At 42.2% G+C, this 72,089-nt stretch overlaps 2 protein-coding genes across 7 annotated transcripts; both read right to left on the bottom strand.

Moving 5' to 3' along the window:
• Nucleotides 1-15,585: 15,585 nt before the first annotated feature.
• LOC120747030 lies at nt 15,586-31,945 on the bottom strand. 2 transcript variants are annotated; one of them, XM_040052599.1, is made up of 10 exons: nt 31,758-31,945; nt 29,960-30,316; nt 27,033-27,149; nt 26,352-26,696; nt 25,770-26,108; nt 17,135-17,476; nt 16,725-17,060; nt 16,309-16,393; nt 15,905-15,968; nt 15,586-15,788 (listed from the first exon to the last, which is right to left on the bottom strand). In XM_040052599.1, exons 1-9 carry the CDS (start codon nt 31,792-31,794, stop codon nt 15,926-15,928), a joined length of 2,001 nt encoding a protein of 666 aa, XP_039908533.1. In that variant the 5' UTR covers nt 31,795-31,945; the 3' UTR covers nt 15,586-15,788; nt 15,905-15,925. The 2 variants fall into 2 exon arrangements, with proteins under 2 accessions (XP_039908533.1, XP_039908532.1); XM_040052598.1 differs by lacking the exon at nt 15,586-15,788 and having other exon boundaries at nt 15,795-15,968.
• A 14,797-nt stretch (nt 31,946-46,742) lies between these two features.
• LOC120747029 lies at nt 46,743-71,702 on the bottom strand. 5 transcript variants are annotated; one of them, XM_040052595.1, is made up of 5 exons: nt 56,529-56,792; nt 48,429-48,470; nt 48,071-48,340; nt 47,740-47,979; nt 46,743-46,835 (listed from the first exon to the last, which is right to left on the bottom strand). In XM_040052595.1, the coding sequence occupies exons 1-5, from the start codon at nt 56,563-56,565 to the stop codon at nt 46,780-46,782; spliced, it is 645 nt and encodes a 214-aa protein (XP_039908529.1). In that variant the 5' UTR covers nt 56,566-56,792; the 3' UTR covers nt 46,743-46,779. The 5 variants fall into 5 exon arrangements, 4 of the variants coding, with proteins under 4 accessions (XP_039908529.1, XP_039908528.1, XP_039908530.1 ...); XM_040052594.1 differs by having other exon boundaries at nt 47,740-47,982; nt 56,529-56,761; XR_005699029.1 differs by lacking the exons at nt 46,743-46,835; nt 47,740-47,979; nt 48,071-48,340; nt 48,429-48,470; nt 56,529-56,792 and adding exons at nt 63,109-63,314; nt 63,421-63,661; nt 69,931-70,167; nt 70,256-71,448.
• Between the last annotated feature and the right edge of the window lie 387 nt (nt 71,703-72,089).

The following is a 72,089-nucleotide window of genomic DNA, read 5'->3' as shown; positions in this document are numbered from 1 at the left end:
TTCTGCTCTGTGTTAGTTCTCAGACAACATAATCGTAATTAAGTTTGTAAAGCTTTAAATTGTGTCCTAGATGTATTAGGCTAGGGGTGGGGAACTCCAGGCAAACAAAGACACAAAACACTAACTTGACTCTAAACAGAAGAAACGAGCAGCTGTTTCTGTTCTGTGCTTATTTATATTTGACACACATGCTTCTCTTTGTGCAAACAGACGTTGCACTATAAGGGTAACCTCGCACACAATGACTGGACAGCACAGCTGATGATGCTGGGAGATCCTATACGCAGCAACACAGGAACACTGAGAACAAGTTTAAACATTGATTATATTGAGATAAGCAGCCGACCCAGTCTAGATAAAGGCGAGCAGCTGGGACCGCTGCTGCACCACAAACAGGTTTCAGTGCACAATAATGTTTAACATTTAGTATTTACTGTCATATTCACATATATCATTGTGATGTTGTTTATTCTATTACTCTTGTTCTCTTCTGCTTGTTTTCCTTTTTCTTTCTCAGCAGGTGATCCAGGTGATCGATAGATGCATTTTGTTTTCTTTTTTTTCTGCCCGTTCTGTTGGTTTTTGTTTTTTGCCCTTCTCCCCCGTCCCTCTTCTCGGCTGTTTCTCTTTCTCCCCTTCTTTCCCCCAGTCAAGTCTGTCCCGTATTCAGCAAGTGAAAATAAAATAAACAATAAAAGGTGAATCAAATGGACCATTATGGCAAGGCTGGGATGGTCAATTTGGTAAAGTAAATCCGTTGGGCATCTTTCTTCGCCTTTAGACAACAATTCTGATGGCAAAAGAGCCAAACGGGACAGGGGAAAAAGAAGAAAAAAAGAAAAAAGTACTGCTAGACAACCAGGCTGCTTTAAAGCAGGTGATATTTAGGTTGAAAAATAAAAAAACAAGTTGATAATAAACATTTTACAAAATCTTTTGGCAGCTAACATGTGGAAGTGAGCTGTTCTTTGGTGGTAATTAACAGTTTGTTCGGGTTGGTAATTATGTAATGAAAGGTAGCAGTAAAAGTGACAAACACACACACACACAAAGAGACAGACACACTGAGAGTAACAGTACAGACCTGGGGAAGAAACTCACATTCCAGGAATAAAACACTGTGATGTTTCAGAAGCATCTGACAGTAAACATTAGTGTTGTGTGAACTGTGCACTGTGGTCCCGCCGTGCCTTATTCACGCCACATTGGTGCCGAAACCCAGGAGGCGGCATGGCGGGTACTTACCAGAGCCAGGGAAGGGAAGAGCTGGCCGAGATGGTGGCAGAGATGGTGGCCGAAATAGCGGCCTCTCAGCGGAAGCAGGCGGCGGAGGTGTGTCGCCAACAGGAAGAGCTGCGGAAGGAGAGCGAACACCACCTGGGGAAGATGGCAGAGCTGGCAGTGCTGCTCCAGGCCTGGGCGACCGCGACGCCGCCACCCCCACCGGGGTATACTGACTGTGGGAAAGCGGTGGAGGAGCTGTGTGAGGAACCTCGGCAGCCGGAGGTGGTGGACGAGTCACGCAGGGGTCCGAGCCTGCCGGAGGAGGAGGAACAGCCGAGTGAAGGGCTGCTCCTGCCGGGAGCGGTGGAGGAGCCGCTCCAATCGGAGGCGGAGGACGAGGCGGGCGAGGGTCTACACCTGCCGGAGGAAGAGGAGCCGCACCACCCAGAGGTGGACAAGGGGCTGTGCCTGCTGGAGGCGGAGGCGCAGTGCGGGGAGCCGCTCCAAACGGGAGTGGCGGAGGCGGTGGTGGAGCAGCTGTGCGAGGAGACTGAGGTCCCTGGTCCAGGGCAGCCTGCACAGCCGGAGTTGGAGGCAGAGGAGCGGGACAGCCCCGCTAAGCCGGGGGTCGGCAGGCTTGCCAGTCCAGCCTCACTGCCACCAGTCGATTCTGCGCGCCTGACGTCTGCCCAGCCGCCTGTGTGCAGGAGCTCACGGCCATGCCTGTGGGGCCGTGTCCGCTTGCTACGCGGCCGACCTCCGAACCAGCTTCGCCGTCGCCGCTGGATGCGCGGGCGGCCACCAGAATGGACGCTCCCCCGTCGCTTGGCCAGGGGCTGGGGGCGCCGATGTTTTGGGCCAAGTCTCGCCCCAGTTTGCGGGGGGGAGTAGGTTCGGCCAGATTGTTCCCCGGCCTCAATCGGGCGATGGGGGTATGTGGTGGGGCGTGGTCTGCGGTGCCGTGCGGACCCACCTGCACGGCATCCGCAATCACGCCCGCCGTGTTAAAACACGGGGACTCAGGGGTTGGTGTGGTTGTGGTGTGACGTGAATTAAATAAAGATGGCTCTGAACGTAGCTCCGTGGTCCCGCCGTGCCTTATTCACGCCACAGATGTGAAGATTCATGTGCTCGTTTGTGCTGAGGCTTTTCTTTTTACTTTCCTCAAAGTTCTCCTATAGAAGCTCAGTTTGATTGCAGTTGACTGCCGGTAGGGGTTCACTGCCAGTTTTAATGGCTTGCTTTTTTGTGGCAGGTTACAGACATTCAGTGAAAAATAAAGGCATTAAAACATGAGTAAAACAGACATTAAAATATACAAGAAATTAAAACAAAATAAAACAAAATAAAAAAAATATTTAGAGCGACCAAAAGCTGACTAAAGGTGACTCTGGTATCCAGGACCTGTACCTCTCAAGAACCAGAAAACAGGCAGGGAATATCATCACAGACCCCTTTACACCCTGCACACAGACTTTTTGATCTGCTGCCCTCTGGCAGACGGTACAGAAGCCTGCAGACCAGGACCACCCGACACAGGAACAGTTTCTTTCCCCTTGCCATTTCCCTCCTAAACAGTTGAACTGTCACACTGCTCACACTGCTAGACTGCAACTGCACCTTATGTACATTCTGTAGTATTCATTCCTGTCATCCTGTATTTTATGTATATAAGATTTAGATTGGTTATGGTTGGATATGTGTGTATGTATTGCGTTGTTTACATACTGTTGTGATTTACATTGCTGTGCTTGAGAGCCACCATCTACTGGAACCAAATTCTTTGTATGTGTATCAGAATCAGAATCAGAATACTATATTGATCCCTAGGGGGAATTATGTTGGTTACAGTGCTCCAGTACAAACAGTAAAAAAGAAAGACAATGCAAGAAGTAAGAAATAGCATAATATATACATATATAGAGAGCTGGGCGATAGAACGAGAACGAGAACGATATGTATTGCGAAATAACTTTTTCTCGATAGAAAAGTTAAACTATTGTGACAGGCCTCATCTCTCTTGTTTCCTGTGTGCAGACTCTCGTGTTTTATTAGTATTATTGACAATTTAGTAGTCTGTTTTGTTTGTTCTATTTTGAAACTTAAACGCTTTAGCGGCTGCCTTTTGTGTAGTTTGGAATATTTGCCTTTATTTATCTGAAAAAGTCTCATGTTCCTTAAGTACATCTACCCTGTTGAACTTATTATGGGAAATAAATATTTAAATCAAAACAAGCTGCTGATTATTTCACATTTTACTTGTGAGCAACGGCACATTTAAATCTTACAAATATAGTTATTTGGCTTATATCGTGATAGATATCGTTATCGCCTGAAATGAAAAAAACATATCGTGATATGAAAAAATCTTATATCGCCCATATATATATATATATATATATATATTAGGGGTGCAACGATATTCGTATCGATATTGAACCGTTCGATACAGTGCTTTCGGTTCGGTACGCATATGTATCGAACAATACAACATTTTTAATTTATTTTATCAACTTTCCTTCTGACAATGCTGTCTGTGTGGAGCGCTCAGTGAATCTGCGTTCGACTACTCCGCCTAGGCTGCACTGTCGAGCGCAGATCCACTGAGCGCTCCACACAGACAGCATCGTCAGAAGGAAGAGCGCAGGGCAAGTTAAGCTCTCCTTGCAACATGGCAAATTGAACCTCCCCCACCCTCATTCAGATCTGGCGTTTGGAACTATTTTGGTTTTCATGTGACGTATGACCCTGATGGTAAGCGCGTCATGGACTAAAGTAAAACAGTATGTTGGATGTGCCACGCAATGCTTAATTACATGGGTGGGAGCTACTGTGTTAGCGCAGTTAGCTCGTTAACGTGTTGGCCGTCTAGCCCCACGCACGGGGCGATCAGGGGTAGCTCGTTAACGGAGATTTGCCGTGTTGTGGCGTTAAGATCATTTCAACGAGATTAACGCTGACAGCACTAGTGGGAACAGAGACATTTCTCTGTAATAAACTCTCTTTTCCAAAGATGAGTGATTCCTCAATCAGATACAGGGCTCGCAATATTGCTAGCCCGACGTCCCGGGGCTAGCGATTTTTCCAGTCGGGCTACCAAAACAGATTTCCAATGTTACCATGTGTTTGTGTATGTGTAATGTCTTTACTTATACTGGTCAATAGACTTTAGTGAACACATTATTGAAAGGTGTTATTGATAGGGTTGTCTAGCACAACCCTATTGCTGGAACAATCAGAGGCAATTGTACTGCCTATAGCAAAGCACTGGACACCAGTCAGAACACTCTGTGTGATCTCGTGCACGAGGGAGATGCCTGTGACGAGCGCTGTTCCTGCCACTTGAACCCCAGTCACTCTCTGTCAGCTCCCTCGTAGCACTGCCCTTTATTGAGGTTATGTGAATATGCTTAGGTCATTAACATATGACATCTTACACCAGCAAAGAGTACCTTGTCTGTGTTAGTGTAGGTATGTGTGTGTATGTGTGTGTGTCAAGATATGGCCCTCTGAATGCCTCCTTAAAAAGGCAGTGCCAGGAGTCCAGCGGTCCACCTAAAGAAAGGGCTCCTATACTTGAACAGATAGACAGTAGGTGTCCACCTATACCATAAATCAGAAAGAGAAGATACCACCTTTCTCATGACCTTAGGATGTGTGTGTATGCCAGAACACTCTGGAAGGCACACAGAGTCTTTTCAGACTACTATGGATCAGACCTTTATCATTATACAATTGATTCTGTACCTCTAAGCATATATGATTATATATTTCTAAGTATAATTGACAATCAAACAATATAAATATGACAGTTATACATAAATTAAAAACAGTTTTTCAAGTATCTTTATTCCTCTGAAGCAGCTGCATTATAACCAATCTTGTCCTCTGTGGCCATTTAAAATAGCCTAAAATAACTGTTGTTATATTTGTTGCAGTTTCTGCTCCTCTTGGACACACGACTGTTGAAAAGACATATTTGATTTTCGATGTGACTTTTAACTGGATAAATATCAGATATATAAACGTCCCTCTGCAACAAGTCCAGCTTCTACCTCATGATAGGAATGTTTTTGTGGCTCAAGATGACCTGATATCTTTCATGATGGATACATTTGACTCATGTTTCACATATTATAGACCAACAAGTGCCCTTCTCAGTGTGAAGTGAACTGGAGTCTGTCTGTACTGGATCTGGATTCATCATCGTCCCTCCAACAGCGACATAGTGATCCGGCTCACCAATTGGTGAAAACGACCTACCGAGCCTGCTAGCAGGTGCAGGAGGGCCAATCTGAGCTAAAATTATGGAGCTAATAACTGCTAATAAAGCCAATTGATGGACCGATAACATGTATATTTAATGTCAGCTCCCTCCAAAATAAGAGCTTTTTTAAAAACTCAGACTGAGGTCTTATTTTGAAAGCCAGAGTTTGTTGAAGCTGTTTCCTGAAGGGGGACCCTGAACAATTAGAAAAAGCAGATTTTAAAACACTTAATGTCATCTGTGCTCATTAAACGGACATCATGCAGTTTATCTTCAAACCAGCAGAGGGCCACATATCACCAACAACGAAGAGTTCAAGAAGATGTTGGTGCCATCAGAGCTGTACGTATTGATCTGATCAATATTGAAGTTCATGTTTCTGTGATTGGTAGTAATGTGTCAGTCGCGAACGAAACGGCTCTTAGAGCCAGATCTTTGAAGTGAACGACGCGAGCCGGCTCCTTATTGGGATCCGTGGGGTTTTTTTTCTTTCTCTCACCCTCTCTCCGCACGCGACTTGTGCCAGGATGCTAGACGCAGTGTTGAACTTTTGTTACCTAGCGGCTACACAACCCAGGAAGTACCAACAACTTGATTCTGTGTGTGGTAGTAACAGGTAAATGAACATTTTTTAAAAATTATTTGAATATATATGAGTGCTTGTGTGTAAATACACAAACAATACACATTGTGTAATTTAAGTGATCTAGGTAGCTCTGTTTTGAAAGTTCAGTTAACGAACAATACAAAATTTGTAATTTATTTTATTAACTTTCCTTCTGACGATGCTGTCTGTGTTGAGCGCTCAGTGAATCTGCGTTCGACTACTCCGCCTAGGCTTGACAGTGCATGCCTGTTTCGCCACTGCCATTTTCCACGTTGTCGGCCTCCTGATCTGCTCCATCGCCACCATTGGACTCGTGGCCGGCCACCTGAACCCTTGAACTATGGACTACTGAACCGTTGGCCTCCTGGTCGGCCACCTGAACCGTGTGAACTCTTGTACTGCTGTCATCTGGGTCGGCCTCCTGAAACTTTGAATATGGGACTTTGTGCTTGTCCCCCAGGGGCCCGTTCTTCGTACCTCGCTAAGTAGGTTAGCTGGATTAGATTGTTGACGATTTTGCGTGAGCTTGGATCATTCGGTTCCCCGAAGCTCATCCGGGACTTGCTGCCATAGCAACAGAGCCGTAAGCGTAAACCTGCTGGGGAGCAGGTTTACTTTATGTAAACAGGATTAGATCGCGGCCACGCAGGTATGTCCGCTTCATTTACACGAAAGCAACAGCGATATTCCACCACTGTTTCACCATAAATAAATAACATCAATGTAACTAAAGATAATGCAGCACTTGATCCTGTTATTGATGTCACACAGATACATACAGGTCATTTCCTAAAAAAGGGAAATGTACTATTAACATTCTATTACATGTATGTGATTATTACAGATGTAAGTCATATTTCAGAGTAGTAATGGCAAAATACTTCGTGTAATCAAGATGAGAGACCACGGCTATAAAATCGAAGGTGGATTTGGGAAGTCTGTCGCAGCCATGTCCTGTCCGTTTACGCGAGCCACCCATTGAGGAAGGTGCAAGATTGATAAGGAGAGTCCTCAGAATTCAGCGTATATTGCGGGACAGACAGGATCCTTTAGCTCAGCGCGACAGTGTGCTCATAGAGAGATATCGAGTTTCCCGTGAGGATATTATTCACTTAACCAACTTGTTGACGAGGGGGTGCAGGACCACCACCTGTCTTTTTTTGCTCTGCCCTTTTCTTGGTTGCTGTTATGAACAAACAAACAGATTATTCCAGGGTCTCTTTCCAAGAGACGAAAAGCAATATAAGAGATAAATATTACCATTCTGTAGAATATTCTTATATTTCACTTTTACTTGTTCCCATGTTCTAGTGGGTCCTGTTGTGGCTCTAATGTGTAAGGGGATATAATATAACATAATATAATATAATGTAATATAATATTGGATAATATAGTGTAATATAATAAATCTACCCTACTTGCCTACTGGTGTTGGCCAGAGGGGCCGATGGCGCGATATGGCAGCCTGGCTTCTGTCAGTCTGCCCCAGGGCAGCTGTGGCTACAACTGTAGCTGCCTCCACCAGTGTGTGAATGTGAGAGTGACTGAATAGTGGCATTGTAAAGCGCTTTGGGTGCCTTGAAAAGCGCTATATCAATCCACTCTGTTATTATTAAATTACTTACGAGTTTAATTTGTCAGCAACTTCCTGCCAGCCCTCTCTCCTTGCTTTTGCAGCCTTTGCAGTGTTCTCTTGCGTTCTGATTAAACTCTGAAACTCCTGAAATCCCTCAATCAAGAGTTCTTGCTCTGCTGCCGAAAAATACCGAGCCGAGCGCGATCCTTCGACATTTTCGCCGACCAATCAGAGGGTTGCCGATCAATGTTTCTACTATCGATGCGTAGCCCCTTTTACGACACCCAGTGATCTCACATTACTTCATCCAGCTGTACTGATCGTCAACAGCAGGTGTGTTCGGAGAACCGGAATAGCGAGCTCACGGTTAGCGCGATGGTTTGGTCTTGGATGTGTCATTTGATCTTGGATGTAGTAAGCGACGTACGAAGAACGGGCCCCAGGGTTGGGTTATTTGGTCTCATATGTTTGCGTTTTAGTCTGGGATTCCACTTTGAATTTTTTTTTGTTTTCTCTTTTCCTTTTTCCTTCCCGGTTTCACATAACTTTAACCTCAGCCAAACCGATTTGCTCAGTTGTAAATAAAACAGCGAAGTAAACGTGACCCGACAGACAGAACCTGAGGGAATGAAGTCCAGCGTTTAACCACTGAGAGCTAAAACTCAGCTGAGGTTTCAAAGCTGTGTGCCGGTGATTGGACATCAGCCGCTGATGAAGCTGTTCGCTTATAAAGTGCTCTGTAAGGAAACAAGCTCCAGCAGCTCTGCGCTCGGGGAAAACACTATATTTCCTTATCTTGTGCAGAAAAATGCGCTGACATTGCTTTATATCGAGCACCGGCTGCCCAGTTAAACTGTGACTATCACCAGGTAACGTGGGCGTGTTTCTTGAATTAGCAGCAGGTGTTAAACAGCTGACAGATGAGGAGGAGGATGCATGCAGGTAAACTGAGGGTCTGTTGAGCTGATCGCTGGTTTCGTGAGAAAAATGTCAGCTCGTTCTTTATGTTACAGAAGCACAGAGACACAAGACCAGGCGGAAAGAGACGATCGTTCGGTGAAAATGAGAATCTGCGAATGCAACATGTGGAACACGGAGAGTGGAATATGTAAACAAACCGGTTAACGTAACCCCCTCGGTGCACTCTGCATGCTGACTGTTAGCAGAGCTAGTGAAATCTCTAAAGTCAGAACAGAAAGATAGAGTAGGAGCATTATAGATTAATGATTGTGTTTTATGATGTGTAGTAAACTATCCTCTTTTTCTCTGTGTGTGTGTGTGTGTGTGTGTGTGTGTGTGTGTGTGTGTGTGTGCGCGCCTTAGAAGTCAAATTAGGCATATTTACAAAAACATTTTGAATTTCATTTAGAAGTGAAATTTGAAGTTGAAAGCAGAAATCTTGTGCTCAGCCAGAAGCATGTACACCCGCTTTCACAATGCTAAGGTGTCAAATCCATGAACCCCAACAGATGGTTCATTAAACAAGGGCACCCTGTGTAATAAACTCTGTGTAATGAGTCACCCTTTACTGACACAGCATCATGCACTCTAAGATTTTGGAAGTCTGTTTAGAATGGCTTAGCCACAAGCATAATTGTCACTTCTGGATAAAGGTCGCTCTATCTTCATGCCTAAGAAATTAAGCGTGCCGTGTCTTTATTAAGCTCTTATTTATAAATAAACGATGATAATGATAAATGTCACACAATGATATGTGACATGTGCTCTTTTACATTATAAAATATCAAAATGAAGACATTTATTCCAATGTATGAAATGTCATGACCTTCCTTCTGCAAGCATATATATTAATGGCAAGCATTGATCCATGTGTGCCATTTCTGAAACATGGATCAATGCGGAGAAAGGACTGGACTTTGGCCTGCAGGGATATGAAGTGAATTTTGTAAATAGAAGGAACAAGAGTGGAGGGGGAGTAGCTGTGTATGTGGATAAAAACCTAAACTACAAGGTGGTAGAAAGTACGACAACTGTAATTGATAATTTACTAGAATGTATAACAATTGAAATTTATAAGGAAAAAGAGAAAAATGTAATAATTAGCTGTATTTAGCTGTATTCCTAAAATAACCAGGCCTGGCAGAATTACACCACATTGTGCCACCTTACGTGACAAAATTTTCACTAACAATATGGGAAACAACATTGTGAGCAGAATATTAATTAATGACATCAGTGATCACCTACCAGTTTTTACAGTTTATGACACTAATTATAAGAAAAATCAGCATGAAGAACAACTGATATACAGACGTGTAAGGACAGAAGAAACTATGAATGCACTTAAGAACGATCTATTAAATCAGGACTGGGACAATGTGTACAAAGAAACTGATATTGATATTGCATATGGCATATTTTTAAGAATATTCATGGAGTTGTACGATAAAAACTGTCCAACAATAAAATGCAACAGAAAGCACAAATATTCAGATAGACCATGGATCACTAAGGGTTTACAAAATGCATGTAAAAAGAAAAATACACTCTATAGGGAATACCTAAAACAAAGAACAAAAGATGCTGAAAATAAATATAAAAAATACAAAAATAAGTTGACCAATATTATACGTGTATGTAGAAAGGAGTATTATAGTAAAACATTGAACAACAATAAACATAATATGAAAGGAATATGGGATGTTTTAAACGGTATCATTAAAAATAATTCTGGACAACAAAGTTATCCTCAATACTTTATCGATAATGGCAATATTATGGAAAACACTGCTGATAAGGTCAACGGCTTTAATCGTTATTTTGTAAATATTGGACCAAACCTGGCAGAACAAATTCCTGAGTCACTGCCATCAGTAGACTGTAGTGAAAACCTGATTGATAGGAACCCTAACTCAATGTTCCTCACATCAGTGGAGGAAAAAGAAATAATTGACATTGTACACATGTGTAAATATAAAACATCTACTGATTGTAACGATATTGACATGAAAATCGTCAAGAAGGTCATTGAAGGAATTGTAGGACCTCTAACATATATTTGCAACTTATCATTTCAGACGGGAAAAGTGCCAAACAAAATGAAAATAGCTAAAGTTGTGCCGCTGTATAAAACCGGGGATAGACGCCACTTCACAAATTACAGGCCTGTTTCTTTACTACCACAATTCTCCAAAATCCTAGAAAACCTGTTTAATAAACGATTAGACAAATTCTTAGATAAATATAAATTACTCTCTGACAGTCAATATGGATTCAGATCAAAAAGATCAACATCTCTGGCATTAATCGAATCAATTGAGGAGATTACGGATGCTATAGATCAGAAACAGTATGCAGCTGGAGTATTTCTGGATCTCAAGAAAGCATTCGACACAATCAATCATCACATATTAATTAATAAACTGGAACGGTATGGGATCAGGGGGGTTGTACTGCACTGGGTGAAAAATTATTTAAGTGACCGGAAACAATTTGTGAAGCTGGGTGTCCATTCCTCATCATGCACAGCAAATCCAGCATGTCCAAATTAACACTGTCGGATTTGATTTCAACACTATTAAAGTGTCTATATGGGTCCACACCAGAGAGTGTTAATTTAACTCTTTTTGGAGAGTTGGTACGTTAACTCTGATTTAGTGTTAAACACCAAATCTGTCTGGAGTTGATAATTTAACACTTGGTGTTAAGAGTTTATATATTAACTCTCAAAGAGTATTTTAGTTTAACTACGTAAGAGTTATCTTCTAATTCATTCTAAAAAGTGGGAATTTTACTGTTCTGAACTTCTAGAAATTTCTTTTGGAAATAAACATTTACTAAAAAGATGCAATGGTTTTTGAAAAACATTTATTCTGAACTGTGCACCACAATTTCAAAACATTTTCTGAAAGATGTAACAGTGTACATGTTCTCACTTTCATTAGAATTGTGTTTATCAAAAGGTCTGACATGGTAAATGCAAATAACAGCATTCTCATCACTTATTTCTTCAATACAATATGCATGTCCTTCATTCATCCCTTTGTGGAACTTCAACGCACTTCTGCTCTCCCCCATATTCCATCTTCACAAGCATATCCTGTGTGGAGATTGAATAAAAATTAGTTGACACTAATTAATGGCACAAATAATCCAGTAAACAATTGCAGCACAGTAAAAAAAAAAAAAGGAATCCTCTTTGAGCCATTACTTGTGTAAAGTATTTTCCCAAAAGACAAGGACACAGGCAACAGGTAATACTGAACTAAATGTAAAACCTCAACCTTTTTCATTTTTACCTAAACCGTGTGCATAAAACTGGAGGGATCTAAATGCTAATGTAGAACCCAGTCAGGACGTCTGCTACTGCTGTTTGCTCATGTTTTTTTTAGTTTTTTTTATGGGCGATCGTTTTCAGGCTTCAAGTAGCACCATTATACCAACATTTCACATTCTACACATTGTTTTAGGTGTATTTGACCAAAAGTTTGACTGAAAATTCACATGCAAGCTTTTTTTCAAGGCTGTGGTATTTGCCCGCAAACAATACCTTTCAGCTAGCTAAAACAGAATGTTATGCTATCAGCGAGCAACATGGCTAATGACTTTCACACAGCTTTGTCTCAACTCCAAAGAGCCACAGAAGTAAAAGTTGATAATAATTGAAACAATCTTTGAAAAAACGACTTACCAAGCATGGCAAACAACTCAAATATGTAGAGCAAAATGTTCTGAAACGGCTTCACTTCAGCTTCGATTGGAGCCGTGCTGGGGGCGGAGTCTGTGAATTTACTCTGTTGGTGTCATGGCCCCTCTAGGAGTTCAGAGTTAAGAGGTCAAGAGTTAATGTTTCCATTGTAACACCTCCAGATTTGACAGAGAAACACTCATTTTTAACACTCGATTTTAACTACTATCATTTTACACCTCAGAGTTACATTAAAAGAATGTGACTCTGCTTAGAGTAAAATTAACTCTGCTTTTGCAAGAAGACTATTAACAGCAAAACATTTAACACTTTTGAATTTGCTGTGTGCTTGGACATTGCTTGTGGTGTTCCACAAGGCTCTGTACTGGGTCCAAAATTATTTGTTATTTATATAAATGATATTTGTAAGGCATCTGATATATTAAAATTAGTATTATTTGCAGATGACACAAATATTTTTTGTTCTGGGGGGAATCTAAAGGAGCTGCTGGATACAATTACTTCAGAAATGTGCAAAATTAAAAAATGGTTTAACAGGAACAAACTATCGCTAAATCTAAGTAAAACTAAAATTATCTTATTTGGGAATTCCCTTAGAAATGCACAAGTGCAGATTCATGTAGATGGTGTGGAAATTGAAAGAGTACTTGAACATAAGTTTCTTGGTGTGATTATAGATGATAAATTAAACTGGAAGTCTGATATAAATCATATACATAACAAAATTTCAGGAAGTGTCTCAATCTTGAGTAAAGTAAAACACATGCTGGAACACAAATCACTCCACAGTCTCTATTGTTCCCTGATTGCACCGTATTTGAATTACTGTGCAGAGGTTTCGGGCAATACTTACAAATGTTCGCTATCATCAATCTTTCTATTACAAAAAAGGGCCATAAGGATAATCCATAAAACTGGTTACAGAGATCATACAAATCCACTATTTGTTTTTATTTTTGTGTTTTTGTGTCTCTGGTCTGACCAGAATCCTGGACTTCTGTGGTCAGTGTCTCAGTTTCACTATCGGTCAGTGTCACATCTTTGCTTCAGCATTAATGGTCATGTCTGATAACCTGCAGTACAAACATGAGCTGGAACTGTGAATGTGCAGAAAGATGAAAGTAAAAGTCAAGTTCATGCACTGCCGGGTGATCAGTGGGCGGGGTCTGTGCCAGAGCATATGGACTGGATTGATAGCCAACTTTTGACGGGGGGGGGGATTTCTCTAAAGTCTCTCCTTTTTAATTAAATAAATTCATGAAAATAAATTAAAACATTAAATACGAAGAGAGCTAATCTAATGTATCTGTATTGTATAAACTGGACCATCTTCAGAAGCCAGACAACAAAGTCACTTTTACACAGGTTACTTTAAACTGCATCGTGACCTGCTTTGTATATTTACTTCACAGACAACAACAGAGGGCAGCACGGTGGCACGGTGGTTAGCACTGTTGCCGCACAGCAAGAAGGTCCCGAGTTCAATTCCACCATCAGGCCGGGGTCTTTCTGTCTGTCTGGAGTTTGCATGTTCTCCCCGTGTTTGCGCGGGTTTTCTCCGGGTACTCCGGCTTCCTCCCACTGTCCAAAGACATGCAGCTTGTGGGGATAGGCTAATTGGATAATCCAAATTGCCACGAGGTGTGAATGAATGTGAGTGCGAATGGTTGTCTGTCCTTGTGTGTTAGCCCTGCGACAGACTGGCGAACTGTCCAGGGTGTACTCCGCCTCTCGCCCTATGACAGCTGGGATAGGCTCCAGCGCCCCCCGCGACCCTGAAAAGGAGAAGCGGAAGCGAATGGATGGATGGAGACAACAACAGATATAAGAATGTAAAAATATGTCTCTTACAAGTCACAGTGTAATAAAGAGGAGACACTTTTCCTCCAGGTGCAGACTTGATCAATGAACTCCCCTCACACTGGAACATGTCTGTGAGCACACTGAAGGTCTACACATGTTCATTTGCATTGACAAGCAGGAAAGCTAGCCTGACCTCTTTTTAGCTCCAAAAGGGACATGAAGGATACCTGACGAGGTCGGTCATCGAGACCACTTGAGACCAAAACAATATCTCAGGATCAGTATCTTACCCAGGGTTGCTTTCATGGTCAGTAAGACAACAGGCTATTAGGTCGGTAATAACACAAGTTGGTCTGCTTAATGAGCTTGGGTCGCTACTGCAACAATCTATCAGAGCTTTAACTTTATCATTAATGAAGTCTCAGACCTAATTTTACTAGAGAAAGTAAATTGTATCAGGAGAACTCAGCAGAGGGGGTACATAAACATTTTTGCATCAGCCCGGACCCTCGGCATCCACATGCTCATGAACCTGAGTAGTTGTAGCAGCTGACCCAGACAATCAATAAAGAAAATCCAAAGAAAACGTGTCAGATGTATGCACTGGGAACTCTCAAAGCTCGAAAGACAGACCGTCTTTAAACGTCTAATCAAATCAAATCACTTTTATTGTCACATCCCATTACTGGTACACTGGAACAGCACATGAGAGTGAAATTCTTGTGTGCAAGCTTCACAAGCAACAGGTGTGCAAAATACAAAAACATAAGAACAAAGCAAAATATAAGAATGGATAAATACATGTACAAATATAAGAGTGTATTTGCATTACTGAATATGCATAGTGTCGAAATCGACAATTACACGAATGTCGACCTGTAGATGTCCTGGAGGGAGGGAAGCTCACCTCCAATTATCCGTTCAGCACACCGCACTACTCTTTGGTGAGCTTTGCAGTTGTAAGCAGTGCTGTTGTCATACCAGGTGGTGATGCATCCAGTGAGGATGCTCTCAGTGGCACAGCGGTAAGGTCCTGAGGATATGGGGGCTTACGCCAAATCTTTTCAGTCTCCTGAGAAAGAAGGAGACTGTTTTGTTTGTGTGTACTGACTATGTGAGATCGTCTTCCAGATGTACACCCAGGAAACGGAAGCTGCTCACTCTCTCCACAGCAGCTTCGTTGATGGTGATGGGGGTGTGTGCTTCTCTGCACCTCCAGAAGTCCACTATCAACTCCTTTGTCTTTGCGATGTTGAGGGTAAGATGGTTGTCTCGGCAACAGTGACCTCCTCCCTGTAAGTCATTTCATCACCGTTGGTGATAAGACCCACCACTGTGGTGTTGTCCACATACTTCACAATGATGTTGGAGTTGTTAGTGGCCGTGCAGTCGTAGGTGTAGAGTGAGTACAGGAGAGGGCTCAGTACACACCCCTGTGGAGCACCAGTGTTCAGTGTGATGGGGGATGAGGTGATGCTGCCCAGTCTGACCACTTGGCGTCTGTCAGACAGGAAGTGAAGGATCCAGCTGCAGAGAATGAGCAGGTGTCCATCCGAGATTATGTTTTCTAAAAGTGGAACCAAAGAGGAGTATACAGGGAAAACTAAGTGGCCCAAATACAAAGGTAATCCGAAAGATGGTCCTTTTCCAAAGGTGAGAGAGAACAGTCAGTCAGAGATACACACTGGATCAAACACAGATCTGCATGTAATTTGAATCAAACATTTGTGAGAAGGACGGCTGTGCACAATGACCTACCTGCCAGCTCTTCTCCTCCATTTAACTTGCTTCTTTAGTAGTGAGTGGAATAGATTCATGAATCCTGGTCCAGAGAAGACAGAACAGACAATCAGGAAGAAGCAAGCAAAAGACCAACATATGTAACATTGTTATTTCCAGTTTGACATCAAGATCCAAATAATGAGTCACATGATTACACTTAGATATTTAATATAAATAAAACAAACTTGATCAGTAAAGAAGACTGAAAGAAGGATGAATGATTCAGGTTCTGATGTGAGCTGAGGTTTTAGCAAATATTGGATTTAAACCTGCAGGATGTGCGCTCAGTTAAAGATTCATTATAAATGGTCCAGCTCCAGTCTTTACATTTCACACCAACTTTACAACAAACAACAACAAGAAGAGGAAGAGGACTTTACGCAGTGGAAGAAGGTCCATCAGTCATGGGTTTTCTCTTATTTCTGAAGCCTTGAAACTGCTCTGTAAAGCTTGCACCATGTTTTCCTGCAGAGGAAACAGACAACATTGATTCAGAGTCTCATTTAACTTGTCTTCAATCTCTGGTGCGAGTTATCAAGAATATTTGAGACATCGGAATCAGGACTGCAACCATTACTCAGTGATATCAAAGAAAACTATGGGAACCTTTCCTCATTTCAAGACAAAGCAGAACCATGAAATTACACTAATAGTTAACATTTAAATATTGTTTCAGAATGAGTGTATTAAGTGAATCTATTTGGCATCTGACACTCAACAAAAATGGACACTTGATGTTTTCACAGCAGTTCCTCAACTAAAAGAGCAGTGGGTGGAGGAAGCTGCATTCACTGACCTCTGACAGTAAGCGTCACAATTTTCTGTCTCAGGATGTCTTCACCCTGGGAGACTGTGCACATGTAGAAACCACTGTGGGTGTTTTGGGGGTCTTTCAGGGTCAGACTGAGGTCTCCAGTCCTCAGTGGCTCTTTATTCATCTCTGTGCGACCTCTATAATCCTGCCCCTGTTCTTCTAGCAGGTTTTGGCCATCCTGATAGGTGTGGACCGTGTCTCTGGAATCACCACGTCTCCACTCGATTGTGACATCATCGGGTAGATCAAGAGTGGTTTTAAAGGGCAGCAGCACAGACTTCTTCCCCTTTGTTACTTCGACTATTTCCACCTGGTAGTCTGATAAAATACAACATGAGCTGTAAATACAGACACAAGTTATACATTTACTGACCTCAGATGAGTTTACTGACCTCTGATAGTGAGTATCACTATTTTCTGTTTCAGGATGGCTCCATCATTTTTGTAGACGGTGCAGGTGTAGACTCCACTGTCAGTAGGTCGGAGGTCTTTCAGGGTCAGACTGAGGTCTCCGGTTCTCAGTAGCTCTTCATTCATCTCAGTGCGGCCTTGATAGTCCTGGTGTTGCTCTTCATGCTTGTTTTGGCTGTTCTCATAAACAAGGACCTTCACATCTTCAAGGTCTGAACGTCTCCACTCCACTCTGACGTCCTCAGGCAGGTCAGCTGTGGTTTTGAAGGGAAGCAGAACACGCTTCACCCCCGGTGTCACCTCCACTGTCTGAAGCTCGTAGACTGAAGAAAGGAGAAACAAGTTGTACAGACAGGCAGAAGTTATGTGCTGCAGTTAATTCATATCAGTTTGATTTATGTAGTGTCAGATCCCGACAAAAGTATATCCGAGTGCTTTACAATGAAAATAACTCTAAAATACCAAAGAGAGAACCACACTGATCAGGTAATCTCATTCATTTTAAAAGAAGATACTTCCAATAGAAACAGGATCAAGGAGGTGTAGCCATCTTTTGAGTGGTGAGGGGGTAGAGGAAGAAGATCAGAGAGACCACACATAACAAACAGGACAAATAACAAACTGCAGCAGAAAGAAGACAAAGTTCAGGACATGAACTAGTGGCGTATGAACATACAGGGAGTGAAATATGGGCATGAAAAAAATTTGTTTAGTGCATCATCGGAAACCCCCAAAGCCTGTAGGAGCGTGTATGAGGGATATAAGCAGTTCCAGGTACAATATTTATTTAATGTGAATGTTCACACAGGCACATTTGTTGGCCCTTTATGTGTATACATATACAAGTACTCCATCTTTTGCTTTACTTTCAATGTACTTGCCAGAATAGACAAACAGACACTACAGATGTTGGGTCTGCGCTTCCACAGGCCCCGCTGGTTAAGAAACTTATTGTCATTAACGACAAACAAGACGAACATCTTTTACTTGCTACCAAGGGAGGCCCGCCTGGTGTCTCAGGAAAGCACTGAATCCAACCACAGATGACCTCGACTCAACTTACCGCCTTTTATTGAAAACAGTTACAGTACACACAAGCGCCTCCCATTGTAAAACCCCTCCAATGGTTACAAAAGACAAGGCACTATGTATGTATGTGTGTGCACTTGTAAGCATGTGTATGCATGTGATTGATGATCAATCTGAAGCCGAATGTCTTGGACGCTGTATGCATTGGAGACCTGGCGCACCTAAATATATAGCAAGGTTTCTCTGGGAATGCCTGGCAGAAGTCCTGGTCTCTAAGATCTTCAACTCCCATCACCTACAGCATTCTGACTGAGACATCAGGCAGAAGAAAGAGTCCTATCGGGCTCTGTTTCCCTGTGGGACGTAGGAGGCAGCTGATGAGTACCAACAGGCTAAGCAGAACGTGGCTTGGGTGGTAGCTGAAGGAAAAACTAGGATGTGGGAGGAGTTCAGAGAAGCCATGGAAAAAAAAACTGTCTTGTTGGGATTCTGTCATGGGCCTTGTGTGCAGTTGGAGTCAGCAGGACTCCACTCCAAGAAGCAGAGTTTGGTTGGCTTTAAGATGGTTAACCTCCTAGGACCTGGCATCCACATATTTGGAAATCACATTTTGGGTTATTTAGACCAAAATACTAAATCTTGCTCTACATACCCCTGATATCCACTTACGAGGACATTATACTGTTACTGTTCTATTGAAATTTTAAACAAATATCCTCATATGTGGCTCTCATTTTCTTAGAAACAAAAATCAGGTAAAAAGAAATCTGGTAATTTGTTGTTCGGGTCTTAGGAGGTGAAGAAGGGGGACCTGAGGGTGTGTTCCAGCTGTAGGAGGATCACACTCCTCACCCTCCCTGGGAAAGTCTGTGCCAGGGTGCTGGAAGGGAGAGTCCATCCATTAGTTGTACTTTGGATAGAGGAAGAACAATGTGGTTTTCTTCTAGGTCACTGAAACTGGACCAGCTCTTCACTCTCTCAATGATACTCTAGCTGCAGGTGAGTTTGCACTAGCAGATGTTTAGAAAAATTCAAATAAATAGTAAAATACCTTTAACAGCAGGATTTAAATGAGTGCTTACAGAGAAACTCAAAGAAATTTCAGCACTTGCTTTTCAAACCCATTGATTAAAATAAACCACACATTTTTTTACTCAGTACTGAAACTGAAAGATCAAAGTTTTTGGCTTCGATCCTGAACCCACTGGTAGGCAGCTCTAAACACCACAACCAGAACACCTTGGACTTGGTAGGAAGGTGTTGGGATGAGTTTCTTTCACACTCAGTCGGAGGCACACAAAGTAATACACACATCTATACACACATAAACCTCACACGGGCTGAGCACACACAATGAAATGTTTCTCCCACTGAAAATGTGACATCCAGATGAACAGAATCAACTTTTTGGGATTTACTATAAACAGTGTTGGGAAGGTTACTTTTAAAATGTATTCCATTACAGAATACAGAATACATGCCCCGAAATGTATTCTGTAACGTATTCCGTTACGTTACTCAATCAGAGTATTCTGAATACTTTGGATTACTTAATATATTATCATGCTGTTTACAACTACGTGAATGTACTATTGCTGTGTGATTTATTACTATTACTGAAGGTCCGCGGCTCCGAACCGTAGTAAAGGGACCTCTGGCTAATACGTTGGGTTCGTGTCGGGCTCGTAGCCGAAAAATAGCTTTACTTTGTTGTCTGGGTCAACTTTGCTAGCGAGAGACAGAGAGAGGCGTTGAAAGGCTGCTGCAATGGAACTTATTGTTTTTGGAGGAAAACACGAACACAGTGTACAGTCGAGTCTTTAGGGCTGCTCGATTATGGCAAAAATGATAATCACGATAATTTTCACTGAAATTGAGATCTCGATTATTTGACGATATTTATTTAACCCTTTAAGACCTACCATAGAACCAAGTCCGCCAGAGCTTTTTTTTTTTTTTTTACATGCTGTAGTGCCATTTTTGGGAGCATATAAAGTTGCTATATATCAATACAACTATTATAGCCTATATCTTAATAATATGTATGCATTAAGTCCATAGTAATTACATTAATTGCAAAAAGTGCAATAAACTACAAAAAAAATTGAAAATCGTTTTTGATTTTTGTACATATATTTCTACTTGGAGAAATTTAAGAGGTTTATCCCTCAAAACTTTAAATACTAAAAAGTTGCAAAAAATTGTTTCCCACCACAGGAAATTTTATTTGAGTGTCTTCATAGTTTTATTTTGGAGATACAGCAATTTTTATATACTGCAGGAAAAACAAAAAACAATCCTATGATGCAAATTTGCAAAGAAAACAGCATGTGCATCAAAATAAACTATTTCCAGCAGTGCAATTCGAGTTCTAAGCATCCCAGAAACTATTCAGAAAAGGTAAAAATGACTTATAAAAACACCAGTATAGGCTTTTAAGGCCTACAAGTAAAAAACTACATTTTCCGCGAAAAATGACGTCACTTCTGGTTTCGAACAGGAAATGGCGGACATGCGATAGTTCGTCTTGACGTCTTTTTCAATGTGGGAAGTGTTACGAACAGCTGATAGGATCGGCAAAGCCTGTTTCTGGAATATTATGTTTTTGTTCCTGCAAGCACTTTTAATGCAATTTTTGCAAAGCTTTATGTGGAAGGAAACCGTGACTGAGGACAAGCTGATGGCATAAGATGTAAGTACAACTCCTCTGGTTTCATATGCAAAAAAATTATTGCGCTAGCTTACGGTTCCGGTTCCACAGGGATTTAAAGGGTTAACAATAACAATAGATTGAATAATGACTTTAAAAAATAATATAAAACAGTGTGCAAATACTGATAACAGTGCAAATGTTTGCAATATAAAAAATAAATGAAAAATCTAAACATCTATGTTTAGTGAACTTTGCAGTGTTGCTCTGTGGTGCAGCTATGACACCGTAGCAAAGTTTACACGGCGGTCGTGTCCAAATTCATGGGCTGCATCCCCCTGAGGACCCGGCCTTCGCGGTCTACGTGGGCCGGGTCCTCAGAAGGTTGGGTAGGCCGGAAGTAAACGGCCGTGAAATTGGATGGTCTAGCCTTCTGATTAGCGTCACCGCTGTCTTGGTGGAGTTTAATAAACTCAGCCGTCTGATCCTTGCTATCTAAAATATAACAGGACACTGGCGTAAATTCTCGACTGTCTCACACTTGTGTTTAATCAGTTTTCTGTTTCACGTTTAGTCAGCTGTGTAAAAACCAAGGAGGAACCCACCCGGGGGATTAATAAAGTTTTCTTTTATCTAATCTAATAACTTTAATCTCAGCCAAACCGATTTACTCACGAACAAACAAAACACTGAAAAAAAGCCCAACAATAACATTTTTAGGTTGTCTAAGTGACTTATATTTTACGTTTAACCCGAGCAGCGAAAGTCCGTGGTGATCTGAAAATGATGTGCCGGGAGTTGTGCCGTTCTCGGCCGCATCAGTAACCCTCGAGCTCCCGACTAGCTATCGAGCTGGTGGGTAGCAGATGTCTCCAAAAACGTCAAAGCACTTTTGCAAATATGCGATATCTTGATAAACCGAGCAGATATTTGATGTTTACACAGCTACTTCCTCGCCTGAAAATATGTTAAAAGTTTATTTTGTGAGCCAGAAAGATTAGTATTAGTAATTTTAAAACTTAGTAGCGGCCGCCATTGTTGGAAACTGGAGTTTGGCTGGGCCGCGCTATGAATTCTGGGATATGGTGGGCCACGAAGGACACACCCGACCCATCCTTCAAATTCGGGGAAAAGGAGGAGGCGTTTGTCGGCTGCATTCGGAGGAGTCTACGAATTTGGACAGCCTTCGGCGCGTCGCTGTGACGTAATCGGTCTACAAATGCGGCCTCAGGAGGATGCAGCCCATGAATTTGGACACGACCACTATGTCTACTTGATCCACGTCTGACTCCGCGAACCCATAATGTTTCCACACCACTGAAGTTTTTTTTTTTTTTACCTCTCTTTTCAACCAACGGCAGTCACTCTCCTCTCCAAATAACTTCTGCTTAGCTTTCCGAGCTTTCCGAGCTTCCCTCGGGTCCTCTTAATTGTTGTGGTGCCTGTTCGAAATACAGAGAGGTGCGCTCGATTTGCCACACGGAGCAGCGCGAGAGTAAAGCACGAGGGAGGGGCTAATAATTGGCTCAGTCATTTTTAATGATCGTTGAAAGCCCAGATCGTAATCGTGATTAAAATTCGATTAATTGAGCAGCCCTACGAGTCTTAATAGCTTACTTACAGCTGGGCTCGTCAGGCACTCTTCTTGGCTGCAGTGGTTGTTATTATATTTACATGCTTCCAGCTCCCGTTTCTGCTCGATGACAGCTCGTACTTTTCCTTTTTCTCCCTCCCTCGCTCACAGACACATAACGAGTATGACAGTCCATTCTCCCTGCAGCACAGACTACACTGCCTATGATGCTACATTCTTTAGAGCTATACTGGTAGCATTCTGCCTATAGACTATGTGCACGTTAGCATATGCTACTTCCGGTGCGGAAACTCCTGTGGGGAGCTTTATTTCCGGTGTCCTATTCACGCCCTGTTTACGGTCCAAAACAAGTTAAGCAAATGAATGAATCAAGCGGCGATTTACATTTCTATAGATGTCTCGGGCATTTACCCAATATATCTGTAAATGATGTTCATTGACTTGTCGAGAAACCGTTACCAACAATCATTCATTTTTTGTGTGGCTTTTTTCACGGTTTGTTAACATGCTGTGTAGGTGTGTACTTGACTAGCTGGTCTCGACATAACGGGGAAACATCTGGTTTGACTGTTGTTCACCTGTAGTTTGAATGCTGAACATTTGCCTGTTTAAATCATGAGACCAGTCACTATACAGAGATGTGCTTCTGAATGTGGACGATGTGTCTTCTGTTGCAGTGATGCAGTTCTTCTTGTGTTGAGTGATGTAAACAACTGATCGATCTAAACTCTTTAAACATCAAAGTTGATCATTAGATTTTTTATGACACAACAGCGGTGAGTGTTCCCACCTTCTGCTCTTTGTAACTTAACGCGATCTTTCCGTTTTCGAGTTTTGGACATGATTTTGGAGGATATCTTCGCAGTAGCGATTGACCGCAAAGTAAAGCTACCGGAAATGTACAACCCCACATCCGGTCTCAAACCAGGAAGTTAGCATTGTCTCGTGCACAGGGTCAATTAGCTTAGCACAACAACAAGAAAAAGGCGCTCTCTCACCCAGGAAACACGCAGAGAGAGAGCGTCACCCTGTAACCATGGCAACCGTAATGCTGCCGCCTGGAACAACAGAACGTAGCTGTCAAACAAAACCCAAACAGTCCTGACCCGCCACAATATGAAACAAGGAAAGAACCGCAGTGTAATCCATTTATTTCAACAAAGTAACTGTATTCTAAATACCACCTTTTTAAACGGTAACTGTAACGGAATACAGTTACTCATATTTTGTATTTTAAATATGTAACGGCGGTACATGTACAGTGGGGCAAAAAAGTATTTAGTCAGCCACCGATTGTGCACGTTCCCCCACTTAAAATGATGACAGAGGTCAGTAATTTGCACCAGAGGTACACTTCAACTGTGAGAGACAGAATGTGAAAAAAAAATCCATGAATCCACATGGTAGGATTTGTAAAGAATTTATTCGTAAATCAGGGTGGAAAATAAGTATTTGGTCACCTCAAACAAGGAAAATCTCTGGCTCTCACAGACCTGTAATGTCTTCTGTAAGAAGCTTTTCTGTCCCCCACTCGTTACCTGTATGAATGGCACCTGTTTGAACTCATCATCTGTATAAAAGACACCTGTCCACAGCCTCAAACAGTCAGACTCCAAACGCCGCCATGGCCAAGACCAAAGAGCTTTCGAAGGACACCAGGAAAAGTATTGTAGACCTGCACCAGACTGGGAAGAGTGAATCTACAATAGGCAAGCAGCTTGGTGTGAAAAAATCAACTGTGGGAGCAATCATCAGAAAATGGAAGACATACAAGACCACTGATAATCTCCCTCGATCTGGGGCTCCACGCAAGATCTCATCCCGTGGGGTCAAAATGATCATGAGAACGGTGAGCAAAGATCCCAGAACCACACGGGGGGACCTGGTGAATGACCTGCAGAGAGCTGGGACCAAAGTAACAAAGGTCACCATCAGTAACACACTACAACGGCAGGGAATCAAATCCCGCAGTGCCAGACGTGTTCCGCTGCTGAAGCCAGTGCATGTCCAGGCCCGTCTGAAGTTTGCCAGAGAGCACATGGATGATACAGCAGAGGATTGGGAGAATGTCATGTGGTCAGATGAAACCAAAGTAGAACTTTTTGGTATAAACTCAACTCGTCGTGCTTGGAGGAAGACGAATACTGAGTTGCATCCCAAGAACACCATACCTGCTGTGAAGCATGGGGGTGGAAACATCATGCTATGGGGCTGTTTTTCTGCCAAGGGGACAGGACGACTGATCCGTGTTAAGGACAGAATGAATGGGGCCATGTATCGTGAGATTTTGAGCCAAAACCTCCTTCCATCAGTGAGAACTTTGAAGATGAAACGAGGCTGGGTCTTCCAACATGACAATGATCCAAAACACACCGCCCGGGCAACAAAGGAGTGGCTCCGTAAGAAGCATTTGAAAGTCCTGGAGTGGCCTAGCCAGTCTCCAGACCTCAACCCCATAGAAAATCTGTGGCGGGAGTTGAAAGTCCGTGTTGCTCGGCAACAGCCCCAAAACATCACTGCTCTCGAGAAGATCTGCATGGAGGAATGGGCCAAAATACCAGCTACTGTGTGTGCAAACCTGGTAAAGACCTATAGTAAACGTTTGACCTCTGTTATTGCCAACAAAGGTTATGTTACACAGTACTGAGTTGTATTTTTGTTATTGACCAAATACTTATTTTCCACCCTGATTTACGAATAAATTCTTTACAAATCCTACCATGTGGATTCATGGATTTTTTTTTCACATTCTGTCTCTCACAGTTGAAGTGTACCTCTGGTGCAAATTACTGACCTCTGTCATCATTTTAAGTGGGGGAACTTGCACAATCGGTGGCTGACTAAATACTTTTTTGCCCCACTGTATTCCGTTACTCCCCAACACTGACTATAAACATGTTAACTCTAATCGAGGCAGAACAACTATTAAATATCTAACACACAAAGTAATGAAGTGCCACTGCTAACTGCTTATTTACCTATATGTTAAGTTTAAGATGGTTATGCTTGGTCAGATGTACTACCTGTCAAAAGTTGTAGAACACCACAGTTTTTTATTGAAAATTATGTCGTAAAATTGCACTTTGAAATGAAAGTATTGTACAAACTAGAAAGTGAAGATTTCTCTGGCAGTTCACATCTTACCTTGGTACCATTTCAAGCTATTCATTGGAATTGAACAACTTGTATTCCAGTAAATACCTGGAAAAAGTGGGGTGTTCTAAAACTTTTGGCCAGTAGTGCAGATTTCCTTTTTTCATGTTTTTCATACAGTCAATGGAGTCCAGAGTGTTGACAACAGGAATTGACAACATACGACAGCTTCTGTGATGTGCTTACTGACCTCTGACACTGAGCACCACCACCTTCTGTTTCAGGACTTTTCCATGCGTGCAGACAGTACAGGTGTAGACTCCACTGTCAGTTAGTCGGAGGTCTTTCAGGGTCAGACTGAGGTCTCCGATTCTCAGTGCCTCTTTGTTCATCTCTGTGCGACCTCTGTAAATCTCGTCCTCTTCACCTGAAAGGTGCTGGCTGCTCTGAAACGTGTGAACTTTCCTGTGTTTGGAGTCTGAGCGTCTCCACTCCACTGTGGCATCCTGAGAAAGGTCATCTTTGGTTTTAAAGGGCAGCAGGACAGACTTGTTCCATTCTGTCACCTCCACCGTCTCCATCTGGCTCTCTGAGAGGAGAACACAGTAGAACATGAGACAGACAGACATCAGTGAGGTGGATCCTCCATCATGTCCTCTGCTGTGTAACCAGCAGCTCCTGTTTCCAGTGTTTCTCTGACTTGGAGCTCGACTGCTTGTGTGTTGATGTGTGAGGCTGCATTTATTCATTCAAATGAAAGTGTGTCAGCAGTAGCTTGATTTTGTTCAAATTTATGGAGGATCCAGAAGACAATCAAAGCTGTTCCACTCACCTCTGACAGTGAGAGACACCACTTTCTGAAGTAGGAGGCTTCCATCCTTGCTGCTGACGGTGCAGGTGTAGACTCCGGTGTCAGTAACGCGGGGCTCTTTTAGTTTCAGACTGAGGTCTTTATCTCTCAGTGGCTCTTCCTTCATCTCTGTGCGGCCTTGGTACACCTCGTCCTGTTTGTCCGGCTGATTTTTTCCACTGTCATACACGTGAACCTGCATGTGTTTGGGGTCAGTGAGTCTCCACTCCACTGTGGCGTCCTGGGGAAGATCCTCTGTGGTTTTAAAGGGCAGCAGGACAGACTTTTTCTCTCCCTCCAACATCTCCACCATCAATACCTGGCTGTCTGTGAGGAGACAGAGCAGATCATGAGGTGTGCACACAACACCAACAACCAACACATCATTCTACCAGGACCTCAAAGAGAACGTGTTCGATTGTTTCAGTGCTGAAGTCATGAAGGACAGAAAAATAAGAACAACTGTATCCACTGGAGATCTTTAGGGCCACAAATCTCAAGTGTTGCAAATTAGCATCAATCCATAACTGCACAAAGCTCAGATCAAATGAGTGCCCACAAAGGAAGAATAAGAGGAAAATCATTCACTCATTACTTCCAGTCCAGTTCTGGTTTACAACAACAAACCAAACAGCAGCACACGCCGACACAAGGTCATCATACCTGCTGGGCATTTCATCCTTTTATATCTATAACACATGACGATCCCACTGCTGACAGCCAGGAGAGCCAAGATAGCCAGGATGCCAGAGAGGACCCAGGGCCAGGTCGGAGGACGCTCTGTGGTGAACAGAAGAAACCTGAACATGAAACATTCACAGCAGATTTCCTCACTCGTTCACTACTCTGTGTCCTGATCAATGAGCTCATTCACAAAATAAAATCATTTTAGATGCAATTTTTATTTAATGTAACAAAAGTGGACCGTACAATCTACAGCTCAGCTAGCAAGATGTCAGCAACCTATAAGTGAAAAGATGATAGGTTCTTACTAAGCAGACATTTTATTAGTTACAGCATGCACTGAGCTGCTGCCATGTGATTGGTTGATTAGATATTTGCATTAAAGGAAAGCTGAACAGGTGTGCCTAATAAAGTGGCAGTGAGTGTATATGTGTTGAAGTTGAATTGTGTCCCCTGCTGGAGACACTTTGACATCTCTCAGTTTACATTTCACACCATTACAGAGTCAATGTCACAGAGCCTCACTGGACAATTTATTAGGTACACTTTGCTGGTATCCTGTTCCTTTGCTTGTTAATGGCTCAGATGTGACATCATCACTCACATGCTGCACATTTATCATGTGACTCTTCTGTTCCAGCACATACCAAGGACGCTCTGTTGGACTGAGATGTGTTACTGTGGAGGCCGTCAGAGTGCAGTAAACTCATTGTCATGTCTGAGATGATCTCAGCTTTGTTACCCTGCAGGAAGCATACACTGAGGTCATTATGGGATGGACACGGTCAGCAATCGTACTCATGGCTGTGGGGTTTAAACAATACTCAGTTGGTATTTAAGTGGCCAAAAGTGTCTCAGGAAAATCTCCCCTACACCATCACACCACCAGCTGTCTAAGCCTTTAAGTTAGCATGGATCCATGCTTTCAAGATGTTTTCACCAAACTCTGACTTTACCTCTGAATGTTGCAGCAGAAGCCAGGAAACAGATGCTACCCCGCTGTTGTCCAATGAGTCTGTGCTCTGGTCTTAGCAGATAGATGTGGCTGTAACTCAGGCGGTAGAGCAGGTCATCTACTGATCAGAAGGTTGGTGGTTCGATTCCTGGCTTCCCCTAGTCTGCATGCCAAATATCCTTGGGCAAGATATTAACCCCAAATTGCTCTCCGATGCATCCATCAGAGTATGAATGTGTGTGAATGTTACTTAGAAAGCACGAATGGGTGTGAGTGGGTGAATGCACAAGTTGTGTAAAGCGCTTTGAGTGCTCAGAACAGTAGAAAAGCGCTATATAAGAACCAGTCCATTTACCAAGGTGTGGCCTTAGCCTGCAGCTGTGTTTCAGACCTTCTCTGTAAACTCACAGATGATTGGAGGGAAAATCCCTGCAAATCACCAGTTTGTGAAGTATTCAAACCAGCACTCATTGCCACATTTAGAGTCACTAAAATCATTGTTCCATCTCCATCATTGTCCTTCCATACAATATAAAGCGCCTTGGGGCGAATGTTCTTGTGATTTGGTGCTATATAAATAAAACTGAATTTAACTGAATTGAATTGAATCCATTCTGTTGGTTAGTTTGAACTTCTGCAGGTTGTTTTCAGCATGTCTACATGCCTAGGTGCAGTAAGTTGGTGTCATGTGACTGGCTGATTAGATATTTAAATCAATGAACAGCTTACAGGTGTACCTAATGAAGTGTCCCATGAGTGTACTTAATGGCCATGGAACTTGTATAATTCCACGAACCTTTAGTCAGTGTTTTGGAATGTGTGTTATCAGTAGGGCTGCCACGATTAGTCGACTAGTCACGATTACGTCGACTATCAAAATCGTCGACCACTGATTTAATAGTCGACGCGTCGTTTGAAGCTTTGTAAGATCGCAAAAGACGCAGGAATAAGTAGTAGGATTTAAGAGTGTAATAACGGACTGAAACAGAAGATGGCAGCACTGCATGTACAAGGATGCCAGCTGCCGTTAAACCCCGAAGAAGAATCAGCTGTGTCCCAGAATTCATAGCGCAGCCCAGCTCAGTTTCCAACAATGGCGGCAGCTAGTTAGTTTTAATATTACTCTTATTATTCTTTCTGTGTCACAAAATAAATGTTTAACATATTTTCAGGTGAGAATGTAGCTGTGTAAACCTCAAATATCTGCTCAGTTTATCAAGACACCGCATATTTTCAAAAGCGCTCCGACGTTTTCGGAGACGTCTGTTACTCACTAGCTCGATAGCTAGCCGGGGGCTAGGCTCACTAGAGCCGTGAGAACACCGGACTCCCGGCAAATCGTTTTCAAACCCACCGCCGTCTTTCGCTACTCAGGTTAAACATACATAAGTCACTTAGATAACTTAAACATGTTATTGTTTGGCTTTTTTTAGTATTTTATTTGTTCCTGAGTAAATCGGTTTGGTTGAGATTAAAGTTATAGTTTTTACACAGCTGAATAAACGTCAAGCAGACAGCTGATCATCAGAAGTGTGAGATGCTCGAGAATTTACTCCGGTGTCCTGTTATATTTTAGAAAGCAAGGAGTTTATTAAACTTCACCGAAACAATCTGCAAATTTCATTAAAATTTAATAAACTATCATCTTGTCTTTATTTTTAGTTAGCACATACCTTAAACACCTAAAGCTGTAAGCTAATGATAGTTATATAAGAGCAGATGCTGCTGGTGCAATAAGCTGTATGTTTTACGTCCAATGGATGATGATCTGATTAGTCGACTAATCGCAAAAATAATCGGTGACTAGTCGACTATCAGAATAATTGTTTGTGGCAGCCCTAGTTATCAGCCAGTGGTGATGTGTGAGCTCAGAGTTACAACATCTCACACTCCGCTCACACATTACTGTACACACATCATAACGACAGTACAGACAGTTTCACACACTGACCTTTGACCTTCAGTTGCACATGGGTCTTGCTCTGATCTTGTCCATATTTGCGGACGATGCAGGTGTAGGTCCCACCATCAGAGACTGTAGGGTTCCTCAGGGTGAGGCTGAGGTCTCCAGTCTGCAGGGCGTCGGCTTTCATCGATGTTCGGTTGGTGTAACGATGGTTCTGATCATTCAGAATATCATCGCCGCTCTGCACACGCATGTGGACTGTTGGGATCTTGAACTCATCACGGTCCCAAACCACTGCTGTGGAGCTACTGGAAACATTAACAGGTACCTGACAGGGCAGCAGGACAGACTCCTCCCCTTCATACACATCATACACTTCCACCCCTGAGGCATGCTGGGAAACTGATAAGAGAAACAGAGTGTCGTCATTCAGTCTGTCCACAGGGTGGGTCACATGTCGGGATGAGTTCTAACAACAGGTTTTAAATTAGTACCAGTAATGACCACAGTGTGTAACACTAGAAACCTTTGAAAACATATTGAAACCCATCAGGAGCCTCCATCAGCGCTCAAAAGTATGATCAAGAGCCAAAGAAACATCTGCTCCATGCAGACAAGTTTTTCTTGCAAGGCCTTCGTGTTTGAGCAAAGGATGCTAAACCGCAGACTTCATCTATTCCAGCAACACAGCTTCATAAGAGAAGAGTCCGGCTGCTGAACCGTCTGGACCTTTCACCAGCTGACAACATCTGGAGCATCATGAGCTCAACAACAGGACGAAGCAGAGCCAGGACAGCTGAGCAGCTAGAACCCTCCATCAGACCAGAACCGCTGCTATCCTCAGCTCACAGACTGATGTTAAAGAGGAAACATGGACCATTTTCCATTTTCAAACTCCAGCACTTCTCTGAATTCCAGATGTTTCATTTTCAGGTTTCTGTACTTGAGCATTTCTCGGGGAGCTCATATTTTTACCCTCTATGTTTTCAAAACTCCACTTTTTACATTTGAAACAAGCTCATTATCTCACGTCACTGCACACCTTCCCTGATTAACCTGACCTCAGACATGTTTATTTCCTTAAAAGCAGCTCATTCAGCATATGCGCTTCTCTGTCTGCTGTTAGACAAATCCTCACACACACACTTTCTGCTAATTGGCAAAAAAATTATTGCCTGTATTCAAATTGCTGTAAATGACTTGTTGGTCTAATCTAATCTGTCATAAATGATATAGAGTCATTTTAAGCCTGAACGTTCCTGCCTCAGGGTAAAAATCCTTTTCAGTCCAGCTAAAAACACACACGGAAACTTCTTCCTGGTACACCAGCATCATCCCCTACTTTGACAGTAAAATCAGTGAAATGCAAACGTTTGATCACTGCAGATTGTGTGGGAGCATCCCTGGTCAGAGCTCAGGGATTATGGTGTATTAATGACGTAAAGCTGAGAAGAAGCAGAAGCAACACAAATGTCAACCATTTGTGTTGCTTCTGTTTGAAAGACATTAATAAAAGTTCCTACAGGTCACCCGAGATCAGCCAACCGCTTGCTTTACTGTGAAAATGTTGTGAAACATCCTGATCATGCTCTTAAAAGTAAAAAAAAAAACTGGGTTAACATATAAGAGTTAAAATAAACTCCGCATTCAGTCGGAGACAAAGCTTCATTTGTAAAATACAAAACTACTTGTAAAACCTGGAGAGTAACAGACTCAGCTGTGACTGAGTGTGGCTCATCCAGCATTCTGTTATTCACGTATTTGAAGCAGGGACCGGTAAATACTGAAAACATCCCCCTGTGGCTGACGGCAGCCCAACTATACACGGGTTCAAAGTTCTTACCGTGCACGAGCAGCAGGAAGGACACGAGGCTCTTCATCCTCCTGTGGCAGAGACGATAACCAACTCTGCTCCACGCGACACCCAAAAACTCACACGGCTCTAACTTTCCAGCTGTAACAAGAAAGTTTTACTTTCGGTTTCAACCTTCAAAGTAAAAGCTCATAGAGACGTATTCAGAGACTTCCTTATTCCATCCGAGGGGAAAGTGCTGCAGTCAGTGACAGCAGGAGCTCAGTAAAAACTCTATTTTTATTCTCTCTATCGTTCTTTTTTGAAATCGCTCTGTGTCGTAGTTTACAATTGTTACATTGTATTTTACAATTACATTGTAAATGCTTGTACTCATGCTGCCCCGACATCAGCCAGCCATATTGGGAATGGTACAGGCTTTCTATCGCCCATTTGCTGGGAGTAAGGGCGCCCTCCGTTTGCGAGGTGCGTCTGCTGCTTGCGGTACATGGAGGAGAGGGCGGGGCGGCGGGGAGTCTCTGACCGGCTGGAGCAGCGTCTAATAATCAGCTCGCAAAATAAAACAAAAATAAAAACACCAGTACACCAGACATCATGATACAGACTTATAATTTGCACCGATGTTTTTTCGAAATTCTGTACACGAAAAGTGAGCGCGAGAGCCCTCGGTGCGCCTGCTCGCTGCTGAAGTCAAAGTAAACTTTATTGTCATCTCCGCTACAAACAGTCCAGCATATAGAGAGACGAGACGACGAGGCTCCAGTTACAGCAGTGCAAGTAAACAAACAATAAATATAAGAAGAGTAAGAAAATAAATGTACACTTTAGGACTCGGGTTAAAGGGATCCATGATAATTTAAAATTTATAATTTACAGTTTGATGATTTAAAGTCTCACACACAACCCGGTGAAAGGGGAGGGGCCTGCTGCTTCCAATTAGACCACATTTCATTCATAATGCTGTAAATCCAAGCCCATTATGTATTCATGATTTGAATCATGGGTTGTGTGAAATCCCAGAAATTAACCTTAGACAAAGTGAATCTGTGAACTAAGGTGTAGAACAGGGGTCTGCAACCTTTAACACCGAAAGAGCCGTTTGGACCTGGTTTCCACGCAAAAGAAAACACTGGGAGCCGCAAATACTTTTTGACATCTAAAATGAAGATAACACTGTATATATATATTTTTTTACTTTTATGCTTTGTGTGAACAACTAAGATGTGTTGCTTATGAAATCCATGAAGTGCTACAGAGAAAATTACATTTTATTTATGTAATTAACACATTTTGAACTAAAATATAACAAAAGGAACGACACCCAGCTGAACTAAAATGATCCAGCAAACAAAAACTGTTGTCAGCCACCACCCTTATACGATGATACCACCTGGCCAGTTCACCAGTCTAAATCAGTGGAAATCACTGCAAACATTTTAATGTTTAAGATTATTAATTCATGCATTCATTCATTTACAGAGTGGCTTTGGTCATTCTGTGTGAAACACCTCAAAACTGTTGTTCTGTGCTGCCCAACCTTTTTCGTATATGTCCGACAATATTTTCACGGACCGGCCTTTAGGTGTTGTGGATAAATACAACAAAATAAAACCAGTACCACTAACAAAAAAAGAGGACTTATTCATAACACGCGGACCCAGGGAAACCGAGTTAATGATAAAAACATTTAAAAATGTAACGATAAAGGCCCTGAAAACCATAAATTTCCCACCCGAGCCTCAACTCTCGTGGCCTGGTACCAAACGTTTGGAGGCCGGTGCTGTAAAACACACGTGACACACAGATCAGCTGAGTGTTCCTGTGCACTCAGGAACCCTGATCCTCTCCTGTTCAATGCAGTTTAATTTATACAGCACCAAATCACAACAACAGTCACCTCCAGGTGAGGTAGAACCTACAATAATACATACACCGAATCTTACGACCCGCTATCAGCAAGGGCTTTGGTGACAGTGGGAAGGAAAAACTCCCATTTAACAGGAAGAGCTCTTAAGCAGAGCCAGACTCAGGTCCACCCGGTTGGGGGTGATGGAGTTGTCATATGTTGTTGTCCAGGCGAGATCCTGATTGGCGGTGGGAGCTGTGCATCTCTGATCTTCCTCTCCTCATCCTTTGAGATGTCCAACTTTTGGGTCGCCCTCGCTTCCTGCTTCCTTTTTTGGATTTGCACTGACTTTGTGCAATTTAAGATTTGGGACCACATTTCCACTTGCCCTTACACCTGTAAGCTCAGGCGGTTACAGTTCACAGCTAAAATAAAATAAATTGAACTGATCCAGCAGAACTAACATTTTGTGTTTAATGTCAGTGAGCACAGAAGCTGTCTCTAGCTCCCCCTACAAGCTCAAACAGAACATGTAATGTCAGGTTGAGGTGATTATTTTGAGTTTGCTGATGACGTTTGATTTCAGGAGTTGTTGTCAAGGTTACCTGTCAACCCATCAGATTTCTTCTTTTTTTTAAAGACCACCTGACTATAACTGACCTGAGCACACCCTGGGGACAGAAATATGAGGGAATAATATCAGGTAGTTGTGAAGGTGAACACTGAATCACCATCATCATCATCAGTTTTTGCTCATGTTTACCTGAAGGGTAAGACCTTACGTCCAAGTGGGCATTCAATGGATCAGCAGGATGTTTGTCTGGACACACACACACACACACACACACACACACACACACACACACACACACACACACACACACACACAGTAAGTGTATTTGTGTTCTTGTTGGAGTCTCACTGATTGTTTTCACTTCATCTCCTCACCTGCAGAAACAGTCGGTGCAGACAGCAGCACACACACACCTGCAACAGGAGGACAAAGGTCAGTAAAGGTCAGAGGTCACTGTGTGGGAATTACTATAATTCCTGATCATCAAATACAGTGAACTAACATCAAAAATGTATAATAGTGAAACTGCTCCATTCATTAACCGTCTGAAAGTTGTTAGAAGCTACTAAATAAAACTGGATGCAAAACTGATACATTACTGCTGGAAAGAGAGACTGAACGCCTAACGTTGCAAAATCACCTCAACCTCAAAGCAGGCTGCACCCGTCTTTTGGTGCCTTGTGGACACAGGGAATTATAAAGGTAGTGATTTTTTGGGGTCTGCTATTTTTGGGTCAACTTATTTCTGTGAATCAGCCTTTATCCCAAACCTAGTGAAGGTTTACTCATGTTTACCACTGGGTGGCTGTAGCTCAGGGGTCCGTTCTTCGTACCTCGCTAAGTAGGTTAGCTGGATTAGATTGTTGACGATTTCGCGTGAGCTTGGATCATTCGGTTCTCCGAAGCTCATCCGGGACTTGCTGTCATAGCAACAGATCCGTAAGTGTAAACCTGCTCGGGAGCAGGTTTACTTCACGTAAACAGGATTAGATCGCGGACACTCAGGTATGTCCGCTTCATTTATACGGAAGCAACAGCGATATTTTACCACTGTTTCACCATAAATAAATATTATCAATGTACACTGAACAAAAATATAAACGCAACACCTTTGTTACTGCTCCCATTCCCCATGGGATGGACGTAGAGACCTAAAATTCATTCCAGATACACAATATAACCATCCCTCCCAAACAGTGGTCACAAATCAGTCCAAATGTGTGGTAGTGGGCACATCTGCCATATTGAGATAATCCATCCCACCTCACAGGTGTGCCACATCAGGATGCTGATCTGACATCATGAGTAGTGCACAGGTGTACCTCAGACTGCCCACAACAAAAGGCCACCCTGGAATGTGCAGTTTTGTCTCACAGCAAAATGCCACAGATGCCACAAGCAATGAGGGAGCGTGCAATTGGCATGCTGACAGCAGGAATGTCAACCAGATCTGTCGCCCGTGCATTGAATGTTCATTTCTCAACCATAAGCCGTCTCCACAGGCGTTTCAGAGAATATGGCAGCACATCCAACCGGCCTCACAACCGCAGACCTCGTGTAACCACACCAGCCCAGGACCTCCACATCCAGCAGGTAAATCGTGTTTTTAAAAAGTAACCAAGTAACTAAGTAATTAATTACTTTTGAAAAAGTAAAGTAACGGGATTACTTTTTTGGGGGAAGTAATCAGTAATTAGTTACTGATTACTTTTTTCAAGTAACTTGACCAACACTGGTTAGAGCTAGCCTGGGGAGTAACGGAATACATATTTAAAATACAAAATGTGAGTAACTGTATTCTGTTACAGTTATCGTTTAAAAAGGTGGTTTTCAGAATACAGTTACTTTGTTGAAATAAATGGACTACACATCGTTCTTTTCCTGTTTCATATGTTAGGCTGTCCCCTCTCTATTTTTGGTAATTTCACGCCAGTGGAAACTCAAACAAAACACGCATTAAGAGGCTCAAATGCCCGTGTCTCAAGCTCACGGCCCATGTCACCTCTACTTGCGGCCTGCATAAATGATGTGAAGAAATATTTGTAAAAATTATTATTCAAAAAATTATATGGAGGCAATTGAGAGAGTGTTACAGGTATATCATGTATGAAGCATGTAAATATAATAATAACCAAAGAGTGCCTGACGACTGACGAGCCCAGTTGTAATTGAACTATTAAGACTCGACCTCTCTCTGTCTCTCGCTTGCAAAGTTGACCCAGACAACAAAGTAAAGCTAGTTTTCAGCTACGAGCCCGACACGAACCCGACGTATTAACCAGAGGTCTCTTTAATACGGCTCGAGCCGCGGACCTGCCGCTGAATAGTTTTCTATACAAGATCGCTGCAAAAAGTGCAGCCTTACCTAATGTCCACCTACTGTTACTCATGTATATTAAGATTTAAACATCTAGTTTGTATTGATATGGCGAGTAGCCTTCAGTAATAGTAATATATCACACAGCAATAGTACATTCATGTAGTTTTAGGAAGCATGATAATATATTAAGTAATCCAGAGTATTCTGAATTGAGTAATGTATTCTGAATACGTTACAAAATGCATTTTTGGGCATGTATTCTGTAATCTGTAGTGGAATACATTTTAAAAGCAACCTTCCCAACACTGGTTAGAGCTGAGAGTAGGAAGTGTGTGATGGACTCACCGAGGAGCAGACAGACACATGCAGTCTTCATGCTGTCTGGATGACGACCGACTGAAGTGCGACAGAACAAGGACTTCAGCGACAGCACCGCCACTTCCCTGTTCACACCTCCAGCGTCACTGACCAAACCTGCTGCTGTGACAGATGTTTAAAGTCATGTATGCTTTAAAGCAGCTGAGATGTCGTTTGAGTTTCTGTAAGAGATTTAACACAAAGTGCAGCTACACTGTTTCCCTTTATTATCTATTTTTAATATGTTTGTGTGGGTTGGGGTAAAATTTTGCTGCCTCACATAACCTTATGATGCCATTTATTTAATGTCATTGTGTCATTAGGCTTAATAAGGTCATTTACATTGTTATGCAAGATGGTGCTAATGCTTTGAGTTCTTTGACAATTAAACGGATTCACTGTCTCGATCGTGACATCAGCTTTGTGTTTGACGTGTAAGAGTTTAACTTCAGGGATGAATTATTGAATCCTGTTAAGCTCCACGCCCCTGGTACCGGGGGCAAAAGGGGGAGATCACGTTCAATCAGTTATAGCACAGGTCAGAAATATAAGTTCCACAGAAACCTCTGAATCTCAGCTAAAAGCTCATAGAAACCATTATCTACAACCACCAAACACAACAAAAACAAGCCATGATTAAGAGCCGTGTGAGCCGTGATGTTGAAAGGGTAGCGTGAAATAGAAAGGTTCATACAGTGAGTGTTAATAGATATCTTATCCACTTTAATATTGATTGATGCTAGGTGCTAAGTGTAATTTTTTAAATGTGATTTCAGATATAATTTTCCCCAAAATAACAAATAAACCTCAATGAAACTCATTAACAGGGAACAGCTTACAACTTACAAAGACAATTATGGAATTATGGATGGAAACTCTTAGCAGGCAGAGTTCATTTGGACAAAGACTCAGACAGGAATGTTTGTGGTGAGAAACTTTAATAGTTTATCACTAAAGCAGAGAAACTGTGTAATACATACACAGTCACATCTGTCATGTCTGAAAAAAAAGACAGAATGAAGAAGAATTAAGGACGAGGTCGTCCATCGGCATGACTTCCATTAATGAAGAAATGAGCTGTGATGATGTCCCCATGCACCCGTCTGCAAGGCAGAACCACATCATCGCCTCTCCTCACTGCAGGGGTCTCCTGGACCAGCCCTTTATCTGAGGAACAGACACAGAAACATTGATGCAGAGACAGAGTTAATGATAACGGAGACACAGCTGGAACAGCTGACTGTCTGTACCTGAAACACTGATGGACACTTCATCGCTCTGCTGTCCAGATGAGTTCTCACTGAAGTAACTTCAGCCAGAGGAGATGGAGCGATCCAGAAGACAGGAGGAACCATGAACCCTCCCAAAGCCTGCAGCTGCTCCACAGTCCTCAGTGAGTCCTCCTCTGCTCCTCTTCACTGTCCATCCATCAGCTGTCTGTCCATCATCAACACAACTCAGAGACACTGAAGAAGATCCTCTGAAGAACTGCTGAAGGTTTGGACTGACAGACAGAGACACTGGAGGACACACAGAGTTCTCTCCCTCGTGCACAAGTAACAAAAAGAGCTCTGGTGACTTGCGTCTTGCTTTTCCTGTTGTTGTAGAATTGTCTCATTCCAGTGAGGGGTTGTGCTAGACCAGACCTTCCCAAAGGGGGGAAAAAACAAAACCAATAAACAAACGCTTGGACACTGCTAGCATGGGTGCCTACACAAATGCAAAGCAGGAGATGAAGCATAGCTGAATATGTTTTCAAACCAACTTCATTGTAAGGCAAAGACTAGAAAACATGATGAAGCATCTTCCCTTTGGTTTCACCTGCACAAGTGCCGAGCTAGGTCTCCACTGCATAATTGGTTTTCCCGTCGTCAGGAGCAGCACTGGGCTGTTCAAATCACGGACAAACAGGATCCCACAGCTGTTTATGTTTTTAAACCCATTTTGCACAGAGAGGCATTTTTTGAAAAATGTATTGATGCAATGTTGAATATTATTACACATGAAAAAAACAACTACATGTAAAATAATCACACCGTGATGCCTCTGCCTTTCTAAATAGACAGTAACAGCGTGTGTATATATAAGCGTGTAATACCTGAAGATCAGTGTTGGGTAAGTTACTTTAAATTAGTAACTTAGTTACATTACTAGTTACTTTCATCAAAAGTAACTCAGTGAGTTACTCGTTACTTTCAAAGTAACTAGTTACTAAGGAAAGTAACTTTGGTTTTACTCAGAATTCTCTTGTTAATGTGTTGCTTTGGTAACTGGATACCCAGCAAGATTGCCAGTCTTCTAGCTTGCTTACTTGCCACAAGTGCACTGTGCCACCTACCAATAGAAAGGAAAAAATAATGTGCACATTTCCACGAGAGAAATCCCACGCCTGGACCGCCGTTGACCACTGCCATGATACTAGTCTACGTCACTGCTTCATGTTACATCCAACACAAAAACTGCAGTCGTGGTGCTTTCGATTGTACTCAGAACTCGGAAATTCTGCCTGTGGCCTCACCACTTGCTAATGTTATTGAATCTGTGGAAGCTCCGCGATGCCACCACACGAAGTAACGAGTAACGAGCCTATTTAAGTCCCAGTAACGAGTAACGCGTTCCTGATTTTGGCATAATAACTAGTTACCGTGCTCGTTACCACAATAATAACGTAGTTACTGTAACGCGTTACTTAATAACGCGGTAGTCCCAACACTTCTGACGATAGAGACAAAATACTGTTTATCTGCCATTCAGCAATTCATCTCACGTAAACAATAACGTGGCGCACAGCGTGACGTGAAAAAAAGGACTCATATCTTTGATGTTGCGTGAGGAACTCTGTATTCCTCGTCCACACGTAAACGCAAAAAAGGAGTTTTAAAAAATCTCCGTTTTCGGTGATTTGAAACGCCGTTTATGTGTGTTTCTTGTAAAACAAAGGGGGGTCCAGCAAAGAAAGTTTGGGAACCACTGGTCAAACAGACCGAGCTGCATCGTCTGTTTGCTTTTCGTCAGACTTGGTGACCACAGCATTGTTTTTTAAGTTTTATGATCCAAAGTTTTGAAACATGCTGGGATATTTTTCCTTTATATATTGAAAGCTTTTCAAAATGTGCTTTTTTGAGTAATGGTCCATCTACACCACAGGTGTTGAACTCCGGCCGGTATCCTGCAAGTTTTAGTTGTGTGCTGGACTGAGCAAATATGACCAGCTGCCCCATATTGCCAGAAATATCCACAAATGGTGTAATCGGAAAAGAAGTAAACTCTGAAAGATTGCACTGTCATAATAGCTGAAGGTAATTGTGTTAAATGTGTGCTTATTTTTCCATTTTGAGCCTTTGTCTACCTACAACTTTGACCTAAAGCAGTCTGATAACTGAAAAATAAAATTCAAATACACTACAAGCTTTAAAAATACAACAATCGAACATTTTCAGGTTTACATATAACACTTATTGCAGCATTGATCGAGACAGTCAATATGCTGATCACTGATCGCTGCTTGCCTGTAGCAGGGTTTGGGGGACGTGTGTTAGGAGGTTTATGGTTTGCTTCACCACAGCCCTTTTTTTTATAGTGGACAGTTTGTAGAACTCTAACAGACTTTAGAGGCTGGAAACGTATAGTATGTTGAAGTCTATGCACACACACACTCTGATCTCGGTTAGAAACCCAAAGCAACAATCCCACTTAAAGCCTTAGATCTGCGTGCTCAGTGTGTGATGATCACAGACAGGAAGCTCTTCTTCCTGTGCAGGAGGATCACAGACAGCAGTCCCATCTTCATCCTCACATTCCCGTTTTAGAGCTCCTCACTGCTGCTGACCTCACCCTCCTCCCAGGAAACTCAACAGGAAGTTGCACCTCTCTGACAGGAGGCCCTACCACTAGTGATGCGCGAATCATGAACGAATCGTTTAATACTCGAGAATCACTTTACTAACTCGTGAATCATTATTCACAAGCCCTGACTCACTGACTCATCCCTATTTCTATTAGCAACCTAATTTCATTAGTAGAAATATATCTTGCTTATAATTAAAATTTTGGGGAAAAAAAAAACAGTTTCTTAACAAAAACATTTCTGCTCTGAACTAGAAGAAAAAACCTTGAGTAGAAGTTCACATCAAGACAATAGCTCCTCAGTTCACAGTAGCATCGCTCAGCTAGCATGCTAACAGCACATTTGAGCTACTAATCATAGCACGAACGAATCACTCAGGACTCACCAATCCCCTCCCTCCTGGCTCACAGCTTCTTCTTCTTTTTCTTGGTTGGCAACCAATGTTAAGGCGCTTTACTGCCCCCTGGCTCACAGCTCAGTGGACATTTAGATGAGAAAATATATATTTGACACATTTGAGGAAAATACTAATAAAATAAAATAAAAAGAAATAAAATAAATGTTCCTTTTAGAAATTTTTTTGCTCAATAAAAATAGTTGTTTTTCTTTTTCAATCACTCATCTTAGTAGTAGGATATACATAAAAAAAGAGAAACAAATTAAGTTTGAGTGAAAAAAGTACATTTTTTGCACTCTCTGGTCAACTGACTTAGGCTACGTCCACACGTACCTGGGTATTTTTGAAAACGCAGATTTTTCTATGCGTTTGCACCTTTCGTCCACACATAAACGGTGTTTTCGGTCACTGAAAACGCAGATTTCTAAAAACGCCTGCCAGGGTGTGTCAGGGCTGCACAGCAGTCGTGTGGTGAATTGAGAAAAGGATCCAAGATGCAGGCACTGACTGGGGTGCAAGTGAATGTTTATTTGCAGAGGTGATAAGGTGACAAAAACAGGAGGAGCAGAGCGGGGAGTAAACCAACCTAAACTGGGGAAAACTAAAGAACCTAACTTAAACCAAACACGCATGGGAGGAGGAACAAAATACACAATGAAAGATGGCGGAGAGACGCAGACTGAACACCGGGTTACACAGAATGATGCAGACGGACATGGCGTTAAACAGACGATGCGACAGAGAGCACAGGAAAACACAGGGCTTAAATACACGGGGAGTAATCAGGGAATGGGCCACAGGAGGGAGGCACAGCTGGGAGCAATTAGGCTAACGAGACAGGGGAGAGATAAAACTGAACACACTGACATGAGACATGAACTTTCAGAATAAAACAGGAAACTAACAGACACAGAGAACCAGGCAGGACACTGAACTTGACAGGCAGACTCATGAGCAGACACAATAACACCGTGGACAGACAGAGGGAACACAGAGAAGTGGGAGCAAGCAGGCAAAGAACAGAAACCTAACAAATGGCAAAATCACAACAGGATACACACTCGGAATGAACAAAAGCATAAACACAAAACACTGAGTCCTCAGACTCAGGACCATGACAGGGTGGATATTTTCGAAAACTCGCAACTCGTTTTTGCATGAGGAAAACGAAGAAAACGCAGCGTCAAAGGTGTGCGCATTTTTTGACGTCACACTGTTATTGTTACGTTATTGTTATTGTTACGTTATTGTTTCGGTGAAATGAATTTCTACAATACTGTTACTGTTAATTCTACTCTATGCAGTGTTTAAATGCTTACATACACACACAGTTACTGTCCCTCCACACATACGACTCGGTTCTGCTTCTATGGGCCACCTTTGTTTACTCTTTCCCACTGAGGTAGTGATGTGCGGATCGATCCTGAAATATCGATTCCTCCGATACCAGTCATTTATGTTCTAGAATCGATTCTCACATTAAAATATCGATATTTTAGTAATTTAGAGTAAATTTGTAGTTTATCATTAACAGGAACACAGTGGAAAGAAACTATAACATTCGGATTGTCTACATTCAAAGGAACTACTTCCTCTTCCGCCTTTCATAGTCATGTGCGAAATACGGCTGTATAAATATCTGGCACCCCTTTGGCGTGCGCACTCACAACAATGGCTGAGCGTAATCGGAGTCATGTGCAGACTTATTTTACCTCCAAAGACGGGGTTTGGGATACATGTGGGAAAAAAGTGCTCCAAGAGTGAGGTGTTGGTGCCATACTAGGGAGACATTCAAAAGGGCTGTTGGGGGGTAAATATATTTTACAGTGTTTATTTATCGGATAAAATACGTTAAATGTCACCGTTATTATTGGCCGACACGGAAACAGCGGGGGTGTCCAAATTCAGAGGCTGCTTCCACCTGAGGACCCGGCCTTCGCGGTCTAAAGAAAGCCGGGTAGTACGTCACGAGCTCCCTCGGGGGAGTGAAACTCTGCCGTCTGCTCCTTGCTATCTAAAATATAACCGGGCACTGACGTAAACTCTTCTGTTTAATCATTTTCTGTTTGACGTTTATTCAGCTGTGTGAAAACCCGGAGGAACCCTCCTGAGGGATTAATAAAGTTAAATTTAATTTAATCTAATAACTTTAATATCAGCCAAACTGATTTAGTCACGAACAAATAAAACACTGAAAAAGCCAAACAATAACACTTTTAAGTTATCAAAGTGACTTATATATCATGTTTAACCCGAGTAGCGAAAGACTGCGGGGGTTTGAAGACGATGTGTCGGCTCAGATATTTGAAGTTTACACAGCCACATTCTCACCTGAAAACATGGTAAAAAAAATTTTGCGACCCAGAAAGAGAAATAAGAGTAATATTAAAACTAAGTATCTGGAAACTGGAATTGGCTGGCCGCGCTATGAATTCTGCGATATGGTTTTTCAATTTTGTTGTCCGGGTGGAAAATCGGGAGAAATTCGGGAGAATGGTGGCTCCGGGAGATTTTCTGGAGGGGCACTGAAATTCGGGATTCTCCTGGAAAAATCGGGAGGGTTGGCATGTATGGTTGTGGCAACATCACTAACCTTGTCAAACAGCTCAGAGTAAATCATATCACAGAATATGACGAGCGTATGTTGAGGTGAACTGAAGAGGAGGACAGGGACAGGTGCTGCTGGGGCGAGACAGACGTCTCTCACTGAGTCCTTTAGTGCTGCAGACAGGCAACGTGTTCACATAGCACAACTTCAGTTTTTTATTTCTATATGATGAACTCTGCATTATTAAGTGATAAGAACAAGTAATCTGATGCCCTGTAATCATTATGACGCTATAATTTGAGATACAATAAATAAAAAACGTTTTTGTATAAAGTATCGGATCAGTATCGTCGATACCACCCTGAATATTACTTTGTGTCGGATCGGAAAGGAAATCAGTAGTATCACTACACCGAGGCTTCTAGACTTCTGATTGGCCAACATTTCTACACTGTTAGGAGTATATCGCCACCTGTTGCTTTGGCCCGTGTACGTGTGGACGTAGCCTCAGTGACTCAAAAAACCCGATTCACTTTGGTGATTGACTCGTTCAAACTCGATTCAGGAAAAAGAATCAAATTTACCATCACTACCTTCCACAATAAAAGCTGCCCTTACAACTGAGTGATTGGAAGATATCTCATTGATGGTGAACGCTGCCCCCTCCTGGCACCCAAGATTTCACCCGTGTATCAGCAATAACACTTAACTCTGTACAATAACACCCACCTCAAACATGGAGTAGATATTTGAGCAGGTACAGAGTCAGCAGCTGATCTCAGGCTGGTCACAGATTGACTGTCAGGTAGTCACACACACTCCCGCAGGAAGTGACCTCTGTCCTGTAATGATAACATGCTGTTTCAGAAGCAGCAAAGCAGGCGATGAAGAAGAACAGAGGGAAGAGCAAAAGAAGACTGTCTCCTGTAGCACTAACAAGTTCAAAAGAGTGATTAAAAGATTAAATAAAACTTGAAAATGAAAAGCAGAAGCGAATGGATGGATGGATAAAACGTTAAATATTGACAACAAATCACAGTTCTCTGACTCTCATTGACTATGAAAAGAATGAATGAGGGCAAACAATGCAGACAGATGTGATCTGGTTATTAACTTCAGTGGAACAGAGATGAACGGCGTAAGGAGACAGATTCTTATGTTGCATACACACAACAGCTGGATCCAGTAAAGACGCAAAAGAAATACTCATCCACACCATGGATCTGGACTGTGAGTCCTTATATCACCCAAATATCTTAATAATAAAGCATCTAACAACATTGTAACTTTGTGTGATACAAATCAAAAGATCAAACATTTAGTAGAAAACATAAAAACAAGTGGTGGATGTTCAAAGAATACAAAATGCCTGTAAAAAAGAAAAAAAATATCACTTAGAGATCTGATTAAATATCAAAGTAAAGAAGCTGGAGATATAAAAGCAGCATTGCAGTAAATTAAAGTCGTGATTTAAGATTTCTCAGATCGTCATGACACCAATATAACATTATTGTTATTGTGGTACAGAGTTATTCATGGCGGCGTGATGATTTAACTTTTTTGATTTATGTTACTGGTACGGGGTCACAGCACCTGTGGACAGTTATACATGTGTCCTGTAAACAGGAGAGGAACGGTTAGACGGGGAGGCGTGGCTTGTCACCATTATCTCCTCCTCATACTTATGCAGTCTTTCGTTACTTGACATTATTACAGCTGTGCACCAACTTTTCCCAAACACATCTCACATATTTTCTGTTATCAAACAGAGTTATCGCGTATCCCACTGTCACACCTGGACACTGCCAACAAAAGAGCAAACTGTGGTTTAACACTGACACCTACTGGTACAAAGATGGAATGGCAGCTGCAATGTCCCTGACTTCTAGTTTAAACGACTTAACTTAGGACATTTTAAAATGAAAAGATCAGTCAAAGTTAAAGAAAATGATTTTAGTGAAGTATCATATTTACAATGTGTCTTTTGTTTTTTTATTTTATTCAGTCCTCCTCAGTGCCCAACTTCAACACATCAAGAAGGTAATGTAGCGTAACTTAAAGGGAGACACACATGGCTAAACTCTTAGCTGCTGCCTCATGTGGAAGCAAAAAAAGTGATCTGTAAGTGTGTGCAGTCCTTATATAATGTGTGCCAGATGAGTGCAATTGAGGGCAAACTAGAGCCTTTCAAAGGAGAGAAATGGAAACAATGCAAGTCTGGTGAGGTGAGGGAGAGTAAGGGGAAAAGGGGCAGGAAGAAACAGGAACCTTTGTAACATTAACTTTAAAACATTTTACAGCAAACATGACGGTGAGCTGAGGCAGTGTGGGCGTGGTCGGCGGCTGGATTAACATCCATTTAACAGTCTTAATCACGTATCATCCCACTGATGAGCAGGAACATCTTCTGTTTTTTCTACTGACTGCCACCCTGTCATGGTGCTGTGCTTGGAGACCAGCTGTTCTCCAGCAGTCTTGAACAAAGACTCGGACATTAATGTGTTTGTGGTGAGAAACTTTAATAGTTTATTATTACAGTGCAAAACCTGTGTAATACACACACAGTCACAGCTGTCATGTCTGAAAATACAAGTCATTGCAGAGCTGCAGGAAAACCTTTAAACATCCCAAAATATTTTACTTAAAAGCATTTTTAAAAAAACCCACGAAGTGCTGCATAATAAGACCAAACATGTAAAATCCCAGTAAAGATACACCAGCAAAGCTGACACTCTGAAGACACACCCCCTGCTTTTATACTGGTTACTGGAGCTTCGGGGGGGGGGGGGAAATGATGTCACAGAACAGCAGCCAATCAAGACAGTCGGATGAAGGTCCTTCCATAAGGCAGAGTGCGTCCTCACTTTCCTGTTCAGAGACAAACATCAGTGATTTCAGCTCGAAGCTGGTGATCTTTGACCTTCCCTAAAACACACATGTATGTGCTCTGTGACTCAGCCGACACACGTCTTACCTTTTAGCTTCCTCCAAAGGAGTAGAAACAATACCGAACCAGGCACGGACCAAATCGCCATAGGTTAGGGACCAGGTGAGTCTGAACTCGACCTCTTCATCTTCCTCTATTGATTTACTGTTAGCAGGAGGGATTTTTTTCTTGGTTAGTTTGGGGGCTTTGAAGGTACTGGGAGCATGAGTGGTTGTTTTAGGGGTAGTAGGAGGAGGAGCTTTTTACATTAGGAGGAGGATCTGCGGGAGGATCTGCAGGAACAATGACAAAGATGGTTCAGTCAGTTTATTATCTGGTCAGCTCATCAGTTCCAGTAGTCTCTGGAAGCTTCCTCACTGATAGACAGAGCTGTCTGAATTCTTGAAAGACTAAAGAAAGGATCTTCAGGTTACACTGAGGATACACTGAGACTATCTGTCATGAAAGTCTTTATTTATGGTCTTTATCAGGCACAGGATGAAGAGGAGTGCAGTGACGGTCTGGGCGTACCCATCTTCTTCTCTCATCCCAAGACCGCAGACAGAAATCAGCATTAAAGAATAAATGAGTTAGATCAGGATCAACTGCAGGCGACTGGATCGAGGGATTCTGCCTATCCTGAGTCCTCTCCTGTACTCCCCTCACACAGACACGACTGCTAGCCGACCTACAATACCAATGGACAGGTGTGTGAACTGTGGTGGGCCCGATCAGCAGAGGAGATGGTCTCATTCCAAACTGACTCCCTGTATCTTTCACCAGCAGCTATAAGATGTGCTTTTCTCTGCGGTTAAACCTTAGTGACTCACATTTGTGTGATTCATTCAAATATTCTCCTCTTGAAAGAGAAACATGGGCCTGAAAAGAAACTAATGTTCACATCTGTCAGTCACAACCTGACACTGAGTCTCTTTAGTGAATCCAGCAGAGTTTTAAAGTCAAATAGAGGTTTTGTGCCACCACAGTGAAGATGGACTTCTTTGTTCCTTCTTTAATATTCCAACCTTTGTAATGATGGGATAATTTTCTCTGGCTGCTCTGTTTATGTGACCTGAATACATTAAGAGAACATGTATCGATAAAGTAACATATAACCTACCACCTTTCATTGATCTGTTTGACATTTCTACTAAAGTCCAGGAAGAGAGGTTGAATAAGAAAGATCATTGCACTGACCTCTGACTGTAAGTCTGAATTCAGGAGACTTCTTATCAACACCAGCTGAGCACGAGTAGAGACCTTCATCAGACTTCTGAACATTAATGAGAATCCACTTTCCTTCAGGATCAAATCCAATCCTTTCAACACTTTTATAGAAATCTGAGTTCCCCTGTTTACCATCTCTGGATTGACAGAGCAGAGTCACATTACTTCCTGTCCACACAGGAGATGAAGGGATGTCCAGGATCAGGGAACCTGCTGACCAACAGAGACACAAACAGAGTGATACAGAGACAGACTTCCACCAACACACAGAGTCATACAGACACAGCTGGAACATCTGTACCTGAAACAATGATGTTGACTTCATCACTACGCTGTCCAGATGAGCTTTCACAGAAGTAAGCTCCATCAGTGGCTTTGTCCAACATGAGTTGACACTGAGAATTTTTAAGAACAAATCCTGCAGCTGCTCCACACATCTCAGTGCGTCCTCCTCTGGTCCTCTTCACTGTCCATCCATCAACTGTTTTTCCATTATCATCATCACAAGTCAGAACTGATAGACCACTACCAGTGAAGAACGTTGTTGAATTTGGCGCTACACTCAGAGAGACTGAAGGGCAGACAGATACACAGACAGACTAAATGGATTTGTGTTCTTGTTGGAGTCTCACTGATGGTTTTCACTTCCATCGACTCACCTGCAGAAACAGTCAGTGCAGAGAGATGCAGCACACACACACCTGCAACAGGAGGACAGAGGTCACTGAAGGTCAGAGAAAGTGTGAGGGTGTACTACGGGGTTGGCCAACTCAGGCCTCGAGGGCCGGTGTCCTGCAGGTTTTAGACATGTCCTTGATCTAACACAGCTGATTTAAATGGCTAAGTAACTTCCTCAAGATGTCTTGAAGTTCTCCAGAGGCCTGGTAATGAACTAATCATCTGATTCAGGTGTGTTTACCCAGGGTGAGATATAAAACCTGCAGGCTCTCGAGACCTGGAGTTTGACACTCCTGGTGTACGAGCTTCATTCTCTTATAGGGTGTGCAAAAAACTGTGTATAAATAATGCATGATTTATCAACAGAGGGGGGCATTACCAAAGTACAGATACTTTGTTACTGTGCTTAAGTGGTAAAAGTGGGCGGGGCAATAAGTCACAGTACTTCAGCATCTAGCTAGCCCTGCTGAAGAGGAGCGAGCATAAAGGGAGTAACGGTTTATTATAAGTCAGGTCATTTCAAATGCAGTGTTTCTATGAGCACAACAAACATCAGCAAACACACAAACTGTTTGTGTGCAGTTTGTCTCACAGTGTGTTACAATTAATGGTCCAGCTGCTGTATTTCAAAGAGAGGAAAGAAAGAGAGCTAACTTCACTCAGAGATGGAGAAAGATAAGAAGATAAGAAAGAAGGACATGAGAGGACGTAGAGAGCTTAGATTTAAAGAGAAGGACTGCTTAGTGTGATGTCATGAACTGGAAGTTTAAAGAAGTCAGGATTTGAATCATCTGTATGTAGGGCTTCTACGATTAGCTGACTAGTCACGATTACGTCGACTATCAAAATCGTCGACTAATTTAATAGTCGACACGTCGTTTGAAGCTTTGTAAGATCACAAAAGACGCAGGAATAAGTAGCAGGATTTAAGAGTGTAATAACGGACTGAAACAGAAGATGGCAGCACTGCATGTACAAGGATGCCAGCTGCCATTAAACCCCGGAGAAGAAGAAGCTGTGTCCCAGTTGCCAACAATGGTGGCAGCTAGTTAGTTCTACTACTTTTATTATTCTTTCTGGGTCACAAAATAAATGTTTAACAGGCGAGAATGTAGCTGTGTAAACCTCAAATAGCTGCTCAGTTTATCAGGACACCACATATTTTCAAAAGCGCTCCGACGTTTTCGGAGACGTCTGTTACCCACTAGCTCGATAGCTAGCCGGGGGCGAGGCTAACTAGCGCCCGTGAGAACACCGGACTCCCGGCAAATCGTTTTCAAACCCACCGCCGTCTTTCGCTACTCAGGTTAAACATGATACATAAGTCACTTAGATAACTTAAAACATTTTTTCAGTATTTTATTTGTTCCTGAGTAAATCGGTTTGGCTGAGATTAAAGTTATATAGTTTTAACACAGCTGAATAAACGTCAAGCAGACAGCTGATTATCAGAAGTGTGAGATGCTTGAGAATCCATCCATCCATTCGCTTCCGCTTATCCTTTTCAGGGTTGCGGCGGTGCTGGAGCCTATCCCAGCTGTCATAGGGCGAGAGGCGGGGTACACCCTGGACAGGTCGCAAGTCTGTCGCAGGGCCAACACACAGGGACAGACAATCATTCGCACTCACATTCAGTCACACATTCACACCTAGTGACAATTTGGATTATCCAATTAACCTATCCCCACAAGCTGCATGTCTTTGGATGGTGGGAGGAAGCCGGAGTACCCGGAGGGAACCCACGCCAACACGGGGAGAACATGCAAACTCCACACAGAAAGACCCCGGCCTGATGGTGGAATTGAACTCAGGACCTTCTTGCTGTGCAGCAACAGTGCTAACCACCGTGCCACCGTGCTGCCATGCTCGAGAATGTCCTGTTATATTTTATTGTCATGAACCGAAGTTCAGCGCACAAGCTGGACCCAGAAGCAGAGTCAACACACACAGGAGTATGAGAAAAGAAACTTTATTTTAACTGAAGGTGTCCCGGAGGGTAGAAGGAAAACATGCGTGAAACTAGAGAAACCAAGGGACCGGGAGGTGAGTCGCGCAGGAACGCCGAAAACGGGACTGTGGGAGGCTCCAACAGAAAAAGGAAAAGAATTATTGGGGTGCGGGGAAATAGCAGCATACGTGGGGGGAAGAGTATGAGTCTTATGATGACAGCGGGGCCGTGGGAGCCGGAGGGAGGGGTGAGGGTTTACGGGGGAGCTCCAGGAAAGTCGAGGTGGCGAGTACCGAAGGCGATCCAAATTCCAGACGGGCAGGTGGCTCAAAAAAACATGCCGAGTTGTTTTCTGAGTGCACAGGACAGAATTAGCGCTAGTTCAGACAGATGAGTTTTCACAATCGCTTTCCCGCAGGTGTACGTTACCGCTGTGAGACGACTATGGACTGGCGTGGAGCAGCAGGCTGGGCTGGATCAAATAGTCCACCTGATGATCGCCTGGGATGGGGTGCAGGTGTGGAGTTAACAGCCATGCCCGTGGGCGTGAGCATCTCATCAGCTCCTCGGACGCCGGGCCGCGGACCATGACATTTAGATAGCAAGGAGCAGACGGCCGACTTTATTAAACTTCACCGAAACAATCTGCAAATTTAATTTAAATTCAATAAACTGTCATCTTGTCTTTATTTTTAGATAGCACATATCTTAATCACTTAAAGCTCTAAGCTAATGATAGTTATATTAGAGCAGATGCTGCTGGTGCACGTTGTACGTCCAATGGATGCATGATATGATTAGTCTAACTATGTCTGTGAAGGTTCTCAGTCATCCAGGTCATCGTAGTCAAAGGAGCTTGCAAAGAAAAGCGTCTGGACTTCTTTAAGTTACTTGAAGACGTTTTGAGATCCCTTCCCAGACGCCTTAACGCCCACTCACATCCTGGGCCATCTGATCTCAGGAATTCGCATGATAAGGTGGGGCCAGGTTTCACAATGAACACACCCGAAACTCTGGCTGATTGGGGCCCACACCCAGTTTCACACCTTGGCTCAGGCGATCATCAGGGGGTCCTTTTGTCCCTCTGTGGGGGGTCACTCCCACTAGGTTTATATCTGGGACTCTCCACCATTTGACCTTAGAACTGAAGAAGCTTCTCGGATGAGAGGTGAAACGTCTTCAAGCAACTTAAAGAAGTCCAGACGCTTTTCTTTGCAAGCTCCTTAGATTAGTCTAACTAATCTTCCGATTAGTGACTAGTCGACTATCAAAATAATCGTTTGTGGCAGCCCTATCTGTATGTGATGTACTTTCATATTGTGAAATGTCTTGCAAAACAAAGTAAGGTATACTTATTTCATGTTCTTCCATTAATACATGAAAATCCTGGGTAGTTTTTTTGTGCAGGATAAACAGGTTAGCTTGCAGCACTGTGGTGAATTATTTAGAATGTCTTGAGCCAGTGAGGGTCGGAGGTCACTGAACAAACTGCTCTCTATCATGCACAACCATCACAGTCCTCACTGCTGAGGCAGCAGAGCTTCCTCATCCCTCAGACAGATTCAACCCAGCTGCCATGAAGAACATAAAATTCTTCCTGTGTCAGTCTGAACTTTACTGCTTTTAATTAATTTCATTTTTACATTCGTTTTTTATTATTATTTTAGCTCTGTTATTTGTAGACTGATGCTGCTGTAACACAAATATTTCATTTGTGGGATCAATAAAGTATCTTTCTATCCATCTGCAGTGACTGTGGTGTTCATGAGCGTCACTAAGGTAAATGTATTAGATAAGGGTCTTAGCAAAAATACTTTTTCAGTTGGATAAATAAGAATGAGCCAGTTGCACTGTGAAAATTAAGTCTGAAGATAACAATATTATTACTATTCCCACAGCTATCTACCAGGATATTCTCTGTCATTGATGCAGTGCTGAGCGGGCCTGGCTAGCTGAACCTGCTTGCTTGTTTGCCTAGCGCTGTTGGGTCATGTGACAGGAAAACATCAAAGTACAAGACGGGAGAAAAGGGAACCGGCCCTGGCTGTGACACTTGAAAGAAGCAGCAGCCAGGCTGCCTCTGATGAAACCTCATCAGTGCATACAGGAGAGAAACAGAAACTGAAGCACCGATCTCATTACACTTGTACTGATCCTGGATTGATCTGCCCACCACTACATCTGCTGATCTTCTAGTGATCTTAGGGTTGCCCCAGATGCCAAACCTCACATTAGCACTTTGGCTGTTCTCATTTTTCTGATTGGTTGTGCACGCAAAGTCAAAATCAAAGATTATATATAACAGATTCAAGCTGATTATAATGAGAATTTGGATGGAATAACATCCAATTCAATTTTATTTATATAGCACCAAATCACAACATAAGTCGCCTCAAGGTGCTTCATAGATACAGAGAAAAACCCAACAATCATATAACCCCCTATGAGCAGCACTTTGGCAACAGTGGGAAGGAAAAACTCCCTTTTAACAGGAAGAAACCTCCAGCAGAACCAGGCTCAGGGAGGGGCGGGGCCATGTGCTGTGATTGGTTGGAGTGAGAGAAGGAAGACAGGATAAAGACATGCTGTGGAAGAGAGACAGAGGTTAATAACAGATATGATTCAATGCAGAGAGGTCTGTTAACACATAGTGAGTGAGAAAGGTGACTGGAAAAGAAAAACTCAATGCATCATGGGAATCCCCCGGCAGCCTAGATCTATTGCAGCATAACTAAGGGAGGATCCAGGGTCACCTGGTCCAGGTGCGTAACTATTTTTAAATCCCGGTAGCACTGCAACCACGTGAGCTAGCGCAATCATTTTTTTGCATAGGGAACCAGAGGAGTTGTACTTACATCTTATGCCATCAGCTTGTCCTCGGTCACGGTTTCCTTCCACATATATCTTTGCAAAAACTGCATAAAAAGCACTTGAAGCAACAAAAACATAATATTCCAGAAACACGCTTCGCCGATCCGATCAGCTGTTTGTAACACTTCCTAGTCCATCAGCACGAACTATCACATGACCGCATGACCTGCCCGAAACCAGAAGTGACGTCATTTTCGCGGAAATGTAGTTTTTTTTTTTTACCATCGAGGCCTCATGAGCCTATACTGGTGTTTTTAAAAGTTATCTTTGATTTTATGACTTTCTGTGTCGTTTCTGGGATGCTTAGGACTCATATTGCACTGCTGGAAATAGTTTATTTTGATGCATATGCTGCTTTTTTGCAAATTTGCACTATAATATTTATTTTCGTTTTTCCTGCAGTGTATAGAAATTGGTGTATTTCAAAAATAAAACTATGAAGACACTCAAAATAAATTTCCTGTGGTGGGAAACTAGTTTGTGCAACTTTTTTGTATTTACAGTTTTGAGGGATAAGCCTCTTAAATTTCTCTAACTACAAATATATGTTAAAAAAACAAAAACGATTTTCAATTTTTTTGTAGTTTATTGCACTGTTTGGCAATTCATGTAATTACTATGCACTTAATGCAGACATATTATTAAAATTTAGGCTATAATGGTTGTATTGATGTATAGCAACTTGAAATGCTCCCAAAAATGGCTCCACAGCAGGTAAAAATATAATATAAGCTCTGGTGGACTTGGTTCTATGGTAGGGTTGAGACCTTGTATGTGAGGAGCAGGATTTTGTAGTAGTGATGTGCGCTACCACTGATTTCCTTTCCAAGTAATATTCAGGGTGGTATCGACGATACTGATCCGATACCGATACTTTGTACAAAAATGTATTTTATTTATTATATCTCAAATTATAGGTTCATAATGATTACAGGACATCAGATTATTTGTTCTTATCACTTAATAATGCAGAATTCATCATGTAGAAATAAAAAAACTGAAGTTGTGGCTATTGGAACACGTTGCCTGCCTGCAGCACTAAAGGACTCCATGAGAGACTCTCACCCTAGCAGCACCTGTCCATCTCATCCTCTTCAGTTTGCCTCAACATACGCTCGTCATATTCTGTGATATGATTTACTCTGAGGTGTTTGACAAGGTTAGTGGTGTTGCCACAACACCTCACTTTTTTGCCACATGTATCGCAAACCACGTCTCAGCTGTTTGTGGAGGTAAAACAAGTCCGCACATGACTCCAATTACGCTCAGCCACTGTTGTGAGTGCGCACGCCAAGGGGCTGCAACATGTTTATACAGCCGTATTTCGCACATGACTTTGAAAGGCGGAAGAGGAAGTAGTTCCTTCGAATGTAGACAATCCGAACGATATAGTTTCTTTCCACTGTGTTCCTGTTAATGATAAACTACAAATTTACTCTAAATGACTAAATTATCGATATTTTAATGTGAGAATTGATTCTAGAACATAAATGACTAGTATCGGAGGAATCGATATTTCAGGATCGATCTGCACATCACTACCAAAAAACCCCCCTGAAATGTACGCTGCCTTTCGGTCTGGTTACTACCCTTTATGTCAGAACCGGTGCAATAATGGTACCGAATACCGGTACCCATCCCTAGTAATAAAGTAACTAATTACTCTTGAAAAAAATAATCTGTAAAGACTGCCAAGAGAAGTCCTGCCATTAATTAATTCTTCGATCTTAAATATGATCAACCTATCTCTAATGATCGGCTATGTACCACAGGCCTTCAAGCTGGCTGTAGTTAAACCTTTACTCAAAAAGCATCTCTAGACACAGCAGTCTTAGCTAATTATAGGCCAATCTCCAACCTTCCTTTCATATCAAACATCCTTGAAAGAGTAGTTGTCAAACAGCTAACAGATCATCTGTGGAGGAATGGTTTATTGGAAGAGTTTCAGTCAGGTTTCAGAGCTCAGCACAGAAACAGTGAAGGTTACTAATGATCTTATCTGATAGTGGACTCATGTCAGTGTTTTGAACAGGTTATAAAACAACAGTGTAAGAACAGTTTCATGGTGTAAGATGCCAGTTTTGACAAGTACAGACTAGTGGAGAGTCGTCTGGATTATCAGTGTAACGGTCTCATCCTTCTCTTTCTCTTTCTGTGTCCTTTTCATTAGAACCTGTCAATCCCACCCCCGCATCACCCTGACTCGTATCATGAACAGGCTTGTGTCCACATGAACGTGCAGACTTTCCCCTTTGAAAAACAAAACATTTTTTTTAATATAAAATACACCAAATCAATCTCCAGCACCGTCAGATGGAGGTGCTGGTCAATGAAGCCTCTAAACAGTAAGTCAAAATAGAAATAAATAGAAATAAAGGCACACAGCTCTGATGCATAAAGACTTGTGAGCACAGAAACAGGGTTTATGAAAACCTTCTCTCAGGAAGAAGTTTTTCCAAACAATACTGAAGTTAATGCACACACACTCCTTTCACACATGTGCCTCACAATCGTTACAAAACAACCAGAAGTATATAGTTATTTGTCCCCTCATGTTTGACCTCTCATCCATTTAATTTTCTTTTAGTCTTAAATTAAACAAACAACATATGAACCAAAGTAAGTTTTTCATATGAAAAAGACAGAATGTGTAAATCTGCAGATTCACAAGTTATGAAAACAAACAAACAAACAAAACAGAAAAGAACTACAACACCATTTACAGCAACATCACCGTCCTGCATTAACCCTGTTTTCTTCATTCTTATAATTATTTGAAATAAGTTTTTTATATTTTATTTTCAACTGCTTTATGTTTTAATTTCTTTTATTTCTTCTGTTAGATTTTTAAAGTTGTTCTAGCACTTTGTATTTAAATTCCATTTCCCTCTTAAGTTATACCCACCTTCTCTTTCTATGAACCATTTACAGATTTCTTTTAGAAGCAATTTATTTCTTACCTTATACATTATTTGCGCTGTTTTAAGCTTCACCAAGTCTTGGAATTTAATAGCTTGCATTTTGACAAAGAGTACATTTGTATGGTCCCTGTACCCCACTTTATTTATTAATCTAATGGCCCCTTTCTGTATTATAGTTATTGTTTGTGTGTTACTTTTGCATGTGTTTGCACAGCAAGCAGACAGAAGCTGAACACACATCCTGACACCCTGCCAGCATCTGTGTGTAAAGGAGACACACACACTGAAAAAGCAGCTCCTTCAGAGTGTGTGCTGGATCAGAGGTTGGAAATTCTTCTTACCGTGCAGCAGGATCACAGACAGCAGCCTCATTTTCATCCTCACAGTCCCGTTACAGAGCTCCTCACTGCCTCCGACCTCACCCTCCTCTCAGGAGACTCTCAACAGGAAGCTGTAGCACTCTGACAGGAGGCACCGCCACAATAAAAGCTGTCCTAGACAAACACCTGTGCCAGTCGCTTCCTGTTCATGTGTTTCAGACACGTACAAGTTAACCAGTATCCAGCATCAGGCTCAGACAGCACAGGCCTCCCAGCCACAGCAAACACTGGATTAGTCTTCATGTTTTGTTTCTGTTGTTGTAATACTGTATTCACCTTACAATATGGCACAATATAAATAAAACTGGAGTGAAAATGACTGGACAAGTTTACAGTGATGTGATCAAAGTCATCCAACATGAGCCGTGATTAAATTTTACTGGAAGAAAGTGAAGAGAGAAACAAAGAGCTTTGATTGGACAGTTGAGTCGGAACTCAAACTGGGAGAGGTCAACATCAGCAGTGTTGGTTAATTTCAAAAAGTAATTAGTTATTGTCAGGTTTTGTATTGTTGATCGTCATTTATGCTTAGAAATATCTACTTATATATGCTCAGAGTTTTATAATTAGTTGTAGATTGGTAGAGGTTTGATCCTTAATAGTCTGCAAACTTTGTGTGCACACCTACATCCTGGGAGCATGAGAGAGGTCGTACCTTGTCTTATTGTTTTATGGCAGGATAAACGTGGCTGTATCTGTTTTAGGCTAAGTGCCTTTGGTTTAGATGAACTGCTGGACTTCCAGACCAGCAGGTTTAGGGAAGTCTTTATGGGGTCAAAGGTGCTCTTTGTTTGTATGTACACGTCGTATGTTAATGAACCTATGCATATTCATGTAACCTCAATAAAAGAGCAGTGTTACGGGGGAGCGGACGAGAGCAACTGGGGTCAAGCGAAGGAACGGCGTCTGTCCGGTTCTCTCCCGTGCACGAGGAACATGAAGAGCTTTGCCTACTTGTGTCTTGCTTGCTGTGTAATTATATTGTCTTCAACGTTCCAGCGAATAGGTTCAAGCTACAAACCTATCAACAACGATCCCGTGCCAAGGAGCACTCAGCCACACTGTTAAGTAGCTCCCCAACAAGGCTTGATCAGGTCTGAATTTACTGTTATTTTTTTTCATTTTGACATACTGTATTAACACAATTGATCTAAAATCCAAACTCTCAGTAGAAAAAGTTTTATTTTTTACTGTAACAACCACAAACATGTTTAACGAATCATTTTCAGAACTTAAAATAAAAAATATAAATTGTACATTTTAAAAACCTGTGCACGAGTTTTGCAAATAGCAAATCCATTTGCAGCTATTTGCATAAAAATGCAGCTTTTCTTTTAATGATTTACTATTTACAGAACAATCAGGTGTTCTGCATCAAATAAGCTCCACACAAATTATTTGTGCGACTTCAAAAAATAATTTCTAGCCGCTATAAGACAAAGAAGAACATGACAAGCTTCATCCTGTAATGAAAGCTGCTGTGTGCAGCCATGCACACTCACATAAACTGGGCTTAAACTCAAAATGCAGCTTGATTTGCTGACCGCGATAAGAGCCGCTACAAAACATTACAAAACTTAACTGATGACAGAAAACTGGGTCCAGATTAAGGAACGTAAAGCTAAGAACGTGTCTTTATCAACACGACCTTTCATTAATGCAACGTCGGTCAAAAACCCAACAATAGAAAGTACTCTCAAGGTGTGGACAACAATTATCTGTTTCAAAGACAGTACCAGTGAGAGGCAATCGGAAGAATTCCAGACTTCTGTGTGAGTCAGTGGCTTTAGTAGGTGGGACAATGCAGGCCTTTGGAACTTAAAATCAGATGAGAAAATAGGAAATTATTCACATACTTTTTGGGATTGTCCATTAATCCAATGATTCAGGATAAGAATCAAAGAAGAAACAGACAAGTTATGTCTCCACTAAATCCAATCAGATCTCTTTTAGGAGTTATACCTAGAGAGACGTATAGTCCAGTCAAAAACTATATTCTAATGATACTCCTATTGATAGCTAAGAGAGTGATAGCAAGCTTGCAACTGAAACTGGACATCTGCCAACAGAGGTGGAGCTGTGTGACCAGATACCCCAGTTACTGGACCAGAATCCTGGAACGCTGCATTAACCTTGTAAAGACTGTTATCAGCTATAAAGTAACTACTGTACTGAAACACATCACTACAGAAATGGCTACTGCAGGGACAGTTCTCTGTTCAGGTGACCTTGAATTCATCTTAATCATCTGCGTGACCAGCCAACAGCTCTGGACAGAGGCTTCAAGCTGATGCAGTCTGGTATCTGTAAGAAACCACAGCAGACAGGTAAACACAACACCTGGATCATCCTCCTGACTGAGGTCACCTGCATGTTATGATCAGCATGTAGAAAGTGACCTGAAACAGAAACTGATCACCTGAGCCAAGACACCAACCGCTCACAGAGGACGAGCTGCAGCATGTTAGTGTCACACAGGGACATGGAGTTGCTTGTGGTTCTGGAAAAGAGATGAATAAAGTAGATCATAACAAACAGAAAGAAACAACAACTTAGCCTCAGCTTATGAAGCAAAGCGTGACTGCCAGCACCAGACATGCTAACACCTGCAGAAACCTTAAAACATTGTTTCAAATAAAAAAAAACATGTTAACGTTTTCCACTAGAATTTTTGAGTTAAGCCAACTTCTGGCAGAATAGCATTAATTCAAAGCAATATTTTTGATTATGGTGAAGTAGCTTTTTTGGCCACAATTAAAAACATTCTTAAGTAAAATTAACTTAATAATTTTCGACTAGAACACAAGAATTTAAGTTCATCCAACGTGAATTTTATGCATAGTGAAATTACTTTTTGGCCACAAAAAAACCCACATTCTGAGTAACATGAACTTAATAATTGTCAACAAATACACAAGAATTTAAGTTGATCCAAGATTATATTTATGTATGAAGTAGTAACTTTTTGATCAAAACAAAACACATTTATGTTGGTCAAATATGATATTTTGGTTACAGTGTAGTAATTTTTTGGTCCTACAGGAGATTCTATAAGGGCATTTACCTGTTTCCCAGCAGGCTAAGTCGCTCCAAAATACAACCTTGATCATTTGGCTGTGTCTTATAACCATGACTACCGCGTGGGCAGGCTCATGCATGGTGGTGCCTGCCCACAAAGAAGTCAAGGTTCTAAGACCTTAGAAACTTGTCGATCACTTTTTTCCCCAAACGAAGGTCAGCCTTAACATGCGCTGTGTGTGCTCTTGTGTCATGACCTTCAGAAAAAGAAATGGATGTTGTGTGTATTTGTTTGAATGCGGCAGATGTGATGCCAAATACCTGGACATCAGCTAAGGGACGCGTACCTGGTGCTCAGAAAGAATAGAAATTCAGACAGATGTATTCAAATGAGTTAGACCCATTTAATTACAATAACAAACATCACAATTCTTTAACGTGTGTGCGAAGTGCAAGATTTGTGGGCTTCAGTTTCCTAGAACACAAATTGCCCGCTGAAACTTAAGGAACTGTGTATTAAAATTGTAATACAACCTATTACTTGAATCCTCTTTTTTTTTTTTTACTTTAACATTTGACAGTGAATCAAAACAAAAGATGACAGGCTGCTATACATTAAATGCACTAATTTAAACATAAAATGAGCAAAGCTTCTTTCATTCAACTTTGTCAGCACTCTTACAAAGTATTCTTGATTCTCTTCTATATTTGACTTTTCACCCTCAAGATTAAGGCCAGCTAAAGAGGGCATTACACAAACTTTAAAACACACCAGTACCCTCAGAACACAGGTCATGGGAGAAATTAAACGCATTCCTTAAAAATGTGCAAATAACAGCATTTAAGACACGGCAAAACATTAACTCAGAAGACTTAAGAACAGCGCTTTAAAATTTAGTAAAACACAATGAAGTAGTGCCAGAAATGCAGGAATAAGGTTTTTGTGAAACTCACTCACGAATGGTCTATCAAGTCTGCTCTAGAAAATACCAAACTTAAGATTCATTACTTTAGAGCTGGCTTTTTGTCCATCAAGCTCAAGGCACAGCTTTTGAAATACCTCAAAGGTAAATTTCAGCTGTTTGGGATAGGTAAGGTTCAGAGCGTAGATTACTCCCATCATCAAAGCACAGGATCTGGCAACATCAATCCTCTCCAGGATCTTGGATCCCTCAACGATGATGGTTGCAGGCCCATCACCAATGATAGCAATCTTCATGATTTGCAGTGCAAGGTCTGCGTTGAGCTCCTCCTCATCCTTGTAGGAGAAATTAAATGTTAGGATGTATAAAATACATAGCTCAAGCACTTCAGGATGACGTGCATAAGGGAATGAACTACTACAGGTAGGAAAATAAGCTAAAACAGGTTGTCTTTTGTGTTTTTCAGTGATTTTACTTTGTCATTCTGTAATTTTTAAAGGCTAAATTAATCCAACGTTTAAAATAAAAAATGTCTTGTTTTTCACAGTTTTGTTTTTCCACTTTGAAAAGAAAATCTAATAAATCATTTTTAAGGGTTATTCCACTTCTAAGTGAAATTTTATCTATTGACATATTGCCACAGTTAGAAAGTGAGAAACAAGCCTTTTGTAGACAGCACACTAATTCTCCTGATCTGGAAGCAATCCATTTGCTTTAGCAGAGCATAAACAATGGAAGGGAATAGCAGGTGCTAGCATGTTGTGTGCAAAAGTGATTAAAATGACTCGGTAATGAAAACAAATATTTCTTGGGAGCTCAGTAATCACGTTCACGGCAAATGAAAAGTGCAAAAGTAACACGGAAGATTTGCAGAAGCTGATTTAGACTTTACGACAAACACTGCTGTAAACATCCACTGCATGGTGCATGGATATAACACAACAGTTGAAAAAGCCTCCAGCTTCCATAAACAAACACACACAGCCACTACTATACAAGCATAGTAAGTATTTAATGTTTCATCAGCTTAGTGGAGGTTGCAAATTGACAGATTTTGCAAGGGCAATCCATACTTCATGATTCTGAATTACTCAATTTAAGCTTACTTGTTAAAGCTTACTTCAGAAGGTCCCTTGGTAGGGGAGACCGGGGATAGTTGTAACATTTTTGACATTTCTGTCTGTAAATTGGAGCTCTTTTAAGGTAGTGGATTCAAAATGTAACCAAAGTATTTACATGTCTCTGCTATTAAATAGTGCAGCTATTTTCTCTGCAGCACAATTACCCATTGCATGGTATGGTCTCAAACATCCATCCATCCATTCGCTTCCGCTTATCCTTTTCAGGGTCGTGGGGGGTGCTGGAGCCTATCCCAGCTGTCATAGGGCGAGAGGCGGGGTACACCCTGGACAGGTCGCCAGTCTGTCGCAGGGCCAACACACAGGGACAGACAACCATTCGCGCTCACACTCACTCGCACATTCACACCTAGTGACAATTTGGATTATCCAATTAACCTATCCCCACAAGCTGCATGTCTTTGGACGGTGGGAGGAAGCCGGAGTACCTGGAGGGAACCCACGCAGACACGGGGAGAACATGCAAACTCCACACAGAAAGACCCCGGCCTGATGGTGGAATTGAACTCAGGACCTTCTTGCTGTGCAGCAACAGTGCTAACCACCGTGCCACCGTGAGGAAGATGAGGAAATCTGTTTCTTGCACCCATCCTGATTTATTTCCACCACCAGTACTTCCTACTGGTCCATCTCTGACACAGTGGTCTGCATAATGTATGTGTGGGAACACAAACAGTGGAGGAATTGTGTTGCCAATGGCATTAACCACATATACAAATGCGACCAGTGAACCTGCTGTGAAAGATATATATATATATATATATATATATATATATATATATATATATATATATATATATACACATATACACATATACACACACAATAACAGCAGCTGTACAATACAGGCAGACAACTCACACTACAGTTATGATTCCAGGCCTCTAGTTTAAACTTGTGAATTTAGGGCATTTTAAAATGAAAACATCATCAAAGTCAAAGGAAATGATCTTAGCGGGTATCACATTTACAATATGTTATGTTTTTTATTCAGTCCTCCTCACTGCCCATCATCAACATGACTCAGAGACACTGAAGAAAGCTAGCACCCTCCAGGAAGTAAACCAGATCGAAAGACGTCATATTTTACCTTTAAAACATTTAACAGTCAACATGATGGTGAGCTGAGGCACTGTGGGCGAGTGGCTGGCTTAACATTCATTTAACAGTCTTAATCACATATCATCCCACTGATGAGCAGGAACATCTACTAGTGTGCGTTTTTTCTACTGACTGCAACCCTGACATTGTGCTGTGCCCTTCTCCATAAGTCAGGGTTCCTTTGAACAAAGACTTGGACATGAATATGTCTGTGGTGAGAGACTTTAATGGTTTATGATTACGAAACAGAAACAGCGTAATACACACAGTCACAGTTGTCATGTCTGAAAATACAAGTCATTGCAGAGCTGCAAGAAAACCTTTAAACGTCCCAAAATATTTTACTTAAAAGCATTTTGAAAAAAAACCCCCACAAAGTGCTGCATAATAAGACCAAACATGTAAAATCCCAGGCCGACAGTAAAAGATACAACAGCAAAGACACACCCCCTGCTTTTATACTGGTTACTGGAGCTTCAGGGTGGACCAATGATGTCACAGAACAGCAGCCAATCAGAGACAGTAGGATGAAGGTCCTCCATAAGGCAGAGTGCGTCCTCACTTTCCTGTTCAGAGACAAACATCAGTGATTTCAGCTCAGATCTGGTGACCTTTGACCTTCCCTAACACACACATGTATGTGCTCTGTGACTCAGCCGACACACGTCTTACCTTTTAGCTTCCTCCAAAGGAGTAGAACTAATACCAGAACCAGGCACGGACAAAATCGCCATAGGTTAGGGACCAGGTGTAGTCGACTCGACCTCTTCATCTTCCTCTATTGATTTACTGTTAGCAGGAGGGGTTTTTTTCTTGGTAGTTTGGGGGCTTGAAGTACTGGGAGCATGAGTGGTTGTTTTAGGGGTAGTAGGAGGAGGAGCTTTTACATTAGGAGGAGGATCTGTGGGAGGATCTGCAGGAACAATGACAAAGATGGTTCAGTCAGTTTATTATCTGGTCAGCTCATCAGTTCCAGTAGTCTCTGGAAGCTTCCTCACTGATAGACAGAGCTGTCTGAATTCTTGAAAGACTAAAGAAAGGATCTTCAGGTTACACTGAGGATAAACTGAGACTATCTGTCATGAAAGTCTTTATTTATGGACTTTATCAGGCACAGGATGGAGAGGAGTGCAGTGACGGTCTGGGCGTACCCATCTTCTTCTCTCATCCCAAGACCGCAGACAGAAATCAGCATTAAAGAATAAACGAGTTAGATCAGGATCAACTGCAGACGATTGGATTGAGGGATTCTGCCTATCCTGAGTCCTCTCCTATACTGTACTCACACACATGACTGCAAGCCGACCTACAATACCAATGGACAGGTGTGTCAACTGTGGTGGCGATCAGCAGAGGAGATGGTCTCATTCCAAACAGACTCCCTGCATCTTTCACAGCAGCTATAAGATGTTCTTTTGGTAAATGGCCTGCATTTGTATAGCGCTTTTCTAGTCCATAGGACCCCAAAGCGCTTTACACTACATTCAGTCATTCACCCATTCACACACACATTCACACACTGGCGATAGCAAGCTACATTGTAGCCACAACTGCCCTGGGGCGCACTGACAGAGGCGCGGTTGTTTCAGTGCAATTTACAGTAAGGTGTAGACTTAAAACCTTAGTGACTCACATTTGCTTCGCTTTAGTGTAAAAGCGAAGCTCTCAATTTACCGGTCGATCTACGTCCCTACCCTCACCTATGGCCACGAGCTGTGGGTAGTGACCGAAAGAACGAGATCGCGGATACAAGCGGCAGAAATGAGCTTCCTCCGAAGGGTGGCTGGCCTCTCCCTTAGAGATAGGGTGAGAAGTTCGGCCATCCGGGAGGGGCTCAGAGTAGAGCCGCTGCTGCTCCACATCGACAAAGGAGTTGATGCTGACAAAGGAGTTGATAGTGGACTTCCGGAGGTGCAGAGAAGCACACACCCCCATCACCATCAACGGCGCTGCTGTGGAGAGAGTGAGCAGCTTCCGGTTCCTTGGAGTACATCTGGCTGAGGATCTTACGTGGTCAGTACACACAAACAAAACAGTGAAGAAGGCGCAGCTGCGCCTCTTCTTTCTCAGGAGACTGAAAAGATTCGGCATGAGCCCCCGCATCCTCAGGACCTTCTATCACTGTGCCATTGAGAGCATCCTCACTGGATGCATCACCACCTGGTTTGGCAACAGCACCGCCTACAACCGCAAAGCTCTCCAGCGAGTAGTGCGGTGCTCTGAACGGATAACTGGAGGTGAGCTTCCCTCCCTCCAAGACATCTACAGGAAGCGGTGCCTGAGGAAAGCGGGGAGGATCATCAAGGACTCCAGTCAAGGCAAGGCAAGGCAAGTTTATTTGTATAGCACAATTCAACAACAAGGTGATTCAAAGTGCTTTACAGAGACATTAGAAACAAAAACAAATAAAAAGCATGATTTAAAATTGATTAAAACAAGCAAATAAACGAACTAACTAATTAACAAACAAACAAAACAGTATATAAAATCAAAACCGATAAAATCAGAACAGTAGATAAAGTCAGTAGTTAAATGTAAGTTTTGAAATTTAAGCTTAAAGTGTGGATTTGGTGCTTTATTCAAATGCAGCTGAGAACAGGTGAGTCTTCAACCTGGATTTAAATAAACTGAGTGTTTCAGCTGATCTGAGGCTTTCTGGGAGTTTGTTCCAGATATAAGGAGCATAAAAGCTGAATGCAGCTTCTCCGTGTCTGGTTCTGACTCTGGGAACTGATAAAAGACCGGATCCAGATGACCTGAGGGATCTGGAAGGTTCATACTGGGTCAGGAGGTCATTGATGTATTTTGGTCCTAAACCATTCAGAGCTTTATAGACCAGCATCAGAACTTTAAAGTCTATCCTCTGACGGACAGGCAGCCAGTGTAAAGACCTCAGAGCTGGACTGATGTGGTCCACTTTTTTGGTCTTAGTGAGGACTCGAGCAGCAGAGTTCTGAATGAGCTGTAGTTGTCTGACTGATTTTTTAGGTAGACCTGTAAAGATGCTGTTACAGTAATCAAGCCTACTAAAGATGAATGCATGGACTAGTTTTTCCAGGTCCTGTTGAGACATCAGATCTTTTATCCTTGAAATATTCTTGAGGTGATAGTAAGCTGACTTTGTTATTGTCTTAATGTGTTTTTCTAAGTTTAGGTCTGCATCCATCAGTACACCCAAATTTCTCGCCTGGTTTGTGGTTTTTAGATGTATAGATTGAAGTTCTCTGGTGACCTGTAATCGTTTTTCTTTGGCGCCAAAGACTATTACCTCAGTTTTGTTTTTGTTTAGCTGGAGAAAATTGTGGCACAACCAGTCATTGATTTCCTCAATGCATTTACCAAGAGCCTGTACAGGGCCTCGGTCTCCTGGTGACATTGTGATATATATTTGTGTGTCATCTGCATAGCTGTGATAGTTTATTTTGTTGTTGTTTATAATCTGTGCCAGTGGGAGCATGTAGATGTTAAACAGAAGGGGTCCCAAGATGGAACCTTGGGGAACTCCACATGTGATACTTGTCTGCTCAGATCTGAAGTTACCTGTTGATACAAAGTATTTCCTGTTTTCTAAGTATGTCTTGAACCAGTTTAGTACAGTTCCTGAAAGACCTGCCCAGTTCTCCAGTCGTTTGAGTAATATGTTGTGGTCAACTGTATCAAATGCTGCACTGAGATCCAGTAAAACTAGGACTGACATTTTTCCACTGTCTGTATTCAGACATATGTCATTAAACACTTTGGTCAGAGCGGTTTCAGTGCTGTGGTTCTGTCTAAAACCTGACTGGAAGGCATCGTAGCAATTATTCTGTTTTAAGAAGTAACTGAGCTGTTGAGAAACTGCTTTTTCAATGATCTTACTTAAAAATGGGAGATTTGAGATCGGCCTGTAATTGTTCATTTGTGTCTTGTCAAGATTGTCCTTTTTCAGTATAGGTTTTATTACAGCAGTTTTTAGTGATTCTGGAAACACACCTGATAATAAAGAAAAGTTGACGATCTGTAACAGGTCTGCCTGTTACACCCCCAGCCATAAACTGTTCAGACTGCTTCCATCAGGAAGGAGGTTCTGCAGCATCCGGTCCCGTACCAGCAGACTGAGAGACAGCTTCTTCCATCAGGCCATCAGACTGCTGAACACTTCATAGACACCTCAGCTTCACTACTGGAACTTCAACATTATGCACTACACACTGTACAGTAATGCCACTGTTTTGCACATGTCTCATTCTGTATATTTTTATATATTTTATTATTATTATTATTATTTTTTATTTTTTATTTTTATTTTTTACTATTTAATTTGTAAAAATGTGTACACACACACACACACACACACACACACACACACACACACACACACACACACACACACATATATATTTATTAGTTTCAGGTTGGCCATTCTTGTATTTTGCTCGTTTGTGTTGTTGTGTTTGCACATCTCTGTTGCTTGTGGGGCTCGCACACAAGAATTTCACTCGCATGTGCTGTGCCAGTGTGCCTGCACATGTGATGTGACAATAAAAGTGATTTGATTGATTTGATTTGATTTGATTTTGATTGATTGAAAGGAGCCAGCTGAGGTGGTTCGGGCATCTGACAAGGATGCCCCCTGGGCGCCTCCTGGGTGAGGTGTTCCAGGCATGTCCCACCAGGAGGAGGACCTGGGGAAGACCCAGGACACGCTGGAGAGATTATGGTCGTGTCCAAATTCATGGGCTGCATCCTCCTGAGGACCTGGCCTTCGCGGTCTACGTGGGCCGGGTCCTCAGAAGTTCGGGTAGGCTGGAAGTAAACGGCCGTGAAATTGGACAGTCTAGCCTTCTGATTAGCGTCACCGCTGTCTCGGTGGAGTTTAATAAACTCAGCCGTCTGCTCCTTGCTATCTAAAATATAACAGGACACTGGCATAAATTCTCGACTGTCTCACACTTCTGTTTAATCAGTTTTCTGTTTGACGTTTAGTCAGCTGTGTAAAAACCAAGGAGGAACCCACCCGGGGGATTAATAAAGTTTTATTTTATCTAATCTAATAACTTTAATCTCAGCCAAACCGATTTACTCACGAACAAACAAAACACTGAAAAAAGCCAAACAATAACATTTTTAGGTTGTCTAAGTGACTTATATCTTACGTTTAACCCGAGTAGCGAAAGTCCGCGGTGATCTGAAAATGATGTGCCGGGAGTTGTGCCGTTCTCGGCCGCATCAGTAACCTCGAGCTCCCGGCTGGCTGTCGAGCTGGTGGGTAGCAGACGTCTCCGAAAACGTCGAAGCACTTTTGCAAATATGCGATATCTTGATAAACCGAGCTGATATTTGATGTTTACACAGCTACTTTCTCGCCTGAAAATATGTTAAAAGTTTATTTTCTGACCCAGAAAGATTAGTAGGAGTAATTTTAAAACTTAGTAGCGGCCGCCATTGTTGGAAACTGGAGTTTGGCTGGGCCGCGCTATGAATTCTGGGATATGGTAGGCCACGAAGGATACACCCGACCCATCCTTCAAATTCGGGGAAAAGGAGGACTCGTTTGTCGGCTGCATTCGGAGCAGTATATGAATTTGGACAGCCTTCGGCGCGTCGCTGTGACGTAATCGGTCTACAAATGCGGCCTCAGGAGGATGCAGCTCATGAATTTGGACACGACATATATCTCTCGGCTGGCCTGGGAACGCCTTGGTATTCCCCCGGATAAGCTGGAGGAGGTGGCTGGGGAGAGGGAGGTCTGGGCCTCTTTGCTTAGGCTGCTGCCCCCGCGACCCGGCCCCGGACAAAGCGGATGAAGATGGATGGATGGATGGATGACTCACAGTTGCGTGATTCATTCAAATATTCTCCTCTTGAAAGAGAAACATGGGCCTGAAAAGAAACTAATGTTCACATCTGTCAGTCACAACCTGACACTCAGTCTCTTTAGTAAATCCAGCAGTGTTTTAAAGTCAAATAGAGGTTTTGTGCCACCACAGTGAAGATGGACTTCTTTGTTCCTTCTTTAATATTCCAACCTTTGTAATGATTAGGGATGGGTATCGTTTAGGTTTTATCCAATACCGGTGCCAAATCGGTACTTTTGAAATGGTGCCGGTGCTTAAACGGTGCTCAAACCGGTGCTTAATGAATGGAGAACACAAAATTGGTCCAAAATCCTCCCATGTTTAGCTGTTTTTTTGTAAAAAGATAACAATGTTAGCCTTTTCTGCAGCTATGGGGCATATATGGTATCACTCTTGGCTGGAAGCAGTGCTTAAACAATGGAAAACACACAAACCTTGTCCAAAAACCTCTCATGTTTAGCTGTTTCACTCTTTTTCTTTGGTCATTTTAGCCTTTTTTGCCAGGGTGAAGGGAGTATCTGCCATCAAACAAGAAGACAGCCGCATGTAGCTATGATGATGTTTGCTAGTTCACCTTACATGCATTAATGTAATAACGTGGTTAGCCTACTCAACGTAAATTACACGAACAACATTAAGCTACTCACGCAGAGAAGAACGGCTGCTGCTGCATCATCATCCTCATCATTTCTGCTACACTGGCAGGGCTAGGGGCCAGGACTCTCCTCTTCGGGTTCTTGGGGGATGTTGCTAACTCCGGATCTGATAACAGGCACCACACCCGCAGCAGATGTGCTCAGTGTGAGGTCTTGCAGCAAGCTATCAAATACGGCGCATTTCTCGGCTTTTAAAAAAAACGCTATGCGTCGCCAGGTGTTTCATCGGATTCGAGGTGTTACCTCCTTTGACAGTATCACAGTATCAGCTTAAAGCACTTGTTGCTGCTGAGTTTGCATCTTTAGCCAGACTTTTGACCACTTCGCCTTTTTTAATCTGTAGCTCTACGTACCTGGCCCCGCCTACTATCCTCGGAAACGTAAAATGATTGGCTAGAATCTAAAGTGTATCACAGCTCAGGAAAAAAAAAGCACCGAAATAAAGCACCGAAATGTGCGCTGCTTTTCGTTCTGTTTACTACCATTTATGTCAGAACCGGTGCCATCGGTACCCATCCCTAGTAATGATGGGATAATTTTCTCTGGCTGCTCTGTTTATGTGACCTGAATACATTAAGAGAACATGTATCGATAAAGTAAGATATAACCTACCACCTTTCATTGATCTCTATGACATTTCTACTAAAGTCCAGGAAAACAGGTTGAATAAGAAAGATCATTGCACTGACCTCTGAGTGTCAGCCTGCTTTCATGAGTATGTGGATGATCCTCAGTGGAGCACGAGTAGAGACCTTCATCAGACTTCTGAACATTAGTGAGAGTCAACGTTCCTTCAAGATCAGATCTCATTTTCTCACCAACTTTATATAAAGAAAAGTTCCCCAGATCTTTGAATTGACAGAGCAGGATCTCATTACTTCCTGTCCACACAGGAAATGAAGGGGCCTTCAGGATCCGGGAACCAGCTGACCAACAGAGACACAAACAGAGTGATACAGAGACAGACTTCCACCAACACACCGAGTCATACAGACACAGCTGGAACATCTGTACCTGAAACAATGATGTTGACTTCATCACTACGCTGTCCTGTGCTTTCACAGAAGTAAGCTCCATCAGAGGGTTTACGCAACTTGAGTTGACACAGAGACTTTATAATAACAAGGCCTTCAGCTGCTCCACACCTCTCAGTGAGTGTTCCTCTGGTCCTCTTCACTGTCCATTCATCAACTGTTTTTCCATCACCATCAACACAAGTCAGAATCGCTAGAGCAGCACGATGGAAGAACTGCTTTTGATCTGGAGTTACACTCAGACAGATACACAGACAGAGTAAATGTATTTGTGTTCTTGTTGGAGTCTCACTGATGGTTTTCACTTCCATCAACTCACCTGCAGAAACAGTCAGTGCAGAGAGATGCAGCACACACACACCTGCAACAGGAGGACAGAGGTCACTGAAGGTCAGAGGTCACTGAGGGTCAGAGAAAAAATGTGAGGGTGTACTACAGGGGTGGGGAACTCAGGCCTTGAGACCTATTGTCCTTCGTGAGTTAGATGTGTCCTTGATCTAACACAGCTGATTTAAATGGCTAAGTAACTTCCTCAAGATGTCTTGAAGTTCTGCAGAGGCCTGGTAATGAACTAACCATCTGATTCAGGTGTGTTGACCCAGGGTGGAATCAAAAACCTGCAGGACACCGGCTCTCAGGGCCTGGAGTTTGACACCCCTGGTATATGAGCTTCATTCTCTTATAGTGCCCACAAAAAAACTGCATGAATCCTGCATGATTCATCAACAGAGGTGGGCATTACCAAAGTAAAAATACTTTGTTACTGTGCTCAAGTGGTAAAAGTGGGCGGGGCAATAAGTCACACTACTTCAGCATCTCGCTAGCCCTGCTGAAGAGGAGCAAGCTTAAAGGGAGTAACGGTTTATTATAAGTCAGGTCATTTCAAATGCAGTGTTTCTATGAGCACAACAAACATCAGCAAACACACAAACTGTTTGTGTGCTGTTTGTCTCACAGTGTGTTACAGTTAACGGTCCAGCTGCTGTATTTCAAAGAGAGGAAAGAAAGAGAGCTAACGTCACTCAGAGATGGAGAAAGATAAGAAGATAAGAGAGAAGGACAGGAGAGGAAGAAGAGAGCTTAGATTTAAGGGAAGGACTGCTTAGTGTGATGTCATGAACTGGAAATGTCAACAAGCCATGATTTTAATCACATATTGGACCTGTCTGTGACGATCTTTCATGCTGTCAAACAAAGTAAAGTATACTTAAATCCAGTGTTGGGAAGGTTACTCTTAAAATGTATTCCACTACAGATTAGAAAAATACATGCCCCAAAAATGTATTTTGTAACGTATTCCATTACGTTACTCAATGTGAGTAATGTATTCTGAATACTTTGGATTACTTTATATATTATCATGCGTTTTATGACTACATGAATGTACTATTGCTGTGAGATATATTACTATTACTGAAGGCTACTCGCCATACCAATACAAAATAGATGTTTAAATCTTAATATAAATGAGTAACAGTAGGTGGACATTAGGTTCGGCTGCACTTTTTGCAGCGATCCGGTATAGAAAACTATTCAGCGCGTATATAAAACAGGTGCATGGCTTGAACCGTAAAGGGACCTCTGACTAATTCGTGTCGGGCTGGTAGTCGAAAAATAGCTTTACCTTGTTGAGTGGGTCAATTTTTCTTGCGAGAGACAGAGAGAGGCGTTGAAAGGCTGCTCCAACTGAACTTATTGTTTTCGGAGGAAAACACGAACACGGTGTACAGTCGAGTCTTAATAGCTTACTTACAACTGGGCTCGTCAGGCACTCTTCTTGGCTGCAGTGGTTATTATTATATTTACATGCTTCC

The sequence above is a fragment of the Simochromis diagramma genome, unplaced genomic scaffold (genome assembly GCF_900408965.1).
Source record: "Simochromis diagramma unplaced genomic scaffold, fSimDia1.1 OVJJ01000414.1, whole genome shotgun sequence".
Taxonomy (NCBI): Eukaryota; Metazoa; Chordata; class Actinopteri; order Cichliformes; family Cichlidae; genus Simochromis; species Simochromis diagramma.
Note: the sequence above shows the minus strand (reverse complement) of the source record. Positions and strands in the feature narration are given on the sequence as shown.

What these genes read in the sequence shown, in the direction of transcription:
- LOC120747030 (XM_040052599.1), bottom strand. Translation starts at nt 31,794, where the DNA reads ATGAAGAGCCTCGTGTCCTTCCTGCTGCTCGTGCACG. An exon ending in AGTGATACTCACTATCAGAG is followed by an intron (nt 17,061 to 17,134) that starts GTCAGTAAACTC and finishes GTATTTTATCAG; the next exon opens with ACTACCAGGTGGAAATAGTC. An exon ending in GATGGACCTTCTTCCACTGC is followed by an intron (nt 15,969 to 16,308) that starts GTAAAGTCCTCT and finishes TCTCTGGACCAG; the next exon opens with GATTCATGAATCTATTCCAC.
- LOC120747029 (XM_040052594.1), bottom strand. Translation starts at nt 56,565, where the DNA reads ATGAAAATGAGGCTGCTGTCTGTGATCCTGCTGCACG. An exon ending in GTCTGTGATCCTGCTGCACG is followed by an intron (nt 48,471 to 56,528) that starts GTAAGAAGAATT and finishes CTCCTGTTGCAG; the next exon opens with GTGTGTGTGTGCTGCATCTC. An exon ending in AGTCAACATCATTGTTTCAG is followed by an intron (nt 47,983 to 48,070) that starts GTACAGATGTTC and finishes TCTGTTGGTCAG; the next exon opens with CAGGTTCCCTGATCCTGGAC.